A 72,089-nucleotide genomic window follows, 5' to 3' on the forward strand; every position below is an offset into this window, starting at 1 on the left:
TGTTAAGAAGTTGTAGCATGTGGCACTTGTGGTACGAGTTGATATGTCATGTTGTTGTGATGTTAGAATATGTGGATTTGATGTGTGGATTAATTGTCGTTCTGCGGAGCATAAAGGTGGCATCTCACAGTTAATGATTGTGCAAAGTGATATGGATGGCTATCGGAGTGATACAGGTGGCTATAGGATTGATAAGGTTGGCTATTATGTTAAATGTTTGGGCGGAGCGATAAGGGTGGATATTATAATGTTATCATACGGAGAGATAAGGGTGGCTATGTCAGAGATGATATGTGATGTCCTAGGGGTATTATGTTGATGATATTCGTGTGATGGTGTGATTTTTCTTGTGTATGTCATGCACCTTACATGACTTGTTGTGTTTCTTTCAATGTGCTAATCGATGTCATTGATATTACTTGTTGACTTGAACTGTGATAGTACACTCGCACAAGCATACACCGTAGCATGCCACTTATACCAGTTCAAGAGTATGAAACTTGACATTCATTGATCATGCCTATATATTCTTGTATTATCTTCTTCTATTGTGATGTTGAGCATGTGATCATGTCAGGTGGATTGTGATAGTGGGCTTGTGACCATGCCGGACGTATTGTGATTGTGAGCCTGTGATCATGCTGGGTGGATTGAGATATTGGAACGTGAGTTGTCCATGTGGTTGTGATTAATAATGTGCATGATCATATGATTTGTGGTTAGAGACTCGTGACTTGTGTTTATGAGATGAGGTATCTCGGAGTAATTCTATTGTGAAACTTGTGTTAGAATAGTTTGAGTATTCAATTGTCATTGTTTTTCCTTAATTGGTTTCACTGGTACTTAACGGAGTTTGGATTACTTTACGGTTATATCACATGTTTATTCTTTGTTATTTATTGCTTATTGCTTCCATTATTAGTTTATACTATTTATTGCACAAGTTATTATGACTAGTAGGTGTCTTGACTTGTACCTCGTCACTACTTCATCGAGGTTAGTTTTGATACTTACTGAGTACCGACCGTGGTGTACTCATGCTACAATGCTACACAATGTTGTGCATATCCAGGTATTGAAGATAACGGACTTGGGCAGAATTAGATTCTTGATCGCAAGGAGTCAATATAGAGTTGCTCAATCATTCCTTGGAGTCCTTTTCCTTTTGATTGTACTGCTAATTCGATATCCGAACAATGTTGTATTTTATTTGAAGATATTTCTATGAATTCAGCTAGTGTTCGTGACTTAGTATTACCTAGTCTTGGGGGTTTATTGTGATTATTGTTGCGTAAACTTGTTTCACCTTTATTATGGTATTTATATTAAACTTTGTTTTAAAATATTGTTATTAAACTAGCTTAATTATTGTAAGTAATCGGCTTATCTAGTATTAGAGACTAGGTGTCATCACGATGCCTAAGGCGGGATTTTAGGTCGTGATAGTCAATGTAACCACCCGGTCGATCGTTTTGAGTATTGTATCCATGTTCCCCTATTTATTGCTTATTATATGTTCATTTGTGGTTATGTGACTTGCCGGGGTGTTTGGCTTGGTTCCGGAGATGATGGAATGAATTGGGACACTTAGTCCCAAGATTGGAAACTTAAGTTGAAAGAGTTGACCGTATATTGATTTATGTGTAAATGACTCCGGAATAGAGTTGATGGTCGTGATAGCTTTGTATGGTGATTTTAAACTTGAAAGTATGTCCAGATGTTTATTTGAAGGTCCGCACGTCATTTTGGCTTGAATTGGCAAAAGTTGGAAAGTTGAAGGTTTGAAAGGTTGAGAAGTAAAACTGAGAGTTGACTTTGTTGATATCGGGTTCGAAATTTAGTTTTGGAAGTCGAAATAGGTCCGTTGTGTCATTTATGACTTGCGTGCAAAAAATTGAGGTCAATCGGAGTTGGTTTGATAGATTTTAGCATCGGTTTTTGAAGTTGAAAATCCATTAGTTTCAATAGGCTTGAATTGGGGTGTGATTCGTAATTTCGATGTTATATGAAGTGATTTGAAACTTTGACTAAGTTCGTATATTATTTTAGGACGTGTTGGTATGTTTGGATGAGGTCCTGGGGGCGGAGAATGTGACGACCCAAGGGGTCATCACCGTAATTCTTCCTTGTTCCGTGCTCCCGAGGCCTTGAAAACCTCGCTTTTAGTCGCCTCGATTTGCATGCGCAGTTCGGGCGCGTAGCCGGAAAGTTTTTATGTTTGAATAGGTGGATTTTGTGAAAGATTTGATGAATTTTGGTATTAATATGCATAACATTGACTTCGGTCAACATTTTGGGTAAACGGACCCGGACCTGTGATTCGACGGTCCCGGAGGGTCCGTAGAAAAATATAGGACTTGGGCGTGTGCCCGGAATCAAATTCTGAGGTCCCAAGCCCGAGAAATGAATTTTTTAGTGAAATTGCTTTCTGAAATTTATTAAGGAAAATGAAGAAGAAAATTGATCAGAAAACTGTGGTATCGGGCTCGTATTTTGGTTCCGACGCCCGGTACGAGTCTTAAATATGTTTTAAGCACTATCTGTAAAGTTTGGCTAAAAACGGACGTCATATGACGCGTTTTGGACTTAAAATAGGGAATGTGAGTTTTTATGAAAGTTGAAAGAAAATCATGTATTCTGAGGCTTGATCCTATGTATATGATGTTATTTTGGCGATTTGATCACACGAGTAAGTCCGTAAGGTGTTTTCGAGATCATATGAATGTTTGGTTTGGAGCCCCGAGGGCTCGGGTGAGTTTTGAATGGGGCCCGGGAGGTCTTGGACTTAAGAAAATGCAGGTTCAGGTGTTGCAGACACCAGCGCGGCCGCGGTCATTTCCGCGCGGTCCGCGCTGGAGCCGCGCGGCCGCGATGCATTTTGGTGCGGTCCGCGTGGCTAAGTCTGAGGGCTAGGGTTTTAGGTCAACCAGCGCGGCCGCTCACCAAAATAGTGCGGTCCGCGCTGGAAGGGTTCAGAGAAGCCCCAGTTTTTCTCCCACTCGGCGTGGCCGCAACACATTTTTGTGCGGTCCGCGCCAGGTCCTCAGAAAGGTATACAAGTTCGGAAAATCTCAGTTATTTTTCACTTTTCAAAAATCCAAAACCTAAGAGGCGATTTTCCAAACAACCTTTCTTCTCCAAAACGATTGGTAAGTGATTTCTAACTTAATTTCTTTATTCCTTAACATCTTTTAACATAATTTCAACTTCAAATCAAAGATTTTCATGGGGAAAATTGGGTGTTTTGGGTAGAACCTAGGTTTTCTACAAATTGAGAAGTTGGACCTCAATTTGGGGTCTGATTTAAAAACAAATCATATATTTGGATTCATGGGGGAATAAGTAACCGGGTTTTGGTCCGAACCTCGAGTTTCGACCACGTGGGTCCGGGGGTATTTTTGACCTTTTTGGGAAAAACCTTGAAAAATCTATTTTCATGCATTGTGGATGATTCATTTAGTAATTATTAATGTGATTAAGTAACTTATGACTAGATTCGAGCGAATTGGTGGTGGAATCAAGAGGTAAAGCTATCCTAGAAGCGTGAGTTGAGTTTGGAGCATTCGAGGTAAGTGTTTGTTCTAACTTTGGCTTGAGGGAATAGGATTAGGATGATAATTGCTACTTGCTAATGTGGAGTACGGTGTATAGGCATGATGACGGTTATCTATGCACCGGAGTCTAGCATGACCGTGAGTCTTGATTGCTTTTAATTCGAATAATGTGACACAAGCTCCTTGTTTATTTGAAAGTTTCATATAATGTGAACGGTTGAGGAAGAATGATTTAAAAGGAGAATGTGTTGTGAATACTCCCTTGCCGGGATGTGTAGACTGATATATATATTCTCCCTTGTCGGGATATTTTGGGCTGTTAGCTGTACCCTTGCCGGGTTAAAGGTATTGAGTTGTTATTCTCCCCTGAAGGGGTCTACTATATGAAGTCAGATATTATGAACTATATTATGGGATCGTGTGGCACGCCGTCCACTTATATATGATATTATGGGATCGTGTGGCACGCCGTCCACTTATATATGATATTATGGGATCGTGTGGCACGCCGTCCACTTATATATGATATTATGGGATCGTGTGGCACGCCGTCCACTTATATATGATATTATGGGATCGTGTGGCACGCCGTCCACTTATATATGATATTATGGGATCGTGTGGCACGCCGTCCACTTATATATGATATTATGGGATCGTGTGGCACGCCGTCCACTTATATATGATATTATGGGATCGTGTGGCACGCCGTCCATATATCTGTACAGGTTAATTGTGGTAGGTATTGTCTAGCTTAGTCACTACTTCGCTGGGGTTAGGCCAGGCACTTACCAGCACATGGGGTCGGTTGTGCTGATGCTACACTCTATGCATTTTTGTGCACAGATCAGGAAGCAGCTTACGGACCGCAGCAGTAGGACTCCTGGGAGCTATCTTCAATCCAGGGACTCTCGAGGTAGCCTAGCTGGTGTTCACAGGCCGAAGTCCCTTCCCATGTTTTTTGTTTGTTTATCTTGTATCAGACAAACATGATGTATTTTCCCTTCAGACATTGATTGTAGTATTCTGTAGTAGTCCGTGAGCTAGTGACACCAGACTCTGGGTAGCATTTTGGTTCAAACTTCCGCACTTTTGGTTTTCAGTTGCTTTAGATTTAAAGTCTTCCGCTTAGATTTTGCCTCGTTTATTATATTGTTTGAAAGAAAGCAGGAAAGGTGTTTTAAATATTTGTCTTGCCTAACTCCGATAGTAGGCGCCATCACGACACCCGTTGGTGGGAAATCCGGGTCGTGACAAGTTGGTATCAGAGCACTAGGTTACTTAGGTCTCACAACTCACGGACAAGCTCAGTAGAGTCTAAGGGATCGGTACAGAGACGTCTGTATTTATCCCGCTGAGGTTATTGAGTTAGGAAAACTTCACCTTGTTCATTCTTGTCGTGCGATTCTGTTTCTCAAGTACTGATTGTCTTCCACTCTGTTCTTTCGCAGATGGCTAGGACACGTGCTTCCTCTTCTACCGTGCAATAGCCTGAGCCCCCAGCAGCAGCCCCTATTAGGGGCAGAGGGCGAGGCCAGGGCAGAGCTTAGCCCCGAGCAGCATTTCCAGCGATGGAGCCTCGGGTCGATTTTGAGGAGGAGGTTCCGGCCCCAACTGTTCCAGTGGGCCCAGCTCAGGTCCCAGAGGGTTTTATAGCCACTCCAGTGCTTCAGGACGCTTTGGTCCGACTGGTAGGCTTTATGGAAGGCATTTCTAGAGCGGGTTTGCTTCCCGTAGCTCCAGCCACATCTCAGGATGGCGGAGGAGTTCAGACTCCCGATACTCGTACTCCAGAGCCGGTAGCTCCTCAGGCTCAGGTTCCAGCAGTTCAGCCAGTCGTGGCAGTTTAGCCAGCTGTGGCAGCCCAGCCAGGTATTGCGGCTCAGTCCAGCGATGGTGCGGCTATGTCCGCGGATACTTTGTGGAGGCTTGATCGTTTCACCAAGCTCTTCACAACCACATATAGTGGCACCCCCTCAGAGGATGCTCAGGATTTCATATTCAGATGTCATGAGGTTCTACGGACTATGGGCATTGTAGAGACCAATGGGGTCGACTTCGCCACTTTTCGCCTGGCAGGATCCGCCAAGACTTGGTGGAGGGATTTCTGTTTAGCCAGGCCAGCAAGGTCGCTATCATTGACCTGAGATCAGTTTTCAGAGTTATTCCTGGGGAAGTTTCTTCCAGTTACTCAGCGAGATGCTCTTCGCAGGTAGTTTGAGCGTCTCTAGCAGGGTCCTATGACGGTCACCCAGTATGAGACCCGGTTCATTGATCTTGCTCGTCATGTCATTGTGATACTTCCCCACCGATAGAGAGAGGGTGCGGAGGTTTATTGATGGGTTGGCCCAGCTGATTCGTGTTTAGATGGCCATGAGTGCCGGTAGTGAGATATCATTTCAGGAGGCGGCAGATGGTGCCTGCCGGATAGAGATGGCACTTGCTCAGGGAGGTGGTCATGGGTCTGATAAGAGGCCCCGTCATTCTGGTAGATTCAGTGGTACCTCGTCTGGAGGTAGGGATTCTTATGGTAGAGGCCATCCTTCGAGGCCCTTTCAGTCAGCTCTCCAGGCTTCTCATGGTACACCAGGTGGTCGTGGTTCTCAGGCGCAGTATTCTGACCAGCATCTCTTCAGTTCACCATCAGCATCTATCAGTGCACCACCACTTTGTTATTCTCAGCAGCTGAGGGCTTGTTATACTTGCGGCGATGTGAGTCACATTGCCAGATATTGCCCTCGAGCTTCCAGCAGCTCGCAGTAGCAGGGTTCTCGCCCGATGATCCAGGCACCAGCTGCCCCACAGCCTACCCAGCCAGCTATAGGTGCGGGTAGAGGACATAGAGGTGGAGGTAGAGGTCTTAGAGGTAGAGCTCGGACCGCTAGAGGTAGGGGTCAGCCAGCAGCAGATCGTCCTAGGGATATGATTCAAGGGGGTGGGGCCCAGCCCTGTTGTTATGCCTTGCCAGCCAGGCCAGAGGCTGAGTCATCAGATGCTGTGATTACAGGTACTATTCTGGTCTGTGATAGGGATGCTTCTGTGCTATTTGATCCCGGATCTACGTATTCATATGTGTCGTCCTATTTTGCACCCTATTTGGTTATGCCTAGTGACTCGTTGAGTATTCCTATATATGTGTCTACGCCAGTGGGGAATTCTATAGTGGTGGACCGGGTTCATCATTCATGTGTTGTGGTATTCAGGGGTCTTGAGACCCGTGTTGACTTGTTGCTCTTGGATATGGTGGATTTCGACGTCATATTAGGGATGGATTGGTTGTCCCCGTATCATGCGATCTTGGATTGTCATGCCAAGACCGTGACCTTGGCCTTACCGAGTTTACTTCTTAGAGTGGAGAGGGACTTCTGGTCATTGTACCCGCAGTGTTATCTCGTATGTGAAAGCTCGGCGTATGGTCGAGAAGGGATGTTTGGCCTACTTGGCGTATGTTCGCGATTCTAACACGGAGTCCCCTTCTATTTATTCTGTGCCCGCTGTTCGGGAGTTTCCTGAGGTTTTCCCTTCAGACCTACCGGGTATGCCGCCCGACAGGGATATCGACTTTTGTATTGATTTGGCTCCGGGCACTCAACCCATTTCTATCCCGCCATATCGTATGGCCCCTCCGGAGTTGAAAGAGTTAAAGGAACAGCTGCAGGATTTGCTTGAGAAAGGTTTCATTAGACCCAGTGTTTCGCCTTGGGGTGCGCCAATGTTGTTTGTTAAGAAAAAGAATGGTTCGATGAGAATGTGCATCGATTACCGGCAATTGAACAAGGTTACAATTAAGAATAAGTATCCACTGCCGAGGATCGACGATTTATTCGACCAGCTTCAGGGTGCGAGGGTGTTTTCAAATATAGATTTGAGATCTGGCTACCACCAGCTGAGGATTAGGGCGTCTGATGTCCCTAAGACAGCATTTCGCACTCGCTATGGGCACTATGAGTTTTTGGTCATGTCATTTGGATTGACTAATGCCCCAGCAGCGTTCATGGAGTTGATGAACCGAGTGTTCAGACCTTATTTGGACTTGTTCGTGATAGTCTTCATTGACGATATTCTTATATACTTCCACAGTCAGGAGGAGCATGAGCAGCACCTCAGAGTGGTCCTTCAGACCCCAAAGGATAGTCAGTTGTATGCTAAGTTCTCAAAGTGCGAGTTTTGGTTGAGTTCGGTCGCATTCCTGGGTCATGTCGTATCAGCAGCAGGTATTCAGGTAGACCCGAAGAAGATAGAGGCAGTCAAGAACTGGCCTCGACCAGCTTCAGCTACGGATATTCGGAGTTTCCTGGGGTTAGCAGGTTACTACCGTCGGTTCGTGGAGGGGTTTTCATCCATTGCAGCCCCTATGACCAGATTGACCCAGAAGGGTGTCCAGTTCAGGTGGTCGGACAAGTGTGAGGCGAGCTTTCAGAAGCTCAAGACGGCTCTGACTACGGCACTAATATTGGTTTTGCCCACAGGTTCAGGTCCATATACGGTCTATTGTGATGTGTCTCGTATTGGGCTTGGTGCAGTGTTGATGCAGGAAGGCAAAGTCATTGCTTATGCTTTGAGGCAGTTGAAGGTCCACGAGAAGAATTATCCGGTTCATGATCTCGAGTTGGCAGCCATTGTTCATGCCCTGAAGATCTGGAGGCATTACTTATATGGCGTGATGTGTGAGGTTTACACTGATCACAAGAGTCTTCAGTATCTGTTCAAGCAGAAAGAGTTGAATTTGAGGCAGAGGAGGTGGTTAGAGTTGCTAAAGGATTATGATGTTACTATCTTATACCACCCGGGGAAGGCCAATGTGGTGGCCGATGCATTGAGCAGGAAGTCTGCCAGCATGGGTAGTCTTGCTTATATTCCAGTCAGCCAGAGATCGCTTGCTTTGGATGTTCAGGCCTTGGCCAATCGTCTTGTGAGGTTGGATATTTCTGAGTCTAGTAGAGTGTTAGCTTGCACGGTTTCTCGTTCCTCACTATTAGAGCGTATCCGCGAGCGGCAGTTTGAGGATCCCCATTTGTATGTCTTGAGAGACACGGTGCAGCGTGGAGGTGCCAAGAAAGTAACCTTAGATGGTGATGGTGTATTGAGATTGCAGGGACGAGTTTGTGTGCCCAATGTTGATGGGATTCGAGAGTTGATCTTAGCGGAGGCCCACAGTTCTCGGTATTCTATTCACCCGGGCGCCGCGAAGATGTATCAGGATCTGAGGCAGCACTATTTGTGGCGTAAGATGAAGAAAGACATTGTTGCGCATGTGGCTCGGTGTTTGAATTGTCAACAGGTTAAGTACGAGCATCAAAGACCCGGTGGTCTATTTCAGAGGATTGCACTTCCCGAGTGGAAGTGGGAGAGGATTACGATGGATTTCGTTACTGGACTTTCGATGACTCGGAAAAAGTTTGATGCAATTTGGGTCATTGTTGATAGGCTGACCAAGTCAGTGCATTTTGTTCCTGTTGCAGCCACCTATTCGTCCGAAAGGTTAGCCGAGATTTATATCAGGGAGATTGTTCGCCTTCATGGGGTGCCGCTATCTATCATTTTGGATCGGGGTACGCAGTTTACCTCGCATTTCTGGAGAGTGGTTCAGCGAATGTTGGGCACCCAGGTTGAGATGAGTACAGCATTTCATCCCAGACGAACGGTCAGTCCGAGAGGACTATTCATATTCTTGAGGACATGCTCCGAGCCTGTGTCATTGATTTTGGAGGCTCGTGGGACCAGTTTTTGCCTTTACCAGAGTTCGCCTACAACAACAGCTACCAGTCCAGCATTCAGATGGCTCCGTATGAGGCGTTGTATGGTAGGCGATGTCGATCTCCAGTTGGATGGTTTGAGTCGGGAGAGGCTCGATTATTGGGTACGGATCTGGTTCAGGAAGCCTTGGACAAGGTCAGGATTATTCAGGATAGACTTCGTGCAGCTCAGTCCAGACAGAAGAGTTATGCAGACCGCAAGGTCAGAGATGTTGCTTTCATGGTTGGTGAGCGGGTATTGCTCCGTGTATCGCCTATGAAGGGCGTGATGAGATTTGGGAAGAAGGGCAAGCTCAACCCTAGGTTCATCGGTCCATTTGAGATTCTTGATCGTGTGGGAGAGGTGGCTTATAGACTTGCCTTGCCACCTAGCTTGTCAGCTGTGCATCCCGTGTTTCATGTATCTATGCTCCGGAAGTATCGCGGAGATCCATCGCACGTGTTAGATTTCAGCACTGTCCAATTGGACAAGGATCTGTCATATGAGGAGGAGCCGGCGGCTATTCTAGACCGGCAGGTTTGACAGTTGAGGTCGAAGAGTTTTCCTTCGGTGCGTGTTCAGTGGAGAGGTCAGCCTCCTAAGGCATCGACCTGGGAGTCCGAGTCAGATATGCGGAGCCGTTATCCTCATTTATTTCCCGACTCAGGTACTTCTTTTTTTTGTCCGTTCGAGGACAAACGGTTATTTTAGAGGTGGAGAATGTGACGACCCAAGGGGTCATCACCGTAATTCTTCCTTGTTCTGTGCTCCCGATGCCTTGAAAACCTCGCTTTTAGTCACCTCGATTTGCATGCGCAGTTCGGGCGCGTAGCCGGAAAGTTTTTATGTTAGAATATGTGGATTTTGTGAAAAATTTGATGAATTTTGGTATTAATATGCATAACGTTGACTTCGGTCAACATTTTGGGTAAACGGACCCGAACCTATGATTCGACGATCTCGGAGGGTCCGTAGAAAAATATGGGACTTAGGCGTGTGCCCGGAATCAAATTTTGAGGTCCCAAGCCCGAGAAATGAATTTTTGTGTGAAATTGTTTTCTGAAATTTATTAAGGAAAATGAAGAAGAAAATTGATCAGAAAACTGTGGTATCGGGCTCGTATTTTGGTTCCGACGCCCGGTACGAGTCTTAAATATGTTTTAAGCACTATCTGTAAAGTTTGGCTAAAAACGGACGTCATATGATGCGTTTCGGACTTAAAATGGGGAATGTGAGTTTTTATGAAAGTTGAAAGAAAATCATGTATTCTGAGGCTTGATCCTATGTATATGATGTTATTTTGGCGATTTGATCGCACGAGTAAGTCCGTAAGATGTTTTTAAGGTTGTGTGCATGTTTGGTTTGGAGCCCCGAGGGATCGGGTGAGTTTTGAATGGGGCCCGGGAGGTCTTGGACTTAAGAAAATGCAGGTTCAGGTGTTGCAGACACCAGCGCGGCCGCGGTCATTTCCGCGCGGTCCGCGCTGGAGCCGCGCGGCCGCGATGCATTTTGGTGCGGTCCGCGTGGCTGAGTCTGAGGGCTAGGGTTTCAGGTCAACCAGCGCGGCCGCACACCAAAACAGTGCGATCCGCGCTGGAAGGGTTCAGAGAAGCCCCAATTTTTCTCCCACTCGGCGCGGCCGTAACACATTTTTGTGCGGTCCGCGCCAGGTCCTCAGAAAGGTATACAAGTTCGGAAAATCTCAGTCATTTTTCACTTTTCAAAAACCCAAAACCTAAGAGGCGATTTTCCAAACAACTTTTCTTCTCCAAAACGATTGGTAAGTGATTTCTAACTTAATTTCTTTATTCCTTAACATCTTTTAACATAATTTCAACTTCAAATCAAAGATTTTCATGGGGAAAATTGGGTGTTTTGGGTAGAACCTAGGTTTTCTACAAATTGAGAAGTTGGACCTCAATTTGGGGCCCGATTTAAAAACAAATCATATATTTGGATTCATGGGGAATAAGTAACCGGGTTTTGGTCCGAACCTCGAGTTTCGACCACGTGGGTCCGGGGGTATTTTTGACCTTTTTGGGAAAAACCTTGAAAAATCTATTTTCATGCATTGGGGATGATTCATTTAGTAATTATTAATGTGATTAAGTAACTTATGACTAGATTCGAGCGAATTGGTGGTGGAATCAAGAGGTAAAGCTATCCTAGAAGCGTGAGTTGAGTTTGGAGCATTCGAGGTAAGTGTTTGTTCTAACTTTGGCTTGAGGGAATAGGATTAGAATGATAATTGCTACTTGCTAATGTGGAGTACGGTGTATAGGCATGGTGACGGTTATCTATGCACCGGAGTCTAGCATGACCGTGAGTCTTGATTGCTTTTAATTCGAATAATGTGACACAAGCTCCTTGTTTATTTGAAAGTTTCATATAATGTGAACAGATGAGGAATAATGATTTAAAAGGAGAATGTGTTGTGAAAACTCCATTGCCGGGATGTGTAGACTGATATATATATTCTCCCATGTCGGAATATTTTGGGCTGTTAGTTGTACCCTTGTCGGGTTAAAGGTATTGAGTTGTTATTCTCCCCTGAAGGGGTCTACTATATGAAGTCAGATATTATGAACTATATTATGGGATCGTGTAGGGGTAAGGTCTGCGTACAGACTACCCTCCCCAGACCCCACATGTTGGGAATATACTAGGTATGTTATTATTGTTGTTGTTGTTGATGTTGTTGTTTGCGAGCCCACAGATTCATATTTGTTCCCGCAAAGGCGGATTTTTGGACTTGGAGGTTGTCGTGGCAGAAGCAGAGAAAACTCCGCATGTGCGGTCCCGCATGAGCGGACCTTGGACCTCAAAGGCGGACTCGCACAAGAAGAATTTGTCCGCAGAAGCGGCGGGTTGGGAGTTTAATGAATTTTTGCAGAAGCGGAATCGCAGATGCGGTGTCAGTGTCACAGAATCGAGAATCACTGGGCAGACTAATATAGTCGAGGGTTTGAGCATTTTTTTTCATTTTTGGACTTGTGGAGCTCGACTAGGGGCGATTTTGTGAGGGATTTCGCTATAATTCAAGAGGTAAGTAATTTTTGATCACTTTTGTCCATTAATATTGAATACCCATTGATCTTTTACACCTAGATTATGAGTGTTTGAGGTAAAATTTGGGAGATTTGTGGGTTATGTATTGGACAGTAAGATTTGAGAATTTAAGGTTCGATTTGTGATCGAAATTGGATGATTTTAGTATGGTTGGACGCGTTATTGAATGGTTATTCGGAATTTGTTAATTTTGCTGGATTTTGAGGCGTGGCTCGGGGTTGACTTTTTGAATTTGGTGTAAGATCTTATCTTTATGGTATGGAATTGATTCATATAGCTTGTATTGATTAAATTAAGTTGTTTGTAACTAGATTTGAGTCCTTCGGAGGACGATTCGCGAGGCAAGAGTTGGTTGGAGCATTGAGTTGTGCACTTTGAAGTAAGTAACACTTCTAAACTTAGATTGGAAGGTTATTAACCCTAAGGACTACGTTACATAAAAGAGTTTGGGGTGACGCACGCACTTGGTGATGGGCGTGTGTGCGTGCACCGATTTATTCATGGTTTGGGGAGGTCTTTAGGCTAATACCGGGATGTTTTGCTATCATATCATTGTTATACACAGTGTTCCTTCTACTTGATTGATTATTTGAGTTATGAGTTATGTTAGACATCATGTCTAGGCTATGTGCTAGCTGTTTGACTTGAAAGGATCACTTTTGTTGTTTCTAACTTATATACCTTAGTTGTACACATGTTCCCAATCATGATAATATATCAGTGTATGATATTTCTGTCTCAGTATTTCTTACTTGATTCCTCGCATGGTGTTGATATCGCTTAAGAGTAAGAATTGTTTACTTGAGTATTTGATATGCATTCATCTGAGACTTGAACGGTAAATGATTGAGTTTGGGCCTTAGAGCCATTTTAGTATTGATTTTGAGGTGACGCGTACGCTAGGCCTATATTGGGTTGCGCATTATTATTTTGAGGCGACGCATGCACTAGGCCTCATTATTGGGCTAAGTGATTATAATTAGTGCCTGGGCATGATATGCCCCTCTAGAGTATGACATTGCCAGCAGTGGGTGTAGGCATAATATTTTATATATGTACTTAATGATGGGCAGTTGTGCCAGGAACCCGTATAGTGCTAAGTGTAAAAACTATTGATGGATCCACTGTGATACTGTTGATTTACGTGCATACTTAACATGTAAGCATACAGATGTACTTTCCTCATGCTAATTGGTAATTGACCTGTTTTATCTGTGATGTTTTAAACTATTATACTTGAAAGCATGCCTAATTTATGAAATGAGAACGAGATGTACTTTATATCATTGATCTTATGTTTCTATGGTTATCCTTTATTTTCTAAATTGTTATCAGTTATTGATACTGGAACTTGACTATTGTTCTGAGCTCATCAGTGCTTTCAACCCAAGGTTAATGTTGTTACTTATTGAGTATATTGGGTCAGTTGTACTCATACTATACTTTGCACTTCGTGTGCAGATTCAGGTACATACGGCCGAGGTGATTTTCAGGCTTGAGTTGTGACATCTATTTGGGAGAGCTGTCATACCGTCCACAGTCCTTGAAGTTCTCTTCCTGCTATCTTTATCATTTCAGTTTTTCTCATATTCAGATAGTTGTACTAGAGAATTTATTTCGTTTCTTGTTACTCAATAATGCTCGTGTACTTGTTGACACTATATTTTGGGGCTGGTTGTAGTGGTATTTGACTTTATTCTCGGATATTTTTAGATATTCTTCCGTTGTTGAGTTATTAGACCATGTTATTTCATTTTCATTGTTAATCATGTGACTATTGGATTACATGGCGGGTTGGTTTAGGTGTCATCACGACTTATATATTTTGGGTCGTGATAGTCAACATGCACGCCTCCCAAATAATGCAATAGGCAGCACATAACATGAACATACTGGTCTCAACAAGGTACCTGTCACATACAAAACTCGGTCCATGTGTCGAACCCCATTAAGTCAAATGCACGTGATACAAATAAAGCGTACCTATAGGGATATCCATCATGATATTTTGTTCTGCTAGGTTTAAATCGTGGTGGATAAGGTATGTAGACTGGCTAACTCGAACGGACAACTCAAGCAGAGGGAGGTCCGCATACCCGTAGTAGAACAGTTTTGGCTTTACTGGTGGTTCTCCCCACCTAAAATTATGTGATTAAATCTTTCACCATGAGAAGCTCTATACACTGGCTTTATCTCAGACAGAAAATTATGTGGTGCTGGTCAGCACACACGACACTATTACTTATCAGGAGACTCGCATGGGGTATGAGAGAAGACAATTTACATGTACAATTCAAACAATATCAAAGCAGTAAATAAGCGATATTTAGTACATTAGGCTCATAAACACAGTAATATCCAAAAATTATAGAAGCCAAATATTAATCAATATACAAGCTTGAATTCTTATAGTCCCCAGCAGAGTCGCCAGAGCTGTCACACCCCTTTTTTACCCAGCAAAATATATGTTGTCGATTAAAGAATTTATCCAAATGAAGTGACGATTTTGGATAGAGATTATTTATTTACATAGTCGCCACTTGAAATTGATTTTTGATATTGCAAGTCGCCTTATTGAATCCCCAATCAAAGGAAATTGACTATTTATTATTGGTCTACGAAAACAGGAGACTAGATAAGGAATTTTGTTGACTGGAAAGAAGGTTTGAGGCACTCCCGAATCCCGAGGTTCTAGTACGTTCGCTTTATTTACTACATTTGGCTTTAAATTAATTTTAAATATTCCTATGTTGTTGAGATTGTGCTTTGCCTCCTATCGACTTTTATTGCTTGATAATTAGATTTATGAAAATTATCTTGAAATAAGTCACGCGTGCGTGTACTCATGTTATTTGGTGCGTCAAGAATCGTGTCAAGCGTACATTTATACAATTGATAACTCTTTATTAATGTTAACATTGTTTTGCCAAAATTGCGAGAACGCATAACTTGCCTTTAATTATGAAAATCGTAATCGTGCCATGCGAATGTATACATAGTTACAATGATTTGATTAATTAAGAGTGTGCTTAAAATATTCTAATGTGTTCATGATTTGTTTCTTCTCTACATTTGAGATTATTTTGAGGTCTATGAATTATGGACATAAAATTGTGGAAGAGATGAAAGGTTCAGATTTTTTGAATTAAAAACAAAATTCATTGTATTACTAAATTACTAGATATGTTTACAACTTAACAAACTACTAACATTCTATATCCCGAAACTATTTCAATATCTATTAATTTATAAGAGATGGGCTAGCTTTATTAAAAAGAAAAATGGTCTGACTATGTTATTTATTACTGTGGGTCTGACAAAACTAAATCTTTTGGCCCAAAATCTTTTCTTCTCTAATAGCCCCAAAGACCAATTTTCTTAGAAATCAAATCGTGGCACAAATAATTTATCCAACCCAATATCTCATGTTCTGTACACTTTTTAAAACAAAACTAATAACGTCACAATCTCATAAACATTTTTAGTAAACAAACCAATATTACAGTGATTCAATGGATCCATTTCAAGAAAGCAAGTATATCAAAGATAACAACGCATGAAGGGAACTATCCATATGGACACGTAAAACAATAACTAAACATTTACAAAAAAAAACAGTAATTACTATCAAAGTAGTGAATAAGGAAATGGGCGAGAAAGCTAAAAGATCAGACCTTTATAGATGAAAATGTTTCTCGATACATATGCGGCAAAAAAAACCTTCAGATTCATGTGCAAACGAACCACGACTAAAAGCGACGAACCGAAATCGCCAAGCCGAAGTCGACTTCGACCTCTTCGGGCTGGTATTTGGAGCTATTTCTCAGCTGAGTTCGAGGCTTTTGGAGCTGGTTTTTTGGGTGATCTTCCTGATATTTAGAGGTGTTGTAGGGGTTAATTTCGAGCTGTTTTGTGGTATTTTTTACTGGAATTCGGCAGGTCGTTTTGAGACTATTTTGCAGCTAGTTTCAGCTGCGTTTCAGAGTTATTTTTGGATTGATTTCAAGGTATTTTGAAGGTCAAAATGGTTAGCTTGGAGCAAAGGCATATTCAAGATTTCAAGAGAATGGGTGCACCGTCAAATTTTTGAAAAGTGACTAAAGAAGGAGTTGTCTACTAATAGGTAATAAAAAGAGGAAAAGAAAAAAAGAACCGTGTCTGCTAAAGGAATGCACTCATCTACCAGTACACTACATGCTCACTTGAGGTTGGGTTCACCCATACAAATTTAAATATTTTATGTTGAAATTTACTGTTGCTATACATAATTTAGAGGTACGATGGTGAATATTTTGGTAGCTAAAATGGAAGAAAGTTGTTTTGGTTTCAAGCGAAAAAGGAAAAAAGAGAAAGCGTCTGCTGCTAGGTTTTCTCTAATGTCCTTATGATCCTCCTTTCTTCTTTCATGTGTGTGTATATATAATGTTAATCTTGAAGAAGCACGAGCTCAGAGAGCTTCATAGCCTACAATGGTGAAAGCAGTTAGAAGCTTCCAAAGGATCGAAGCTAAGGCAGAAATGGAATTCTCAAATGAGTGAAAAGAGAATCACATTTCAATTATGCATAAGCTGGAATATATACAATCAGATTAGCTAATGATAGCTAAGCAACAACTAATCAATCTCTAACCAATTAACTAACCGACCTCTAACTAACAGTTATAACTAACTATCGGAAGTCATTGACTAACTAAAGGAATGAACAGTACAGCCTCTAACTAACTATTAATTAACTATCGGAAAGGAATATAAAATACAGATTTCTTATAATCTTAATACCCCCCCCCCCTCAAGTTGGAGGTGGAGAATACACTGCCAACTTGCCCAAGACAGTGGAATGCTTGATCCCAGTGAGGGATTTGGTGAGAATGTCAGCGAGTTGATCACCAGTTCTAATATGTTGAAGCAATATGAGGCCTTCTGTGAGCTTTGTCCTGACGAAGTGCCAATCAACTTCAATGTGTTTAGTACGTTCATAAAAGACTGGATTCCTGGAAATGCGGAGAGCAGATTGACTGTCACAAAATATAGGGATAGGTAGAACAGGAGGTACAGTCAATTCTGTGAGCACACGATGCAGCCAAACAAGTTCACCAATAACCTTTATAATGGATCTGTACTTTGCTTCAACTGAAGAAAGGGAGATAGTTTCTTGCTTCTTAGATTTCCAACTGATAGTACTGTTGCCCAAAAGAACAAGGTATCCTGACACTGACTTCCTAGAGTCAGGGCATGCAGCCCAATCAGAATCACAGTAGGATTTTACTGAGAAATCATTATCACTGGACATGAAGAGACCCAATGTGGGATCCTTGAGTAGGTATCTGAGCATATGGTATGCTGCCTGAAGATGAGGTTCTCTAGGGTCCTGCATATATTGACTTAGATGATGTACCCCATAAGCTATGTCCAGTCTAGTGTTGGTGAGGAAGTTTAACTTCCCAACTAGTTGCCTGTAGAAAGTAGGATCAGATAGAGGTACTCTTTCCTTAGCTTTCAACTTTGTTGTGGGATCAAGTGAAGAAGACAAACTGGTAGCATGGAGACAGTCATATTCTTTGAGGAGATCAAGAGTAAACTTTCTTTGTTAGATCAAGATTCCACCTTTTCTGTAGAGCACCTCAAGTCCCAAGAAGTAGTGTAATTTTCCCAAGTCTTTATCTTGAATTGGTTATGTAGGAAGGTTTTCAGCATTTGAATTTCAGTGAGATCGTTTCCAGTTAGTAGAACATCATCTACATAAACTCCCACAAATACCACATAATCAGATGTTCTCTTATAAAATAGAGTATAATCATGCATAGAATGAATGTAGCCCCTGAAATACAAAGCTTCAGTGAATTTAGCATACCATTGTCTACTAGCTTGCTTTAGACCATAGAGGGATTTGTTCAATTTGCAAACCAATTCTGGAGAATAAACTGCAAGCCCTTGGGGTAGCTTCATGTATACCTATTAATGCAAATATCCATGGAGAAAAGCATTGTTCACATCTAATTGAAATAGCTCTTAGTTCTTCTTAGCTGCAGTAGCAACTAAAGTTCTAACAGTGGTCATCTTTACTACTGGAGAAAAAGTTACTGTGTAATATATGCCAGCTTTTTGTGTATAGCCTTTTACAACTAATCTGGCTTTGTACCTTTCCACACTCCCATCTGCTTTATGCTTTACCTTGAAGACCCACTTGCAGCCTATGGCTTGTTTCCCAGCAGGTAAAGGGACTAAAATCCAAGTGTTGTTTGCATGAAGTGCTTCAAATTCCTGAATCATGGCATGCTGCCAGGAAGGATTGACTGTTGCTTCTTCATAAGACAAGGGCTCCCTGTCATTATAGATGCTTTTTACAACCTGCTGACTATCAGCATTATAGACATCAGGAGTAATATGGTTGTTTTGGGCAAAAAGAGCATTGAGAGAAAAGGAAGGGTTGATCTGAGTGGCTTCAGCATTCTGAGATTATTTTAGGTTAGGCATATTACAAACATATTCAGACAAATAAGATGGAGTTTTAGATATTCTATTGGACACCCTTTGAATTGGTCTCATAACAGAAGATGAGGGTTGGTCTACCCTGGAGGTGATTGAAGGGATTAAGTCTGGTGATGTGGTATTAAGTGTAGGAGGTGAATGTATAGTATGATTAGGTGACATTGGGATAGTTGTGTGTGGTTCTACTAGGTGATGGTGAGTAGAGTTATATGTCTGAGAAGTTAAAGGGTTGTGGACTGGATAAGAACTGCAGTCAGTAGAATGATCTTGATGTGTGACAGAATTAGGCAAGAGAAAAAAAGAATTTGGTATAGGTGGGAGTGAAAAGGGAAGATTGATTCATGAAAAATCACATCTCTGGACACACAAATTTTCTTAGTAGTTAAGTTCAGTACCTTGTACCCCTTTACACTAAAAGGATATCCTATAAAACATGTGGAGAAATTCTTGGTTCAAATTTATCTCTATGAGGCTTAGCTACGGTTGGATAACATAGGCAACCAAAACTCCATAAGTGTGAGTAGTTTGGTTTCTTTCCATACAGAAGCTCAAAAGGGCACTTGTTTTTCAAAGGTATAGTAGGTAATCAATTGATGAGAAAGGTTGTTGTAAGTACACACTCTCCCCAGTATCTCAATGGAAGTTTGGCTTGGAACAATAAGGTTCTGGCAGTCTCCAATAAGTATTTGTGTTTTCTCTCTACTATGCCATTTTGTTGGGGTGTATAGGGGCAGGTTCTTTGGTGTTCAATACCTTTTGCCTGAAAGAATGAAGTGGCTTCATTGCTAGTGAATTCCAAGCCATTGTCTGATCTGATACACTTTTTTGGTGGTAAATTGTGTCTCAACCATGGATATAAAATTCCTGAAGGTGTGTAGTGCATTACTTTTGCAACTGAGTAGATGAGTCCAAGTGGATTTACTAAAGTCATCTACCATGGTGAGAAAGTACTTGAAATTATCATGAGTGGGCACATGATAAGGTCCCCACAAATCTATGTGTAGGAGGTCGAATATGGCAGGGGTGTTTGTAATCTTTGGAGGAAAAGGAAGTCTAACTTACCTGGTCATAGAGCATATAGAACAAAGGAAGGGTTGTCTTGGTGCAAAGTCTGCTGGTATATTGGATATCATTTTCATCTTTGCAAAAGGTACATGACCAAGTCTATAGTGCCATAACATGTTCATATCATTCACATCATTTGAAAAGAATTCAGAATTACAATCCCAGTATGTTTTATTGCAATGAGAATTATTTACAATAGGAAGTGGAGACACAGTATTCACAGTAGAACTGGGATGAAAAGAAACACATTGAGTATTTACAGATGGACTAGTTTGACAGGAATGAGAAAAACAAGGTGTTATAGTAGCATGGTCTGCATCCTTCTTTACTGCTATAGGATTTCCTTTATTCAGACAGTCTGAGCAGAGAAGGTACAATCCATCATGGACCTTACCAATCTCCAAAGGCCTCTTCAGAGAAGGGGCCTGTAGAAAACAACATGTGTTAGAAAAGAAGGCTAGACATTTGAGATGTGTTGTCAAGGAGCTAATAGAAATGAGATTGTATTTGAAGGTTGGGACAAATAGAACTTTGTATAAGATTATTTTGGGTGTAAGAGTCACAGTTTCTATTTCAGTGACCTTGACTTTGTAGCCATTTGGCAGTTTCACAAGTAAAGGATAGGGTAAAGTAACTATGTTTTGTAAGTGTGTTTTGTTAAAGGTCATGTGGTGTGAGGCTCCTAAGTCCAGAATCCATAAGTCAGCCTTTACTTGAAAAAAATTGCATGACAGCTTGTCAAAATCTGTAGAAGAAGTACAAGTCACAATACCTGCAAAATTTCCTGCAAAATTCATTGTTGCATTAGCTGGATTTGTGTTTGAACTGTCCCATGTTCCATCACTATGAAAGTGTTGGAGGAGTCTCACCACTTGATCATATTGCTCCTTTGAGAGGTTTACATTCTGGTTGTTGTTGCCTCCTTGATTCTCTAGATCTTCTCCTTTGTTGACATTGTATCAGATGGCATAGCTTGTGCACCAGCCACATCATTTGTTGTAATGTTCCTTACTCTATTGTTCCTGGGATACTGATTATAGTTGTTTGAGTTGTAACTTTGAGTTCCTTGCCGATTAAATTGTTGTAAATATCCATGAAGTTTGAAGCACTTTTCCTTGGTGTGACCTTGTTTATTGCAGAAGTCACAATAGGGCCTAGGTCTATTGTTCACGGAGAAATTTGTTCTGAATGATCTTAGAGCTGTAATGCTGGTGTTCATTGCACTAGACTCAAAATTCAACTGATTCTTTGGTCGAAACTCTCTTTTCTTTTCCTCTTGTACTAGAAGGGCAAAAGCATGTGCCATTAAAGGCAATGGATTCATCATCAGAATGCTCCCTCGAACTACAGTGTAGACCTCATTCAAACCCATTAGGAATTGTATTAGTCTCATGTCTTGCTCAACTTTGTGCATGTTCTCTTTTGCACCACAAGTGCACTGACAGTTACCTACTGATTTAGCACTCATATTGGTCAATTCTTCCCATAACTTCTTCATTTTAGTATAGTATCCAGTGATGTCAAGCACTCATTGGCTCAAGTCATTAATCTCCTTTTGGATCTGGTATAACTTTTCTCTATTTGTTTGATCATAACGATCTTCAAGTTCTCTCCATAGCTCAACTGAAGTGTTCACATACTCCACACTATCTGTAATTTCTTTTGCAAGTGAATTCAAAATTCGCGAGGTTACCATGTCATCACACTTCTCCCATTGCTTAAAACTCGACGAATTCGAATTAGGTTCCACACATTCTCCAGTGATGAAGCCTAATTTGTTTTTAACAGAGAGAGATCTCAATACACCTCTCCTCTATAAACGATTTTCTAGTCCATCGAAAGGCACTGGAACCAAAACTAGCCCAGAGCTATCAGAAGAATGAATGTAAAGTGGACTACTCACATCGATCGTCGATTGAATTTATGTTGTTGTCATGTTCATAGTGTCCGCATCACCTATCGCCATGTTTGCTTTAGCTCAAGATCGGGATTGAATAATAAGAAAAGTTGATTGACTGAGAAAATGAGGACACAGAGATCCTCGATCGAATGAGTTAAAATGTGAGCCCTAACTTTGAATGTGAAGAGATCAATAGACTGCGATCTATGTTTCAGTGGATCGTCTTGTCAAAAGAGCAAGACTCTGATACCATGTTAAGCTTGAAGAAGCAAGAGCTCAGAGAGCTTCACAGCCTACGATGGCGGAAGCAGTTAGAAGCTTCCAAAGGATCGAAGCTAAGGCAGAAATGGAATTCTCAAATGAGTGAAAAGAGAATCACATTTCAATTATGCATAAGCTGGAATATATACAATCAAATTAGCTAATGACAGCTAAGCAACAACTAATCAATCTCTAACCAATTAACTAACCGACCTCTAACTAACAGCTATAACTAATTATCGGAAGTCATTGACTAACTAACGGAATGAACAGTACAGCCTCTAACTAACTATTAATTAAGTATCGGAAAGGAATATAAAATACAGATTTCTTATAATCTTAATATCCCCCCCCCCCTCAAGTTGGAGGTGGAGAATACACTGCCAACTTGCCCAAGACAGTGGAATGCTTGATCCCAGTGAGGGATTTGGTGAGAATGTCAGCGAGTTGATCACCAGTTCTAATATGTTGAAGCAAGATGAGGCCTTCTGTGAGCTTTGTCCTAACGAAGTGGCAATTAACTTCAATGTTTTTAGTACGTTCATGAAAGACTGGATTCCTGAAAATGCGGAGAGCAGATTGACTGTCACAAAATATAGGAATAGGTAGAACATGAGGTACAGTCAATTCTGTGAGCACACGATGCAGCCAAACAAGTTCACCAATGACCTTTCTAATGGATCTATACTCTGCTTCTGCTGAAGAAAGGGAGATAATTTCTTGCTTCTTAGATTTCCAACTAATAGGACTGTTGCCCAAAAGAACAAGGTATCCTGACACTGACTTCCTAGAGTCAGGGCATGCAGCCCAATCAGAATCACAGTAGCAGCCCAATCAGAATCACAGTAGGATTTTACTGAGAAATCATTATCACTGAACATGAAAAGACCCAAGGTGGGATCCTTGAATAGGTATCTGAGCATATGGTATGCTGCCTGAAGATGAGGTTCTCTAGGGTCCTGCATATATTGACTTAGATGATGTACCCCATAAGCTATGTCCAGTCTAGTGTTGGTGAGGAAGTTTAACTTCCCAACTAGTATTTTAAGAATTGTTTTAAGACAACAATCATATAGCTGGCTCTGGCTGGACTTTGACGCTATTCACTCACATTTTTGGTTGGAACGCAAGTTTCGTCCATTTTGCTCTTGCTGCTACTTAATTTGTAAGTTTATTTTGTGTATTGCAGAAATAAAATGATTAATTTGTAGGCGAATTAACGTGCTGCTCGGCAACATGAGTCCCATCCAAATTGTACAACATTCAAAATTAAACACCGCAAATTAATTAGTGAAAGAATTTATAGGAACGAGTTGGGTAAAAACCTCTAGCATCCACACACTCCCAAACAGGGATGCAATTTACATACTCAGGCTTCATACTACGTAAAAGCGAAGGAGAATACATATCACATATAAAAGTAAACTAGGCACGGCAATTTTCTCTGTCACCAACTAAACAGGAATGGCAGTTTTTTTATGCTGCTTGACGCTGATTACGTGCCTTCTCCTTCTCTTTGACTTCACTTCCTTGATTAGTATCATACTCTATTTTTATTAATAAAAAAATAGATGAATTGACATTAGAAAACATATTAAGAGCAAGAAGATTAATATATAAATAACCATTTAATTAGTAATTTACCAGGGGCTTTTCCATGGATTATCTTTTCCTCATCCTCTTTGTTTCCTCCATAAACGCCTCCAAAACCTTCTTCATCCGATCTCGTCGCATATCCATCTCCAAAGCTGCTCGACATTGTGTCCCTTCAATCCAATAAATACGAACTACACTCTTGGTAATGATCCAAACACTCAAAATAGAGACCCCAAAAAAAATGGAAAGAACACAGGGGCATGACTTGACCGCAGGCATAAAACATGGATCAAAAATTTCACTACACCTCTACTGTTTCCCTAACGATGACCAAGTACAAACACCAGTTTAAATTTATGTGGCACTATTATTATCATTGGTAGTTGCAGAAATTAATTTTTCTTCTGTCACTATTTTCATATTACCAGCTTATTTTTCAACGCTCGAACTAAAGATTATTCTAATTGAGCACATAAACATGATAAAGTATCCCTATTAAACACTTCTTTCCAGGCTCAAAGGCTAATTCTCAAAGCCTAAATAAGTTAATCACTTAAAATATGCCACCTGCATACATCAATGATACATATCATATATGTTGAAGTTTGGCAAAATGCCAAAGTCCCACATTGGTTGGGAGTTAAGTTTTGGGGGATTTTTCCCCTATAAAAGAAGGCCTAATGTTTAGGATTGAAACACACCTCTCATTTGCCTTCTCATCTGTTTAAGGCATTTGTATCTTCTCTCTTTAGTATTATTTCACTTGTATTTTTGGAGTGGAATAAAATATTTGGTTGTGTCCGAGGAGTAGGCAAAATTAGCCGAACCTCGTAAATTCTGGTGTTCCCTTTATTATTGCTTTATTGTCTTATTTATTATTTGGTGGTTGTCATAATTTTTGGTATAGTAGTTGTGACTTATTCACACTCTATACATTTGGCTTCCGCAACAATTGGTATCAGAGCCAAGGTACTGTCTAAGTATGCTCTGTGGTTGCAGCTTAGTCTGATCTTCCACACCAGAAAGGAAATAATCTTGATTTGTGTCGTCAGCTATTAAATAATATTTGTGTCAAAGATGGGAGACAATAAACAAGAAGAATCTACATCAAGTGTCAACAATACGTCATCATTGGCATCTTCGCTTATGACAAGAATTGTGTCAAATGCGAAATTTGCGGTCGAAATATTTGACGGGTCCGGACATTTTGGGATGTGGCAAGGCGAGGTTCTAGATGTCCTTTTTCAACAAGGGCTAGATCTGGCCATTGAAGAAAAGAAACCAGATGTTATTGGAGAAGAAGATTGAAGAATTATCAACCGTGTTGCTTGCGGTACCATTCGATCCTACCTTTCTAGAGAGCAGAAATATCCATACACAAAGGAAACTTCTGCAAGTAAATTATGGAAAGCACTGGAGGATAAATTTTTGAAGAAAAACAGTCAAAATAAATTGTACATGAAGAAGAGACTGTTTCACTTCACCTATGTTCCTGGTACCACGATGAATGAACATATCACCAGTTTCAATAAGTTGGTTACAGATTTGCAAAATATGGATAACAACTTATGATGATGGTGACTTGGCCTTGATGTTGTTGGCGTCACTTCCTGATGAGTACGAGCACCTTGAAACTACTCTACTCCATGGAAATGACAAAGTTTCTCTCAGAGAAGTTTGTTCGGCTTTGTACAGCTATGAACAAAGAAAGCGAGAAAAACAGAAGGGCGAAGAAGGAGAAGCACTATTTGTGAGGGGTCGTCCTCAAAATCAAACGAGGACAAAGAAGGGAAGATCCAAGTCAAGATCCAGACCCAGCAAAGATGAATGTGCCTTTTGTCGAGAAAAAGGGGCACTGGAAGAAAGACTATCCGAAGTTGAAGAATAAGGCCAAACATAACAATGGAAAGGCCATTATGGATTCAAATGTAGCTGATTGTGATGATTCAGACTTCTCATTAGTTACAACAGAGTCATCAACATCATCAGACATATGGTTGATGGACTCGGCTTGTAGCTATCATATGTGTCCCAACAGGGACTGGTTCATGGAATTTCAAGAAGGAGAATATGGAGTCATCCACACACCGGATAACAGCCCTCTTACCTCATATGGCATTGGTTCAATACGATTAAGGAACCATGATGGAATGATCAGAACATTGATAGATGTTCGATATGTACCGGATTTGAAGAAGAATCTCATCTCTGTGGGAGCCCTAGAATCAAAAGGGTTCAAAATCATTGCAGAAAATGGAGTGATGAGAGTATGCTCCGGTGCACTAGTGGTAATGAAGGCTAATCGTAAGAATAATAATATGTACCGCTATCGTGGCAGTACAGTTGTTGGGACAGCGACAGTAACATCCAGTGACGACAAAGAGGCAGAAGCAACCAAGCTATGGCACATGCGCTTGGGACATGCTGGAGGAAAATCCTTGAAAACTCTATCAGATCAAGGATTGTTAAAAGGAGTAAAGGCTTGCAACTTGGAGTTTTGTGAGCATTGTGTCAAAGGGAAACAGACAAGGGTTAAATTTGGTACAGCGATCCATAATACTAAAGGCATTTTGGATTATGTACACTCTGATGTTTGGGGTCCTTCCAAAACACCTTCATTGGGTGGGAAGCACTATTTTGTAATCTTTGTTGATGATTTTTCTCGAAGAGTGTGGGTGTATACAATGAAAAACAAAGATGAAGTGCTGAGAATTTTTCTCAAATGGAAGACGATGGTGGAGAATCAAACAGGCAGGAGGATCAAGTGTATTCGCACAGACAATGGAGGTGAATACAAAAATGATCATTTCAATAAGGTCTGTGAAAATGATGGCATCGTCCGACACTTCACTGTTAGACATACACCACAACAGAATGGAGTGGCAGAACGTATGAACCGGACCTTGCTGGAGAAGGTACGGTGTATGTTGTCCAATGCTGGCTTGGGCAAAGAATTTTGGGCTGAGGCAATTACATATGCATGTCACCTCATTAATCGTCTACCATCTGCTGCTATTGATGGCAAAACACCATTTGAAAAATGGTACGGAAAACCTGCTGTAGATTATAACTCTTTGCACGTGTTTGGCTCAACTGCATATTATCATGTGACGGAGTCAAAATTGGATCCAAGGGCAAAGAAGGCTATTTTTATGGGAATTACTTCTGGAGTCAAAGGATATCGCTTATGGTGCCCTATGACAAAGAAAGTAATATTCAGCAGAGATGTTACCTTTGATGAATTTGCTATGGTAAATAAGGTAACAGAAGATACCAAACAAAATGAAGGTGCTTCTAAGCAGGTGGAGTTTGAGGGAAAATTTATTTTTCCTACACAAGAAGCAGAGGAGGAAACAAATGAAGATTACCCTCTGGAAGGAGAGCCAGTAGAGGAGATTCCAACTCAGGAATCTCAACAACAACTTGAATCAATAGCAACCAGCAGGCCAAAAAGAACAATAACGAAACCTGTTCGTCTCATAGAGACGGTTGCTTGTGCAACCTCAATTGTAGCTGATGTTCCTACTACTTATAAAGACGCTGTCCAAAGTTCAGAAGAAGATAAGTGGAGGATTGCCATGAATGATGAAATACAGTCCCTTCATCAGAATCATACATGGAGATTGGCCAATCTCCCGAAGGGGAAGAAAGCAATTGGGTGCAAATGGGTATTTGCAAAGAAGGAAGGATTTCCTAACCAAGTAGATGTTCGCTACAAAGCAAGATTGGTGGCCAAAGGATATGCTCAAAAGGAGGGAATTGATTACAATGAAGTGTTTTCTCCAGTTGTAAAACATTCCTCCATTAGAATTATGTTGGTTTTGGTAGCACAATTGGATTTGGAACTAGTTCAGATGGATGTAAAAACTGCGTTTTTACATGGAAACTTGGAGGAGGAAATCTACATGACTCAGCCAGAAGGATTCAAAGTTGCTGGAAAAGAAAATATGGTGTGCAAACTTGAAAAATCGTTGTACGGATTGAAACAATCTTCTAGACAATGGTACAAGCGATTTGACGAGTTTATGTTGCGGCAAGGGTACAAGAGAAGCAAATACGATCATTGTGTGTATTTGCACAAGCTTAAAGATGGTTCCTTTGTATATCTTCTCCTATATGTTGATGATATGTTGATAGCTTCCAAGAATTCGGAAGAAATTGATAAGTTGAAGATTCAACTGAAGAAGGAGTTCGAGATGAAGGATTTGGGTGAGGCAAAGAAAATTCTTGGCATGGAGATAATTAGAGATAGACGTTCAAAGAAACTCTGTTTATCTCAAAAGGAATATTTGAAGAGAGTACTTCAACGTTTTGGCATAGATGACAAGACTAAGCCAGTTAGTACTCCACTTGCTTCCCATTTTAAGCTAAGTACTACTATGTCGCCAATGGATGAAGCTGAACGAGAGTATATGTCAAAGGTACCATACGCAAATGCTGTTGGTAGCTTGATGTATGCAATGGTTTGCACAAGGCCTGATATTTCACAAGCTGTTGGAGTTATTAGCAGATATATGCACAATCCAGGGAAGGAGCATTGGCAAGCTGTGAAGTGGATTCTACGGTATATTCATAATACTGTAGATGTCGGGTTAGTTTTTGAGCAGGAAGACAATCAGTTTGTAGTTGGATATTGTGACTCAGATTTTGCGGGTGATATGGACAAACGAAGATCAACTACTGGTTATGTGTTTACTTTTGCAAAGGCACCAGTTAGTTGGAAGTCTACTTTGCAGTCAACAGTTGCTTTGTCTACAACAGAGGCAGAGTACATGGCTATTACAGATGCTGTGAAAGAGGCAATTTGGCTTCAAGGATTGCTAAAGGAGCTTGGTGTTGAACAAAAAGGTATCACAATTTTTTGTGATAGTCAAAGTGCTATTCAATTAGCGAAGAACCAAGTTTATCATGCAAGGACGAAGCACATTGATGTTCGGTATCATTTCGTACGAGAAATCATAGAAGAAGGTGGAGTCACGGTGAAGAAAATTCATACTACAGAGAATCCTGCTGATATGCTGACAAAGGTGGTGACTGCGGTCAAGTTTCAACATTGTTTGGATTTGATCAACATTGTTGAACACTGAAGATTGAAGATGAAGACACAACCAAAATTTGTTATTGAGAGAGAATTGAAAATGTGGAATTTTGCCAAGGTGGAGATTTGTTGAAGTTTGGCAAAATGCCAAAGTCCCACATTGGTTGGGAGTTAAGTTTGGGGGGATTTTTCCCCTATAAAAGAAGGCCTAATGTTTAGGATTGAAACACACCTCTCATTTGCCTTCTCATCTGTTTAAGGCATTTGTATCTTCTCTCTTTAGTATTATTTCACTTGTATTTTTGGAGTGGAATAAAATATTTGGTTGTGTCCGAGGAGTAGGCAAAATTAGCCGAACCTCGTAAATTCTGGTGTTCCCTTTATTATTGCTTTATTGTCTTATTTATTATTTGGTGGTTGTCATAATTTTTGGTATAGTAGTTGTGACTTATTCACACTCTATACATTTGGCTTCCGCAACAATTGGTATCAGAGCCAAGGTACTGTCTAAGTATAAAAACCCCAATTAATTAAAAACAAGACCAGCTCCATTAAACAAAAGACCTCCATTAAAAAAGAAAATTAATCAAGAGCCATTTTCAAATCCTTCCAAAAAAAAAAGAAAATCACGTGTCAATAGGAACTTCATCGTGTGTCCAGTTGCTCAATTAGAAGAGGTGAGTAGGAGTATTTAAATGAAATATGCTACCCAGTTTAAGGGGCTGTCAATGTGTTCCTATACACTTTCTTAGAGAAGTAATTTTACTGAAAAAAGAAAAACGCAAGGTAAGGAAACTTACGCAGCTTTGTGTTCTGCTTCGTCTGCAGGTTTCTTAGTTTGATCCATCTTGTTGGTATTGTCCGGTTGGCCAGCCGATGTTACGACTTGTCTGAATCTGATTTCAGAGGACTTTCGACCAATATGATAAGGCAAAGGATTTGAGAATACAGAGGGTGATTGTGCTCTAATTGTGGTTAATCTTATTGCGTTGATCATCTTCAAGTTCGATTCTTGATAATTCGATTTATATTATAGTAGCAGTTTACAAGTGTTATGTATTAAAGGGGACGAAACTGATGATGAAATGGTGATCTGATCTGTTTGAGAGTGAATTTTGTCCTGGTCTTGCTCTGGACATGTACTCTTAGGTTTCTCGTAGCTTCCCACGTATGGTTTGTTTTTGACAAGTGTGTCCGCTCGAATTATTTACAAGTCGCCACCTAAGTTTATTTCTTTCTATTGCATGACACGTATAGACTCATCGTTATGATTTTACAGTTTACTTCATCCTAGTTCTTTTTAAAGATACTGGAATAGATAAAATAATTTATTTTTAAAATTCCAATTAATAGTACTTACGTAATTTCGATAAATAGTTAAATGTCGTGCTCATTTAAAGATCATTAAGAGATTTGATAATGAAAATTCTTTGTATTAAAAATAATCATAATATAAAAATTTCTACATCCCTATCCTTGAGAAAACATTGAAAATCGACCTTTAAATGGGATGTAGTCTACCTTGAGTTGCTGTTAATATCCACACATCTATAGCAGTTTGTGGTCTTTTATAATTGTACATCAGTGACTTCCAACAATCCGTTATCGTCCAGCGGTTAGGATATCTGGCTTTCACCCAGGAGACCCGGGTTCGATTCCCGGTAACGGAATTTTTTTTTTGGTCACAAAAATGAGAAACATATCCCCGGTGGCGCTTTCTTCTCTCGTTTGCCTTTTTGGTTTTTTTCCCCTTTTTCGCTTGAACCACCTTATTCTATTTGATCTCCCAGAGGCCAGACGTAAAAAGGGACAAGTTTGACCTTCTTTGTAGTTTGATAATCAAGTTCCCTGCTATTTCTCTAAATACACCTTAGAAGAGCGTAGCAGCTATGTCAGCTCACTAAGGAAAGTAAATTATTTCCTACCATAAATTTGTCCCCTCCATTAGAGAAGTTCTCTGATCACAGTGGCAAATCCAACCCAGCCAGCTTGCACAGGTTCCTTCTGAAGATGCTAACTACAGAAAGGGGTTAAGAGCTGTGGGTTTGTAGTGCATGGAATGGTAACATTATGCTGACCCAGAAAGTAATTCTAATAAAATGAAATATAAGAAAATGGTGCTAGGAAAAATTCATGGAACATAGCCCTCTTTAATTTAAGATGAAGTCTGCAAATATGATAAAGATTTACAGAATGCTGCCAATGTTACCAATGGGTACTTCAATGCACAACTATGTGCTCCAAAACCGTAAATTTGCAAAATCAGATTAACTTAATCAACATTGTGCGGCTCCCAAAAACATCTAATTTCTGCAAATAAACCAGGCTGATGAGTCATTTTATCAGCTGTTGAGCGTAGAAAGCATGCCTCCAGTTGCAGTTGGAATAACAACTTCCCAGCCAGGTCCTTTAAGAGGAAGGACATTTAGACTTGATTCAGGGTTAACATCTTCGCTTGGAGGACCAACAAGTAAATCAATTCGGTCTAAAACCCTCTGTAGATCCTCATCACTAAGATCTGTCTGCACCAACTTGTCCTCTTCGCTATCTTCATCTCTCAAAAGCGCCAACAAGTCCTCTTCCTGATACACAAGAATCACTATTAGCAAAAATCACCAGCTACTTTCTTCTACTTCACTATCAAAGATTATCCAATCCATTTCATTATCACAGCATTAATAACGTGTAAGAAAAATGACGGTTACATTGACAACAAAATGCGTTGCACTGGAACTACGGCACAGCAAGCTACGACTGTTTTTTCCCGCTGAATCAAAAAGAAAAACCATTCACACCAATGTAGGCAATGTTATAAAAACTGGTGTAGGTTTCAACACGATGTACTATTTAAAGGATGTCAAATTCAACTACAACCAGAGAAAACAACTCAGTGTTACACATAAAAGATAAGGAGCATCTTGCAGGGGTAAGAAACACAAACCTCCACGATATCTGTAGTAGGCTTATTTCTTTCTTGCTTAAATTGTCCTTTTCCAATCACTACATGCTCAAGCTTCAACTTGCTGAAAGCTCTTTTGAGAATTCGACCCTAAAGCACACATTTAGCTCATTAGAAAAGAGTATAAAGAGCTGCTAAGATGTAGTTTTAGAAACAGCCTGAATAGTACCTCCACCGAGAGAGCAGTTGCAAGCCTATAAACATGAACAGGTTTTGTCTGACCTATTCTATGACACCGATCCATAGCCTGGAGATCCATTTGGGGATTCTGAAAACAGAAGTGCAAATTACTGATTGATCTAACTGTCCATCCAAATAGTAAGTAAAAGAACAGAATATGAATGAAAGAAATAAGTGGAAACGTTGCTTCTGAAGGGAGAAGGATTAGCATATCAATGAAGTGATCCTACATGAAGAGGCAAGGCAACATGCAGTAAGAGCTTCTGATAACTTTGTTTCAAACAGACTCCACTTAAGTGGCATATCACCACACTGTATCGTATCAAATAAGATGATCGAGTGGATCGTAAATCCAGTAGTTTCATAACCACCCCACCCCCAAACATAAGGCGGGCGATTATAGAAGCTTGATACTTAACTTGCTTCCTCATGCTGAAATCATACCATTTTCTGGAAGTGGCCTCATTATGCATGTGTTTTCAGTTTATTAATAGCACGATATCATATAACAATTACACTTCAATCCCAAACTAGTAGGGTTCGGCTCTATAAATCCTCAAATATACATTCCATTCCATGATCCTAACACTCGATGATTAAGGATTGTCTAGATCTCACACTTACCTCTTCACTGACATACAATTTCTAACAAACTAAAAAAATTCCTGCCAAGCACGAGACCTAATGTAAGGTACCAAAAATGACTAAATATTAATCCTAATTAATTGTTACTGCTACATTGGAACTTCCATTGTGTTCTGATTTTCACCAAGTCCACATGAATTTCAAGAGGTTCCCTCTCAATGAGATTTTATGTCTAGCTCATTCATTTTTGACATCTTCAGAAAATATGGTGTCACCCAGTGGCCAGTGCACTTGAAAATCAACATAGAATATGACCAAACCATCTAGGTGAACTACTCTCATTTTTCCCCTTAACAATGAGAGTATTTCTATGACTCACTCAGCATTATTAGTCTTACAACCATCCTATCGAAGTTATCTTTCACTTAATTAGGTATATCTCTGTCAGCTACCACATAAGAATATTCATGTAGTACTCATCTATTTCAGCTATCCTATTTAATTCGACATGTTACATCTAAGTCTATCATGCTTTTCTCCTGAAAAGTTCAGCCTAAAAACCTGGATTGTCTGCATTAGGCATCGCAATCTCATCTAACCTCAACTCAATTTAATTCTTCTTATGCTAGCAGATCTTACAGCACATATGTTCTTACTCATACTTATCCTAAGACCTTACTCTCTAGAGTATCATTGGTAATAACGTTATTCTTTATCCTAAACAAAACGATTCGGCAGTGCCTGTAAAATTGCATGTTACATCATCCTTAATTGTTAGTATTGATAAACTGTGAGAACCTCATCTAGCCACATAAAAGGATGGAAACAAAGGAAATCGGAGGAGGCACAAGAAGGTACCCAGTCACTGTCATATAAAATGCAGGTGTCTGCAGCAGTAAGATTAATGCCAAGGCCACCAGCTCTAGTGCTCAGAAGAAATATCCTGCAGTCACTGTTAACATCATTGAACTCCTTGATCTGTTCAGAGCAACAAGTGATTATAATCAGATTTTTTACTTTATAAAAAGGAGTATAATCAGGTCAACTTAATCAAAAGCTTTCAGATAACCCAGTTTTTTAATGCTCCCTCCCAGCCAATTCACTTAACCTGTTCAAATATTATTATTTGTTATCGTAACGAAATCCTTTTTTTTAGATAAGTATTATCAATTTGACTCATGTAGATGAAAAACCATGCCAGTCAGGACAAAGGATTTAAAAGCGAGACCAAGTAAATTGCAAGGCGGGGAGCGGTTTACATACAATAAAGAAGAAAGAACTAACTTTCAGTCCAAAAAGAATACATAACCAACACATCCATGAACCTCACTGATTCTGCCAAACGCGAATACTTGAATGGGAGATCTACGCGGTATGCCTACTGGAAACACTAGTTAACACCATATATAATTAAAATATTTATTTTACTTTGTATACCTACTTTATAAATTTATTTTGCTCTGTATACCTACTGTATTCCAAAATAAAATACTATGTATTTAAAGTAGAATATGGTAATACGTTTGGTTTAGATATTGTATTCCAAATTAGAATACTATAGTATGATTGGTTTGAATCTTGTATTCCAAATTTAAAAATTGTGATATGTTTGGTGTGAACATTCTATTCTAAATTAGAAAATTTCGGTATGTTTGGTTTGGATACTGTATTCCAAATTGAAATCTATAGTATGTTTGGTTTGAATATTGTATTCCAAATTAAAAAAATTTGGAATGTTTGATTTGATATTGTATTCAAAATTGAAAATTGTGGATACTATAGTATGTTTGGTTTGAATATTGTATTCTAAATTAAAAACTTATGGTATTTTAATTTGGATATTGTATTCCAAATTAGAGTGTTGTGGTATGTTTAATTTGAATATTGTATACCAAATTAGAATGTTGTGGTAAATATTTGGTTTAAATAAGGCTAAATACATATACAGACCGTTAAACTTGTCTGTTTTTTCATTTAAACACCTGATCAAAGCTTTGTTCTTATTAAACACTTGTACTCAAACCTAAATGTGTCTATTAGACACAATTCGCTGACATGGCATAGTGTTTGTAATAGACTTACTCTAGGCACGTGAAAGACATTTTTCTTTTAAAATATATTTTTTCACACTTCTTCCCCTTCTCTCTCCTACTACCAATCTCCCCAGATTCCCACTACTGCCATAGCCAACTCCCCTTCCCCTTTCCACACATTCACCACCATCCGCCCACCACTGGCACCACAACCTTTCCTTATGGTATCCCTTCTCTCTCCACAGCACCGGTGCCACCACCATCCTCGTCACCATTATTATTACCAGAATCTCCAACACCCATTTCCAAGATTTATCATTAGAAAAAACACAATTCAAAGCTTGGTACCAAACAATTAATTACAAAGCAAGACTTTTTTTAAATATCAAGACAGTGCTTCTGAATAAGCTTTTAAAGTTTGAAGGTATGAAATTTTCATCATCATTTTGCCGCAACTATCTGATTTTGATATTTCAAATTTGAGATCACAAGAAAATACAAAAAAAAATCCAGATTGTAAAAAAAATGATGAATTAGAAACCTTGAAAGGATGGCAAATACTAAGATTAGCAAAGCTAAAACCTGAAATTGGTTGGATAAAGAACAAGAGTCAAATTAAATTCTGTCATAAACTCTAATTAATCAAACAATTAAGCTTGCCCAAACCTAGAAACCAGACCAAAAAAGTGTCCAACCAGAGAATCAAGAATGAAAAGGAGGAAAATCAAGAGCATGGTCTCTGTGGAGTTGGGAAGGAAGACGATCTGGGGGCAAGGGCCTTTGGAGTTGGTTTGGGCAAGAGTTGAGGGGGAGGGGGAGGGGGGAGGGGGAGAAAGGAATGGAGGGGAGGGGAAAGAGGTTCCATAAAAAAAATTAAAGTTTTGTTTCTTTTCTTTTCCACATGTCAGAATTTGATTTGTTTTCCTTGCCATGTAGGAAGCGTTTGATAACACGCACTAATATGTACAAAGACAGAACAAGTTGTGTATGATAGAAACATACGGCTTGAGTTCAAGTGTTTAATAGGAACAAAGCTTTGTTCAGGTGCCTAATGAAAAAAATGGACAAGTTTAAGGGGTCACATATGTATTCAGCCTTAAATAATGTATTCCAAATTAGAATATTATAGCATGTTTCGGAAGATGTAGGAAGATTTAGAGGTATATTGTACTTCCTTTGTTCCAATTTATGTGAACTTATTTGACTGGGCACAAAGTTTAAGAAAAAATGAAGACTTTTGTGGTCCTAAATAAGTTAAAAAGGGGCTCAGAGTATTTGTGTGGTTATAAAAGCTTCTCATTAAGGGTAGAATTGTAAGTTTAAGCTAAATTGTTTCCAAATTTAGAAAGAGGTCATTCTTGTTGGAACGGACCAAAAAGGAAATAGATTCACATAAATTGGAACAGAGGGAGTAATACTTTTGAGATATTTGATGTAATTTTAAAACTTAGGTATATTATGCAAGTTGGTCTTACAAATGGGTGTACCATGGAACTTTCCCTACTTGAATTCAACATCCAATAACAAGATCTGAAGTCAGGACATATGCAGAAACCTATATGATAAGTCTGACCAGTAATAGTACTATATCATCAGGTTTCTTCCTCAGCCGCAATGAAGTTCTATACACAAGTAGCGTTCCGGAAAACCAGAAGATAATAGACAGACGTTCAGGAATATTTGTGTAGCCAATGTTCTCATTTTATTGCAACTAGCAGTTAAAGAGCCCAAGATTCATAAAACAATTGACATCATCACTGAGCAGCGAAAATGATACCAGGCGCAAAAGGAAGCTAATAAACAACATATTCAATCTCCATCACAATCGAAGTACCAATCACCTGTCTTTTTCTTTCATCCAATTTCACGCTGCCATCAATTCTACAAACATCAAAGCCCTTTTCACTAAAATAGTAATCCATTATGTCAAGTACTTTAGTCCACTGAGAGAATATCAGCACCTGTAGGGACAAAAAGTAAAAATAACAGAAAAAGTTTCAGCAAGGTGGGGGCACACAGAAAAGCAAAATGAAGCACTGGACAGCACATACTTTATGCTTGCGAGCAAACAGTTCTGACAAAAGCCTGTCCAGTAAGCGGAACTTGCCACATTGCCCAACTATTTGTTCTACAGGTGGATAACAAACTGCCAACGAGATGACAAATGTAAAGCCATTGTCAACACAACTTCATCACAAATAATCAGTTAAAAAAACCATAAGACACATACAAGAACCGTCAAATGCCGACTCCAAGAGGTCAGGATGATTGCAATTTTTGCGAAGTTGAATCATCAAATTAGTGAGCTTTTTAAAACCATGCCCTGCACATTCAGAAAAAGAACATCAATACTGCAAACCCTGAACCCATGTAGAAAATGGTAATAAAAAGAAATTGCTTCACAGTATAACCCACAAGATGAATGCATTCAAGCTAAACAACAGACGCCATCATCAAGCTAGACAGGATAGATTTTATTTATGCATAATCATAACTAAATTCGAGTACAATCAATATCTGCTTGCCAGTTGAGAAAACATTTGAAGTTCTATACAAACAAATATATTAAATTTGCCATTGACAATCTAATTTCCCTTTTAAAAAGAACGTATTTGTCGGAGAATAGAACCTTGGATCCATCAATGCTTCAGTAGCAATTAAGAGAGCAAAAATTGGTTAAGAAAGTGCAACTGTCGGATAGAGGATATGGAACTGAAATCTTAAATCATATAAGAAAAAGAACACTTATTTCTGTCAGATGTAGATACTTAAGATATTTATACAAGTATGCTAATTACCGCGGGACACATTCTCAAGCAAATAACCCTCCAATGTCCTGTTAATTAGATGGTCCTGGAACTTTTTCTGGTGCTCAGTCATGGTGGCATATAAAATTATCTCTTTCTTTCGGGGAAGCATTTGCTCAACATCTACTTTCAATCTCCGAAGGAGAAAAGGACGTAAAATTGCATGGAGTTTTGTAACAACCTGCAATTACGACAGTCGTAATCAAATATCAGCTACTATAAAATGGAAAAGAAATGGCAATACTATTGAACAATAATCATACTTGTGCCCTCCTTTTCTCTTCCATTTCTTCCTTTTGGGCTTCATTGCCGCACTTCCCAGCTAGGTCAAACCTGATTTACAAATAGAAACCAGGTTATCGTTTAACACTTAACTTTTCATGATGTCATTTAGCACATGCTAAATTCTTTACACCACCATTTGAGGAGAAGAGTGATTTAAGTGTTCCAAATGATACACTGTACATGGATAAGATAAGTGCATCACATTATCCGCTACGAATTCTGATAAGAACCAGTACAATTACCCAGATATTTGTGACTAGTCTACCCTATGTGTTATGCATAGAATGGAAACCAATATAGAACCGTCTGCTTCACTTGATCTGCCATATTTTCAATTTGGTTTCACCACATATGTACTGCATTTCTTCTGAAAACTATGGTCAATACATTAACCATCAAAATCAATGTGTGGAACTTCAGAATTCAGGGCAGTAATAACCCAGACAAGATAGCCAAATCATTTGCTGGATGAAGATAAAAACTTTGCTAGCAAGTTAGGCACATTACGAAGAAAATAACATGACCAGCATAAATTAAAATTAAGAAACAGTTAGCCGTCAAAACAAGCAGTTCAAGAAAAATGGTGAGAATGGCCTAATCAGCTGCTTACCATGACTCAAATTCTTCTAAGGATGAAAATATATCTGGTAAGATGAAATTTAACAATGACCACAACTCAGCTAAGTTGTTCTGCAGAGGTGTTCCAGTTAATAGAAGCTTGTTTTCAATCGGCAGCAGCTTGAGTTCCCTGAACAGTTTGCACTTCGAGTTCTTTAACCTGTGCCCCTTGGAAAGAACCAATAAACAAAATATCAGCATGAAATGCAGAACGAATTGCCTTCTAAGTTAAGGCATAAAGCTACAGATTGAAAATTAAAACACAGTAGTATAAGTATAAGTTCAAGGATAAAGAGTAAACTCTAAATCAGATGTACCTCATCAACCACAAGATACTTCCAATGATAATGCCTCAGGTATTTCTTCGCATCACTCATCGCAATCTCATAAGAAGTAACTACAATGGGAAATTTGGGACCTATGGTCCTCGGCATGTGCTTCCTCCTTAACTCATCTCTTTGTTTCTTGTCTCCATGGTAGATGATTGTATTAATTGATGGGACAAACCTATCAAGCACAAGAAAATAATGGTTTTTGGCCCTTGTTGCAGACTAGTAACGGAAGACTGAATACAAAATGAAGCACCTGCATCAACTAGACACAAATAGCACTTCCACTAATTGCACAAAATGAGGATATTAATGTACCTTTCTATCTCATTCACCCAATTTGAAAGAGTTGAAAGGGGAGCGATGACCAAATAAGGCCCATCTAACCCATTTCCCTTTAAATGTGCAAGAAAAGCAATAGTTTGAATGGTCTTTCCAAGTCCCATCTGATCAGCTAGAATCCCATTCAACCCATTTTGCCATAATGAAATCAACCACTTGACACCCTTCAGTTGATAAGACTTCAACTTTCCACCAGTCAGCAAGGGCACAAGTTCAGCCTGCTCCTTCTCAACTCTCTCCTCCTCTGTGAGGGTTGAATCCTCAATACAACCACCTTCTTTAGATCTTGAAAGCATGGCAGCAACAGCTCTCTTGGCCTTCTTCTGCATAGACATGTGGAAGTGTTTCACAGAATGGAAGACGGGAAACAGACAAGAAGCATAGAAACTCACTAGCCCATCCAACAAAAAAAGAAACACTAGCTCCAGTAAAGCTCTCAAATTAACTTTGAGCCTCGAAACATCAAAAACTAAAGACTTCCGGAATCAGGCAAGTCATATTAAAAAGCAATACAAAACAATAAGTTCCCTTGCAAGAGAGAAAGGAAAAGTTAAATAGCGATTGAAAGGTAATAATAGAACTCGCCCAATCAAAATGCCATGTTCCCAATATCTAAGAATACTCAACTAATTAACTGAGGTTCTTTGCATAATGATATAAAAGATGGGAAAAAACTTTAATATACACCCATTTCCTAAGGAGGACAAGAGAAGGAATACATTATTATAACTTGTGGATGCCTTTCTTTTTGTGCCACGACCCCTCTTCTTGTCGTTACCACTTTCTTCTTCATCTTCCACTCCATTCTGCTAGTGAAAATGTAGAAATGAACTGGGTTAGCAAAGTAGTGACGACTTTTCGCACTCAACAGTCAAGATTCTTCATGGAAACAAGGATATACCACTGTGATGTTATCCATCTTCTCCAGCAGGAACTCTGAATAAAGCTGGGTCTGTGTAAGAAGCTCGTCCAACTTACTAAATTGAAGGTCATTCAATTTGGGGGCCTCTTTTAGCTCATTTACTTCTTCCTCCTTTACACGTGCTTCCATCAAGTTTTCCTCTTCCTTTGCCATGGATTCAGATAAAAGAGAGACATCCCCATTTTTTGCATCAAGAAATACTTCATCCTCTAATTTGACAGATACCTCCTCTTTGCATGTATCCTTCAAGTTGAGAAAACACAGATGTAATGCACAAGTAAAATCTGAATGAAATTTTTCTAAACATCCCTCCGAGCCAGCAACTGGCATTCGGACAAGGAAGCAAAGAAATTATTGGTTAGAAATTTAAGAAAAGACATCTAACTTGGAAATCAGCAAAATTAAAGGCCAAATACAATTCCATTTCCAACCAAACAAATCACATTTACCCACAAACTGTAACGTGTACAAACTTTAAAACCTAATCAACAAGGTGTATTACGGATCAAGTACGCCAATAAGAAATAATTGGTAAATCGCGAAGCAGTCGGCACGTGACTCAAACACATAAACTCAAAGTCTTGCTTTGATTAGTTTTCAAGAAGCAATATGTTGTCACTCTCATCTTATCCAATTACCTAGTTTTTATAAAAGCATGTTAACAAAACCACATGACATTGGTACTAATAACAAGTAGAGTAAAATATCACACCATACAACTTGTTTCTTTACATTTGCACATTCTAGTACCCTACTGCAGCCATATGACTCTATGACCCACCTATCCACCCCACCAACCCCCACCCTGAAAATAAAACTAGATTCCTTCAAAATTAGCTTAACGGGTTGTTCACCACCCCCACCCAAAAATCAAAAGAAACTTTATCAGCTTTTACCGACAGTAACAACACAATGCTATTTTTTCTCATTTCAGTATCTTTTTTTATAACTTAGGGATAATGGGTCTGCCCAACCTTTAGGACCAACTGCATCCTTTGAAGCTTAGGGATAATGGGTCTGCCCCTCTACCCTTCTCCACTTAAATACGACACATAGTTTTTTTCCTCATTCAAGTATCTTACTTCTACTTCCCCCTCAAATGGGACTACATTACACGATGAAGACACAACAAAGAGTAATAAGTTTCAAAAGCCTAAAAAACTTAACTACTAGTCGCACTACCTAAAGGTGAAAACCATCAGCAAGAAACAACAATTAAAACTAAGCCTCAATCCCAAATTAATCGGGTTCCAATTATATGAATCCTCTATAATTGGAACAAAAGCAATATACCTCATCTGCGAGGACGGAAACAGGAGAATCCGTTTTAGTTACGTCCTTCACTCCGTTATCTGCGTCAGCAACCATCTCACTGTCCAAACCCTAAGCTCCTAAAAAACAATTCTTTACCAAATCAGCGAAAAGTTTCATTAAACAAATACTTTAGCAACTCGAGCAAACACCCCTTTTTCTATCTCTCGGATAAAAGGAATCAAAATACGAAGACTGAAATCTAACAAAAAGATTAGAAAATAGCGCATAACGACGAAAAAAAATGGAAAAAAAAGAAGGAATATACCTATTCAACTTCAAGTATGAACGTAGAGGAAAATCGGAATGAATGGAAGAGACGAAGAGATTCAAAGAGAATGGGCGGCAATGAAAATGGAGTAGAGTAGGGAATTTTGCAGCAGAATACTACTCTTATTTGGGGAGTGTGCGCGCGTGGGTGTGGAGTTTAATATTTATGTATTCTTTCCATGCCGTCACAGGAGAGACCAAATGGGCGGGAAATCAATGCTATGAAATTGCCCTGCGAAGTTTGATTTAATATCGAAATTAGGATTAGAGGGCGTCCGTTGCTGAGCGTTGCGTTTGAACTTTGAATTAAGGGTAAAAATGTTCTAATGCTGAGCAAAAATAGTCAATGTTTTATTAAAATTATTTTGAAAAGATAGTTTTACCCTTTCTTCTATTCTTATATTCTCAAACCCTTATTTTATACGTTCAAAGGCAAAATTTGAGAGCCAAAATTTCAGAGGCAAATTTCGCTCCCTCAGTATCAGTATCAGTATCGTTCCGTGCATGCAAATCATTGTTCGATTTTGTTCCTGCTCAGCGATTCTCTGTGTGTAGTTTGTTGTACTTAATCTCTTCTCCTTTGTCATCTTCTCTGCATCTAACCAGCGAACCGGTATGTTTTTTATTTTGCTTTTATGCATTTTTCTTTTTGTATAACTATAATGGTGATCAATGTTGTGTTTGGCATCAAGTATGTATGAAATTTCAAAAATAATGATTATAACTTGATTCAGTGTGGAATAAGGAGTGGATTTTTGTTAGGAAGTTATTAAGAACTTTTTTGTATTGAAATACGTTTGTGGTTCAATCAATATATTTGATTATGTAAGGATATTTCATAAAATAGTCGTACGAATTCATAAGCTAACTGTGTTTGAATTTTTAGTTAATTTTGCTTCTATAAAAGTTAAGGACCAAGTGTCCTTAACTTTTGATCTTGGAAGTTGAAGCTCATGACCATGTGTCCTTAAATTTTGAACTTGGAACTCAAACTTCAGGACCAAGTGTCCTTAACTTTTGAACTTGTAAGTCAAAGTTCAGGACCAAGTGCCCTTAACTTTTGAATTTAGAACTCAAACTTAAGGACCAAGTGTCCTTAACTTTTGAATTTGGAACTCATACTTCATGACCAAGTGTCCTTAACTTTTGAACTTGAAACTTGAAGTTCAGGACCAAGTATCCTTAACTTTTGAACTTGAAACTCAAACTTCAGGACCAAGTGTCCTTAACTTTTGAACTTGGAACTCAAAGTTCAGGACCAAGTGTCCTTAACTTTTGAACTTGAAACTTGAAATTCAGGACCAAATGTACTTAACTTTTGAACTTGTAAGTCCTTAACTTTAAGATGCATTTTACTTAGATCCTGGATTTTAGTCCTAATTTTTATGTTCTTTTTCCTTCTTTATAGTGTGCTAATGGAAGGAGATTGTGTTTTCGAGTTTGATGTTTGGCGTAATTCGAATAGCTATTGGAAAGGAGATTTACAGTATAAGGAAACAATAAAAAGTTTCTTGTCGAACAGGCAATGGAAGAAGTTAAGGGATGGTATTTTCGGAAACTTTTTTCGATTACAAAGTGTGAAGTTTTATTTTAAACTTATTCATTGTGTGTTGCTTTCAGAAATTGTAAGCCATGACCCTAATTCAATGACATTCAAAGTTTTTGACCATGAAGTAAAGTTTACACGTGAAGTGTTTCATATAATTACTGATTTAAAATATTCTTCTTCAGTGGACTTCACAGTTTTGCGTGAAAAAGAGAATAGGCTTTCGAAAGTCTACTTCCTTGGAAAAGATAGAATTGAGTTAGGCGATTTGTTTAATTTTATTACTAGTCACCCAGATAGTACAGCTGCATCATTTGTAGGTAGCGCTGATGCGGTGAAGTTGGCAACAATTTATTTTGTTGAATCTGTTTTGATGGGGAAACAGAAGAATCGGAATATGTCCGAGCAGCTAATGAAAATTGTAGATGACAATGAACTCTACTCTTCTTTCAAATGGGGCTTTCTTTGTTATAAAACGTTAGTAAAATTATTGAAGAGTTGTTTGAAGCCCAATGAGAATGAGAAAGAGAAAGAGAAAGAGAAAGACAAAGACAAGGACAGGTATACTATACTTGGCTTCTCTTTCGCTTTTTGTGTTTGGACTATGGAAGTATTCCCAATTTTCCAGGAAAAATAATTTGTGAACTTCAGAGAATGTGGGTATCCTCGGATGTTATGTTATTTAGATGTGAAATCTCAACAATATGATTCTCTGTGTAAAAAATACTACCATAATAAAAATGTAAGTTGATCTGATTACTAGTTATTGTTTTTCTTTATGTATTTTAGTTCTGAAAACTTACATTTTTTTCTTATATAATAGGTGTATAAGTTGATCGAGGTGGTACCATTTATTTTTGTTGAAGAAGATGCGGAGCCTATTAGTGTGCATGAGCCATTGTCTCAAGATCAAAGTTCAATGCCTTCCTCCATGCAATTTGATGAAGCCTTGCTTAAGGAAATTGTTAAAATAAGTTTTCTGTCTTTGAATAGCATTAGTTTTTTATTTGATTATTTTTGCTTAAGAGACTTTTTTGTTTTTATGATTTTTGATTAAGAGATTATCGGAGAACTTTACAAAGGATAGGCACACAAAAGTTACTAGAATAAATAAATAAAATAGCTATATCAGAAACAAAAATTCAAAATGAATAAAGGTAATATCATTTATTTCAGTGCTTGTAACTTTAAGTTAAGGACACCATGTCGTTAACTTTTGAGCTTGTTAGTCTAAGTTTAGGACCAAGTGTCCTTAACTTATGAACTTGTAACTCAAACATCAGGACCAAGTGTCCTTAACTTTTGAACTTGGAACTCAAAGTTAAGGACCAAGTGTCCCTAACTTTTGAACTTGCAACTCAAAGTTAAGGACCAAGTGTCCTTAACTTTTGAACTTGGAACTCAAAGTTAAGGACTGCCTACCTTAACTTTTTAACTTGTAACTTGAAGTTTATGACCACTTGTCCTTAACTTTTTAACTTAGCTTCTTTCACAGAATTTAAAGAAAGACCTAGGATCAAAGATTGATACTTTGTTGAAGATTCTTGTCAAACCTGATCAAAGGAACATAGAGAGAGAATCTACTGTTCCAAGTAGTAAAGATGCAGTTGATGATCATTGTGATGGTATAGAACCTACTGTTCCAATTAACAAAGATGCAGGTGATGATCAATGTGATGATACAAATGTACATGCAGAAGATCATTATGAAAGCGATTACAGAGATGCACATCTAGAAGATGAAACTGATATTGACACTGAAATTGGGAAAGGTTAGATATAGATTTTGAATTTGTTGTCATTGAAATTTATATTCAATAGCATAATATATATAAACTTTTTTGTGATTACAAATATATGTAGAATCTATTGATGGAGTGGAAGTTCAAGATGTAGTAGAATGTCAAGACCAAGAAAATCCAAAAGAGACAGGAGTATTAGAAATAATTTGTAAATGTGGAGTGCAATCTCAGGATTTAGAAAATCCATTGGGAACAAGTGTAAGTGAGATTGTATGCAAATGAGTTGAAGGAATATATGATCTCTCTACACCTCTCTCACTTAAAGAGAAATTTGGATATCAAAATGATGCCAATAAAGGTTAGATGGAATTTTCATGATATATTGAATGTTAGTTTTAGTAAGCTATTAGTAAAGGGTATTAATTGTAAATATTACATAATCTTTTGACGTTGCAAGGGAAGTAGATGGAGTGGACTATCAAGAGAGAAGTTGGAGGACAATCTCAAGACTAGAAAATACCCAAGGAACAAGCATAAGTGAGATTATTTGCAAATGTATAGAAGGAACATATGATCTCTCTACACCTCGCTCTCTTACTGACAATATTGGAAGCCAAGAAAATGTGAAGATAATGATTTAACTGGCATGATCTTGACAGTTGCAAAAGGTTAGACGGAGTTTTTTTTTTAATTTTATACATGTTTGTTTTAATCAAAGATTAGTAACAAGTACTAATTGTGTTAGCTCTTATAAATATTTTGCAGAATCTTGTGAACTTGCAATCGAAGATCATGGAGAACAGTTGCAAGATAAAGAAAATGCAACCAATATGTCAGCTCGATTGTCTATTGAAGAAGTACAATAAGGCAGCGTGGACAATACATGTATTGATTGTGTCCTAAATATTATATTCATAATTGAAATTGCTAGTATATCTCAAAAATTATGTCCTTAGTTTTTGTCTCTTCATTTGACAATTCGTTGTAGAACTGATGACTTGCAGCAAACTAATGTATATGTAGTGTTGTCTGTAGAGCAAAACAAAAATGAAGCCTTTAACCAATATACTAGGAAAAGGAAGAGAGATAGTATTGGTTTTGATGGTCCATCATTTTCTATTCTTACTCCTACTCCTTCAACTACACAAATGAGCATTGATGAGGGTTTGTCTATGGAGGTTGAAGGAAATGTTGAAGAAGATCTTGATCGAGGGAAAATGAATAAGAAGCTTAGTTGACAATTGAAATCTCCTTTTGAAAAGGAAAGAAAAAGAGGAACATCGATGGCGCACAATGAAAATACTCCCAAGAATGCGGTCTGGGTAAAATCAAAATATACTCGTACATGTATTTTTCATTATGCCAAAGATAATGCAAACTTATTGAAGAAATTCATTGGATGGTTGGGCAAGGAGAAAAGGAAAGGTCGCAAAAAAAAACGCAAGTCCCTAAATGTATTTCATTATTTGTTAATTGCTTAAATTCATGTCATGAACTTGTAATTTTAAATTCCTAAAGTTAAGTGTCCTTAACTTTTGAGATTGCAAGTCTAAGTTCAAGACCAAGTGTCCTTAACTTTTGAACTTGTAAATGTAAGTTCAGGATCAAGTGTCCTTAACTTTTGAACTTGTAAGTCTAAGTTCAGGACCAAGTGTCCTTAACTTTTGAACTTGTAAGTCTAAGTTCACGACCATGTGTCCATAAGTTTTGAACTTGAAACTTTAAGTTCAAGACCAAGTGTCCTTAACTTTTGAACTTATAAGTCTAAGTTCAAGACCAAGTGTCCTTAACTTTTGAACTTGCAACTCAAAGTTCAGGACCAAGTGTCCTTAACTTTTGAACTTGGAACTCAAAGTTCAGGACCTACTGTCCTTAACTTTTATACTTCTTAGCCTAAGTTCAGGACTAGATGTGTCATCACTTGTTTTGAAAGAAAATTATACGTTCTAAGGCCTTAAATACCTCTTTCTACATCACCTCAATTTACGTGCGTAGTCCGGGCACGTAGCCGGAAAGCCAATATGTGAAAATCTGTGAAAAATGATGAATTTTGACTTTAAAATAAATTTAAGTTGACTTCGGTCAACATTTTAGGTAAACGGATCCGGACCCATGATTTGACGGTCCCGGAGGGTCCGTAGGAAAATATGGGACTTGGGCGTATGCCCGAAATCGAATTCTGAGGTCCCAAGCCTGAGAAATGAATTTTTTAAAAGAAATAATTTTGTTGAATTAATTATGAAGTAAAGAAGAGAAGTTATGTATGAAACCATTGGTATCGGGCCCGTATTTTAGTTTCAGAGTCTGGTACAAGTTTTATATATGATTTGAGTCAAATCTGTGAAATTTGGTAAGAAACGGACATGAAATGATATGAATCAGACCTTATTTGAGAAAATTGAAAAATTTGTTGTTCTTAAGAATTTCATGATTTTGATGCTAAATTCATAGTTGTTGATGTTATTTGAGAGATTTGAATGCACGAGCAAGTCCGTATGATGTGTTTAGGTTGGTGTGCATGTTTGGTTTGGAGCCTCAAGGGATCGGATGAGTTTTGGATATGCCACGGAGTAGAATTGGACTTGGGAAAATTGCAAGTTTCAATTGTTCTATTGCAGACCTGCAGGCTTTGCATTTGCGAAGCCTGGCTCACAAATGCGAGTTCGCGAATGCGAGGGCTGAGTCGCAATGCGAACTAGCCCAGGCCAACCTTCCTCGCAAATGTGAGTTTTCCATCGTAAATGCGATGTTCCCCATTTTGGCCAGTCATCGCAAATGCGACAGAATATTCCCAAAAGCGACTTCGCAAATGCGATAACAACAGAGTCTGGGTTCGCAATTGCGAACCCTGGTCGCAATTGCAATGCCTGCAACCTGTAAATTTACACTTAGACGCATTTTCAACCATTTTTCACATCTTCTCAAAGCATAAACTCTCTTGGGCGATTTTCCAAAGAAAACTTATTCTCCAAATCAATCGTAAGTCGTTTCTAACTAGTTTTCTTCAATCTTCAACATCTTTTCACATGATTTGAACTCAAAATCAATGATTTTTATGGAGGAAATTGGGTGTTTTGGGTAGAACCTAGATTTTTCAAAATTGGGGATTTGGACCTCGATTTGAGGTCCGATTTCAAAACAAATTATATACTTGGGTTCGTGGGGGAATGGGTAGTCAGGTTTTGGTTTGAACCTCGGGTTTTGACCATGTGGGTCTGGGGGCGATTTTTGACTTTTTGTTTAAAACTTTGGAAAACTTATTTTCATGCATTAGAATTGATTTATTTAGCATTTATTGACGTAATTAAGTAACTTGTGGCTAGATACGAGCGAATTGGTGATGGAATTAAGAGGTAAAGCGATAACTGAGACTTGAATTGTATTCGTGTCATCGAGGTAAGTGTTTGGTCTAACCTTAGCTTGGGGGATTATGAGTCGTGTCTTATTTGCTACGTGTTAATGGTGGAGTACGGCGTATAGGCATGGTGACGAGTATCTATACGTCGGTGTCAAGCATGCCCATGAGTTTTGTATAGTAATTATTATGACTCCATTGTGGTTTATTGTGCTTCATATGAGGATTATCATCATTGTTCCCTTACCGGGATGTTATTGTCATATTTTGTTGCCTAGCTAGGATGTGTGTTGTGATATTATTGTTCCCTTGCCGGGATGTTGTTGTAATATTATTGTTCCCTTGCCGGGATGTTGTTATATTGCTATTGTTCCCTTGTCGAGATTCTTTTATGATTGGTGTTGATAAATAAAATAGGAGCGGGGTTGCATGCCTGCAACAGTAATATATGAAATTGGAGCGGGTTGCACGCCTGCAACGGTAATATGTGAAATGGGAGCGGGTTGCACGTCTGCAACGGTAATATATGAAATGGGAGTGGGTTGCATGCCTGTAACGGTAATATGTGAAATGGGAGCGGGTTGCACGCCTGTAACGGTAATATGTGAAATGGGAGCGGGTTGCACGCCTGCAACGGTGATATGTGAAATGGGAGCGGGTTGCACGCCTGCAACGGTATCATATGAAATGGGATTGGGTTGCACGCCTGCAACGGTATCATATGAAATGGGATCGGGTTGCATGCCTGCAACGGTATCATATAAAATGGGATCGGGTTGCATGCCTGTAACGGTATTACATGTGTACCTGTTTTTTTATTTCCTTATCTTTGTTGGTAGTTGATTTATGGCATTCCTTGTATTTCCCTACTGTTGTACTGTTGTTATCTATTACTCCTCGCAGCATGTTTCCCCTGCCCAACTTTAGTTGTAATTATCTGTTTTTATTTCCGCTGTATATGATTTAACTGCACAAGTTTATTTGGTAGTCTGGTCCTAGCCTCGTCACTACTTCGCGGTTAAGCTAGGCACTTACCAGCACATGGGGTCGGTTGTGCTGATACTACACTCTGCATTATGTGCAGATACTGATACCGGAGCATTTGGACCGCAGTGAGGGTGCTGTCTTTAGTCCACACAGACAACCCGACGTAGTCCCGCAGACGTCTGCGGGCCTTGGCGTCTCCTCCTATCTTTTCTATTTCTGTTTTTACTTATTCAGAGACAGACTTATGTATTTCATTCAGACCTTGTTTGTAGTATTCTTAGACAATCTGTGACTTGTGACACCAAATTCTGGATAGTTTTGTACTTCAAATTATGTAGTAGTGTTTGGTTGGAATATTAAGTTTCGACTTCCGAATTTCCGATTGTTTAATCTTATTCCTTTGTTTAATCACTTAGTATTTTACATTGTTTAATATGCTTAATAAAAAGTGAGATGAATTTGCAATATTTGGTTTGCCTAGCTTTCACGAGTAGGCACCATCACGACTCCCGAGGGTGGAAAAATCCGGGTCGTGACACTAGATGTCCTTAATTAGGAAATGATGATTAACTTCTAACTTTGATATTTTCAAAATTTTCAGCAGAGAAACTGACATATATGCTGATGATAATAGTGTGTCCATATAAATTGTACCATCAAAAAATCAGTAGCAAAATGTTCCTCCTTGAGCTTTCAGATAGTAGCTTTGTACTTGATGATAAGGTTTGATAATTCGCAAGGCATTTATTTTTTTATTCTTAATTTATTATTTTTTAATTATTTATGACTGATGGATTTGTTTTATTTTATTTTTTTGTTTTTTATGAAGCATATTGACATTGTCATGTATTATTTGAGAAAGAAGGAATGCTACTACCCTCGCGCCCATCCTTTTCGTTGCACAACTACAGATTTACTTTTTGATAATTATATGCTACTTGTATATAAGGATTTCAATGAAGATGCTACAGATAAATTTTGGTGTGGTGATAATCAATTGTTTCTGACATCATATGTGTGAGGTGTTAGTCATAGATGTGGAATTGCTTGGACAGAGGTTGACAAAATCTTTTTTCCATGTTGGCTTCCTTCAGAAGATGATGATGCTGTGACACATTTTCTTTTGGGGGTATTGGACTTGAATGAGAAAAAGATTGATGTGTACGATTCCATATATAGTGAGCCGTATAAGGCAGGAATGAATCACATTGAAATGTATGGACGCATGATCCCCCATTTGCTAAAGTTCTCACAGTTTGAGAAAAATCACAAGTCTTTTGGAAATGCATTCAACAAATTTGATTATCAGTGGCAAAGATCACCACACCAAACTAGATCGTACCTGTTGTCATTTACTATATAATTTATATGTACTTTAGATTTATTTTATTAAAGATATTGTTTAATTGACTCCATATCTTACATTTTTCTTAGGACTGATTGTGGTGCATTCCTAATCAAGTATGTGGAGTTGTTGATGATGGGAAAGGATGTGGAGAAATTCTAACCTGAAGACATAACAAACTTTAGAAAAGAATTTGCAGCAAATCTTTGGGCACATGGAGAGTAGAAAAGAAATTCTGGTTATGATACACCACCAGAAAATGTCGGCGACGACTATGATAGTGAAAATGAAACTTCTTGCCCAAAGGAGTTGCAGTTTAGTTGTAAAGAAAGTTAGTTGTAGTTGATTTTTTTATATAAAATTGTTATAAAGAATCCATATAAATTCCTAAATGTCTTGTAAATTGTTCACAAGGCACTTTTATTTTGTTTGCATAGAATATATTTTGGTCACAACTATGCCAAATTACAGTTTCAGAAGTAATATGAAGGCATCATGTTATTAATTTCTTTGTTTCTGTCAAGTATTGATTTGTCCATCTGCAATCCCTAAATTAAGTGTATTGAGCTTGTAAGTATTAGTTAAGGACTAAGTGTAATGACCCAACGGATCGTTTTGAGCAATTGCATCCGGTTCGGCAGTTTGAGGTCACGAGCAGCTTCATATTATGTGTATCGACTTGCGGGCACAGTCCGGGCGTAAAATCGGAAAGCTTTTATATGAAAATATGAAAAATATAGTAATTTCTAGTGTTAAAATTTGGTTTTTTGTTGACTTTGGTCAATATTTTTGGTAAACATACCCGTATCTATATTTTACGATCCTAGGAGGTCCATAATAAAATATGGGACTTGGACGTATGCTTGAAATTGAATTACGAGGTCCCCAGCCTTAGAAAATAATTTTTGAAGAAAATTGTTGTGCTGGTTTTTAAAGGAAATAAATAAATGAATTAGTGCTTGAACTCGTTGGTATCGGGTCCGTATTTTGGTTACGGAGCCTGGTACAAGTTTATGATATTTAAGTCCTATCTGTGTAATTTGGTAAGAATTGGAATTGATTTGACGTGATTTGGACGTCCGATTGGAAAGTTAGAAAATCATGAGTTTTGAGGTTAGATTCATAGTTTTTTATATTATTTTGATGATTTGATCGCATGAGTAAGTCCTTACGATGTTTTTAGACTTGTGTGCATGTTTGGTTTGGAGCCCCGAGGGCTTGGGTGAGTTTCAGATAGGTTTAGGCTATGTTGCGCTTGTTTTTGGATGCTTCATCGTCGTTTCTTCAATCTAAAATGATACCACATTGAGAAAATGATATCCAAATTCAGTTTTGTTTAAACCATTAGATCCGTATCGAAATTACGGATCCATAGGAAGAAGAATCATCGAATTTGGACATCATATGAGGAAGTTATGCTCATTTTCGTGTCGGGAAAATTGCTGGTTTCTGGTGTGTTCGTAAATGCGAACTTTTGGTCGCAATTGCGACTTCTGTCAGCCCTGCTTTATTCGCAATTTGTTAGGGTTCGCAATTGCGAACCCTGGGTCGTAAATGCGACATCTGAGGCCTGTTAAGTGAGGTTTTTGATGGAATTTTCACTCATTTTTTAATTTTCTCAAACCCTAAACCTCCATAGGCGATTTTTCAAAGACCCAAACTTCTCCAAATCATTGGGTAAGTGTCTTTAATCAATTTCCAACTATATTTTGTGATTATATCTTAGATTTAACATCAAATTCATGAGAATCTAAAGGAAAACTTGGGGAAAATTGTGAAATCTTTCAAAAATGTAATATGATGATTTGAATGACCAAATGGTATCGGAATTAGATAATTTTTGTATGGGTGACTCGTATCGAAATACGTATTCGGTTTTTGTAAATTTTATCAGGATCCGAGGTGCGGGCCCGGGGAGTTGACTTTTTGCAAATTGTACAAGAATCATAGTTTTGTTAATTGGAATTGTTTTCTCTTGCATTATTAGATGTATTTAAGTCATTTTTGGTTAGATATGAGCCATCCATTGGTCTTTTCACCCGAGAAGTGCATTTTAGATTATCGATTTGTCGTCTTCGAGGTAAGTGTCTTGCCTAACCTTGTGTGGGGGACTTCCCCTTAGGAATTGATTCTTCTATGCTAATTGTAGTCCATGCATGCGAGGTGACGAGTGTGTGCTCAGACTTATTTGTGGGAAATTTGCCTCTAGGGTTCTTAGGTCCTTATGTGGAAAGTATCCCGTTATGATTAGGTTTCCTAATTGCTTAAATTGCCTCTATATGCTCCATATGACGTTGCTAGCTTTCCTCTAATTCTTACGTGTTACGTTGACCCTTAATTGCCTTAATTGAAGTGATTGCCTTCCTTATTATTTTAATACTTTTTGATTGTGAGTTCCTCTATGACTTCGTGCAAATATGTTACATGTCTAATTATTGTGGTTACTGGTGTAGTTATCACTTGCTTATTATGATTTGTTGTTTTGTTGAGGTTATCGTGCTTCTTGATTTTTCCGTGACCTTTATTATGTACTTGCTGATTCCCTTGCCGGATGTTATTGCTTATGATATTGTTTCCCTTGCCGGGATATTGTTGTTATACTATTGTTCCCTTACCGGGATGTTGTTGTTTATGATCTTGTCTCCCTTGCCGGGATATTGTTGTTATACTCTTGTTCCCTTGCCGGGATTCTTTATTGAATGATGTTGATTTGTAAATGGGATCAGGTGGCACGCCGCCACAGTTATATTTGAAATGGGAGTGGGTTGCACACCTGCAACAAGATATATGAAATGGGAGCGGGTTGCACGCCTGCAACAAGATATATGAAATGGGATCGTGTGGCACACTTGCAACAAGATATATGAAATGGGATCGGGTGGCACGCCGCCACGGTAATATTTGAAATGCGATCGGGTTGCACGCCTGCAACAAGAAAGAATAAAAGGGAATATTGATTCTTATGGTGAGAACGAGAGTAAAAGCACGGAAGGGTGATGCCGTGCACTTTCTGTTTGCTATGCTAATTTGTTGTTACCAATTCAAGTGTTTTAACGGTTCAGATTCCTTTACCATTGTGATCCTTTATGAAGGAACCCCATCGTGTTTTCAATACTTCGCCGTATTTATATACATATTTTTCAATACTTTAAAATTTCAGTAATTGTTTTATCTTCAATTCATTTAGTTTCTCAATTAAATTTCCTTAAATCGTCCGAGGTTGTATTTTGCTTAAAAATAGAATTTCTACTAAGTTAATTTGTTAAATTCCTTGTTAAAGGTAATAATTCATTCGATGTTGTAATTTAATTGAAAATGGTACTTTCTCTATTCAAATGATTTCTAAAAATATCTTCATCTTTTCTTGCTGAGTTCCTAATTGGTTTAGAAGTTGTACTCTACTTTATGTTATGTAAATCAGACTCCTTGAACATCTTAATTGCATTAGTTATGAACTCTATGAACTGAGTAACATGAGAACATTGTTGTGTAAAGTGAGATATAAATATGTGGGCACAAGGTGCCGGGTTGTGCTAAAAGTTTGGTAATTAAGGTTATTATATGAGACATCGAGTTTGAAATGGCGAGAAATTGTGCATCGAGAACGATATGATTTATTGAGCTGACATCGCCTTCCTTGTTTGAGTACATTTTTACTAGTCTGTGTTATAGCTATGTTGGTGTTAATTTAGTTGGATATCTTTCGTTTCCACCCGTGTTTCTCTTTATTGTTTCTACTGATTGTAGTTTGTTCTTTCCCTGTTGTTAATATTACTATGTCATTTTTGGGTTGATAGTTTATTATCAAATCCTGTTCAATTTATTTGACCAGTAGGTGTCTGGACTGCTCCTCGCCACTACCCCACCGAGGTTAGTCTTGATACTTACTAGGCACCGCCGTGGTGTGTTCATACTACACTTTTGTACATTTTTGTGTACAAATCTAGGTATTTGATTGGTAGTAGCTGTGCGGGTCATTGCGGTGGAGACTCAAGGTAAACTTGCTACAACGTTCGCACGCCTCAGAGTCACCTTCATTTGTACTTATTTCCATTTGTTCCTTTTGTTTCAGAGTAGTGATGTATTTATTTTGTGTAACTACTCTTAGAAACGCTTGTGACGTGTACCACCGGTTTTGGGAATTGTAAATTGTTAAGAGTTATTTAAATTAAAGTTAGCAAATATAAATATTATCTCAGTTAACGTTAGGCTTACCTAGTTTAGAGACTAGGTGCCATCACGACTCCTTCAGAGGGATTTTTGGGTCGTGATACTAAATGTCCTTAACTTTTGAACTTGGAAATCGAAGTTCAGGACCAAATGTCCTTAACTTTTGAACTTGAAACTTGAAGTTCAGGACCAAGTGTCCTTAACTTTTGAACTTGAAACTTGAAGTTCAGGACCAATTGTCCTTAACTTTTGAACTTGGAACTCAAAGTTAAGGACCAAGTGTCCTTAACTTTTAAACTTGGAATTCAAAGTTAAGGACCAAATGTCCTTAACTTTTTAACTCGGAAATCTAAGTTCAGGACCAAGTGTCCTTATCTTTTGAACTTGGAACTCAAAATTAAGGACCAAGTGTCCTTAACTTTTGAACTTGGAACTCAAACTTCAGGACCAAGTGTCCTTAAATTTTTAACTTGGAATTCAGACTTCAGGACAAAGTGTCCTTAACTTTTGAACTTGGAACTCAAAAGAAACAAAAATCACGTCAACGCAAAGAAACTTTGAAAATTCAGGACATCTGCCCAAATAAAAACAATCTAAATGAATCTAATTTATAGCAAAAACTTAAAAGAGTAGATAAACATAGGTGTATATATATACTATTCTCTATGATTTCTTGAAAATGGATGAACTACCGGAGAATATATACAAGTTGTTCTATTATGACCAATTCTTCTGCAACGACCACATTTGAATGTTATTTTTGATGACTCGGCAGCTGGAATATGCCTTTTCTTCTGCCTTCTACCTGGTGCCACTTTGAAATCTGGAGGTTTAATAATTTGTGACTTAACACTCTCTGGTACAATCCAAGAATCAGTATGTCCTACAGGATGTATTTGTCTTTTATATATTTTCAGCTAAGATTCTTTTAAGTACCAGTGCGAGCAAAAGTTGGACTTCTTGATGTTTCTCTTCTCGATAGCTGCAATTGCATGTATGTATGGTAATTCATCAAATTGAAACTGAAAACAATCACATGTTCTTTTGTTTAAGTCCACCAAGAAAGTAATTCCTTCTTCCTCAACTCTAGAACGCCATGAATCAATAGGGAGACCTTCAATGTTGAAAAATTATAAATTAGTATATTATGTTAAATTACCATTAAAATAATAAGCTAAACAAAGAACATAATACTTACATTCAAAGTAAATGCTAAATCTATCTTTTTCTTCAATTTCTCTTCTACCCAACAAGAAACGTCATAAAAGGCCATTCTGCTTCATTTCTTCTTTCATAAAACCAACGTTGTAGCTTCACTTGGATGAAACCCATCATTCTTAATATAATCACCTCCCTTGCTTCTAATAGAACAAAATTCATTGACTCAACTATGTTTGTTGTGAGCATGTCATATCTTCGTCGTGGACTACAAGAACGTGCCCACCTTTTCGGTGGTTCTTCCATCAAGTAGTCATAAGGCTTCTTATCTATTTTTGCTATATCTGACATGTATAGATAAAATTCTTTGCGCATGTATACTCTTACAATACTTTGAAAAAGTTTCATGACCTCACTTTTCACTTTCCTTCGCTTTAGGTTCTGCTCCAAATGATAGATACAAATTCCATGGTGGCTTTCAAGATATACCTTTGTAATGCCATATACAATAGTTTGATGCTTGTATGATAAAAAAAATTAAATTCTCACGGCTCCCAACTGCATTGCGAAGCTCACTAAAGTACCACTCACAGGAATTGTTATTTTCAGATTCTGCCATTTCAAAGGCTAGTAGGAAAATTTGGTTATTTGTATCCTTTGAATCTGAAATCATTAAAACACCACAAAATTTTGACTTCAAAAAAGTTGCATCAACAGAAATCACTAGTCTACAATGATTCCAACCAGTTATTGATGATCCATATGCATAAAACATATAAAGAAACCTAAAAATACAGTATAATACAAGGTTAACAGAAGTTAAGGACATGTAGTCCTTAACTTCGACTAACAAGGTCAAAACTTAAGGACAAGTAGTCCTGAACTTCAGGTTACAAGCCCAAAAGTTTAGGGCATGTAGTCCTAAAGTTAGACTAACAAGCTCAAAAGTTAAGGACACTTGGTCCTTAACTTAGAATTACAAGTTTAAAAGTTAAGGACAGGCAGTCCTTAACTTAGAGTTACAAGCTCAAAAGTTAAGGACATGGAGTACTGAACTTAGACTTACAAGCTCAAAAGTTAAGGACAGACAATCCTTAATTTTTTAACTTGCAACTCTAAGTTAAGGACCAAGTGTCCTTAACTTTTTGACTGCACATCAAAGTTAAGGACAACACGTCCTTAACTTTTTCACTGGTTAAGGACAACATGTCCTAAAATTTATAAAATAGATTAATAATCTCTTTTTTGATTGTTTACTAGTTGTTGTTGTCTATCTTTATGTTAGTATATGTTCCCGGGTTTTTACTTTTCATCATATACAAGTATGAAGATAATAATTCATAATTATCTTCAGGAGTTCCTCTTATTAAAGCTGAAGCACGTTGAATAGCACGCCACGCCTTGTGATACCCAATGTCTAGTCCACGCAATTTTTGCATTTCTACCATGACAAAAGTTGGTGCAACTTCAAATCTTGGGCCTCGAAGATTGTCAATAATGTAACCACTAATCAACTTTGAATTTGCATGTCTTTGATCAGCTTTTATAGTGTTAACTGAGCAGTCATGATTTTTCTCAATCTTTACTATCTTGAACATTGTTGAATCTTTAAATCTGAAAGCACCCACACACCACCCACACCTATCATCATTGCATTTTAACGAATATCTTGTTGAGCTTGATCTAACAACCTTAAATTCAAAATGTCCTTTAATTTCTATATTCGAAAAATAGTTAATTATACTCTTCTTTTTGTCAAATATTGATCCCACTTTTATTTCATCCAACGAAGCATTTTCTCTTAATATCGTAGTTGGGGATTCTTTTTATTTCGAATTTGATATTCGTCTAGTTAGTTGAGTAGAGGTTTTTTCAGCAACTTCTTCTATTGCCGATGTACTCTTTAAGACTTGAATACCCAAAGCTTGTTCGTTGTCAATCTCTATAATGCTTTGTCCTTCCACTTGAATAAAATCAAATGTTTGAAGCACCTCTTCAGTTATTGGTTGAGCTTCAACCATATCTATTTCCATTATCTGTTGGGATTTGTTTTGATTGTCATTTTGATTTTCTCTGTTGACATGTTCAAAGGTGCTTGTAGATCCAAAAACTCTTTCCGAAACATCAATAATGAAACGACAACCCTTGAAGAGTGAATGACTTTTTAGTAACTCTATACATGTGTGAAGATCTAAATCTTTGGATACAATCATTCCCTTGCTTGTTCCTAGGTTGATATCAAACCATATCATTGCTTCAAACTTGTCTCTATCCAATTCAATAACTTCAAAGACCTGTTTAATGAAATCTTCAAATCGAATTGCCTTAGGTACTAGAACAATCTTTGTTTGATGATCAAGATATTTATAGTCTGCAGTCCATCTACCATTAAAAGCAACTATAATACATATTGTTTCCATCCTGCAAGTCAAGAGAATGGAAAATTCAGGACATATTTATAGAGCAATCCTTGTATAAATTAAGGACAAGAACTGTAAGTTAAGGACCAAGTGTCCTTAACTTTTGAATTTGAAACTTGAAGTTCAGGACCAAGTGTCCTTAACTTTTGAACTTGAAAATTGAAGTTCAGGACCATGAATCATTAAATTTTGAACATGGAACTCAAATTCAGGACCAAGTATCCTTAACTTTTGAACTTGTAAGTCAAAGTTCAGGACTAAGTGTCCTTAACTTTTGAGCTTGTTAGTCTAACTTTAGGACCATGTGTCCTTAACTTTTGAACTTGGAACTTAAACTTCAGGACCAAGTGTCCTTAACTTTTGAACTTGTAAGTCAAAGTTAAGGACCAAGTGTCCTTAACTTTTGACCTAGTTAGTCTAACTTCAGGACCATGTGTCGTTAACTTTTGAAATTTGTTTGCAAAACCAGGAAACTATGTCCTTAATATTCAAAACAACAACAAAAAAGTTAAGGACATTGTGTCCTTAACTTTTTCAATATAATTTGTAAAATCAGGACACTATGTCCTTAATATTAGTAACAACAGTCATGTTAAGGACACCAAAATTAATCAAAAATCCTTAACATTATGTCCTCAATATTTATAGAATAATCACATGACGTGATGTCCTTAACGTTATCAATCCAGAAAAGCAAAAATAATCAAATTCCTAGCATCAAATTCCTAGTAACGAAATAAAAATCAACAGAAACACACAAAAGTATAACTTACTATAATTTTATGTTGATTTTTGGACAAGAAAGTTGAATTCTATAGTTTGAAATCTAAGAGAAGCTTCTGCAATTTTGGACGATCACAGTCTCTGCTACTGCTTCGAAAGTTAGTTACGTGCTGCTGCTACTAATCGTTAATAAGGAGCGTAGGTATAAGCTTATAACAGAAGGGTATTTTCATCCAGGTATGTAAAAGTTTATTAAAGCAGTGGCTAAAGACTAAAAACAGTTAAAACAATGGCTTAACAATAAAGACATGTGATGTTAATGACTATGTGTGCACATTGCCCGAATTAAGGGTGTTAATCGGGTCGGGCTGGCCCGTTCACAACCCGGTTCAGCCCGGTACTGTGGCCATGGGCGGATCTAGTAAGAGTGAAGCGGTGTCATGTGACATCGCTTCGTCGTAATTTTTTGTTAAACGTATATATAAATAATTTGCAAAATACCATATAAGCTAAACAAATTATTAAGTGTGACACCACTTGCCATCAACGCTTTTTGGCCAGTTGGTATAACACTTGATTTTTCAGGGAAGGTGTCACGACCCTACCCCGGACCCGGTCGTGATGGCGCCTCTCGTGAAGACAAGGCCAGCCGACACTTCCCATTTTCCAATTATTAACAGTTAAGCATTTAAGAAACGGTCTAAACATGACAAAATAAATCCGAAATAACTGTGATAACATAACTACGCGGAAGAATACCCATACACAGTCCTAATCGGGGTGTCACTAGTCATGAGCATCTATAAGTCATAATACAAATCCGCTAACTCAATAAACTAGTACAACTGTTTGAAAAGAGATAGAAATGATAAAGGAGTAGAGGCACGGGGCTGCGGACGCTAATAGCTACCTCGTGAACTCTGAATGTCTGCCTGAAGCTGGAGGGATCGGCACTCAGAAGCGGAACCAGCTACACCTAAATTTGCACACAGGGTGCAAGGAGTAAAGTGAGTACTTCAACTCAGTGAGTAACACATGTAAATAAAGATTGAAAGCAAGAAATCACGTAAGGCACAAAACATTCTATAATAAAGCAGTAAATCAGTGAAAGATAGGTAAAATTCTTTATCTCAGATGTAGTTTCATGAAAAGCCTTTTTTCCATACTTTAGCAGGTAATTGACAGTCAATTATGAAAAGCAAACACATAAATGCTCGCCCCTCGGGTACAGTATCAACAAATCCGCCCCTCGAGTTACATCTCAAAACAGTACTAACCCCTCGGGCTCAAATCTCAGATCACAATATCATCCCTTCGGGCTCAAATCTCACATCACAATGGGTACCCACGCTCACTAGGGGTGTACAGACTCCTGGAGGGGCCCCTTACGGCCCAAACACATTATCAAGCCACCTTGTGGCATCATCACTAGGACCTCGGCCTCATATCAATCAAGCCACCTCGTGGAGTACATATCTCAGGCCTTCGGCCTCATAATCAGTATCAAATGTTTCCTCACAACATAGGCCCTCGGCATTACTCAGTCAAAAATATTCACAAGCCACTCGGGCAGTAGTAAAACATGTTTCTCAGCCCAAAATATCATTTAAAAGATCATGTAAGTGTTAAAACAGGTAAACATGGCTGAGTACAAAAAATAGTGAAATATAACATGACTGAGTTCAAGTATAAAGTCAAAACAGTGAAGAAATACCAGTAAAATCCCCGAAGGGTTCAAATAGTTGGCACAAGGCCCCAAATATGGCATTCAGCCCAAATAATGATGATAACAAATAGATTTCAGTCAAATACGCAGTAAAATCATCAATCGGGACGAACCAAGTCACAATCCCCAATAGTGCACGACCCCATGCTCGTCATCAAGCGTGTGCCTCACCTCAATATAGCACTACGATGTGTAAATCCAGGGTTTTAGATCCTCACAACATCATTTATAATCATTACTCACCTCGAACCGGTCAAATCTCTAGCTTGCGATGCCTTTTCCCCTCGAATCGACCTCCACTCATATCGAATCTATCCAAAATCAGAACGAGGACGTCAAAATATGCTAATGGAACGAAGCCCATGCGAAAACCATCAATAAATGGCACAAATCCTGAAATTATCAAAACCCAACCCCCGGGCCCACGTCTCAAAATTCAATAATTTCTACATCAGCGGAATCCTTATCCTCTCACGAGTCTATACATATCAAGAACTGAAATCGGAGTCCAAATAACCCCTCAAATCCCCATTTAGAGGCCTCTTAAACTCAAGCCCTAATCCCCAATTTTTCTTCCTTAATCTCCACTAAAACCATGATTAAACAATGGCAAAATGATCTTAAACCCAAGTAATTAAGCTTAGGGAGCTTACCCAACTGATATCCTTTGATTCCTTTTGAAATCCTATGCCTTAGCCTCTTTCCCGTCTTCAAAAATGATAAACTTAGCAAAATTTCGCGAAGAAGACAATTTATACCTTCTGCCCAGACCTTTTCACATATGCGGTCCCATACCCGCTTCTACAGTACCGCAATTGCGGTTCAACATCTGCTTCTGCAGAATCACTTAAGTTCCCAGCCATCCGTATCTGCGGTTCCTTGCCCGCATCTGCGACATCGCAGATGCGATTCTCCTAGCCGCTTCTACGGTCCCAGTCCAACATACTTCTGGTCTCTTCTGCGGCCACTCCCTCGCATATGCGGCACCGCACCTGCCGTCCCCAATCCGCAGGTGCAAAAATACCAGAAGCAGCAATTCAACAGCTGCAACAACAATCCAAACTTCCCGTTAACCTTCCGAAATCACCCCGAGGCCCCTAGGACCTCAACCAAAAGCACAAACATATCCTAATACCTTATTCAAACTTGTTCCAATCATCAAAACACCTTAAACAACATCAAATCACCCAAAACACATCGGATTCAAGCCAAACTTTCCAAAATCTTCCGAATTTCACTTTTGATCAAAAACCCAACCAAACCACGTCCGAATGACCTGAAATTTTGCACACACATCCCAAATGACACAACAGAACTACCACAACTCTCGAAATTCCATTTCGACCTCTATATCAAAATCTCGCCTACTAACCGGAAATCGCCAAAATATCAACTTCGCCAATTCAAGCCTAAATCTACTCCGGACCTTCAAAACCTATTCTGATCGCACTCTTAAGTCCCAAATCACCTCCTAAAGCTAACCGAACCATCAAAACTCACATCCGAGCCCTCTAACACATAAGTCAACATCCAGTTGACTTTTCCAACTTAAACTTCCTTAAAAGAGACTAAGTGTCTCAAACCTTGCCAAAATCATTCCGGATTCGATCCGACCAACCCGATACCACATAACACGGATAACAAAGCATAAAGAAGCAGAAATGGAGAAAACAGAGCGGCAACTCATGAGACGACTGGCCGGGTCGTCACATCCTCCCCAACTTAATCAAACATTCATCCGCGAACGAATCAAGAAACAAACCTGAAGCCTCAAATAGGTGAGGATATCTGCTCTGCATCTCCCGCTCGGTCTCCTAGGTAGCCTCCTCCACGGGCCGACCGCTCCACTGCACTTTCATTGAAGCTATATCCTTTGACCTCAACTTTCGAACCTGACGACCCAAAATAGCTACTGGCTCCACATCATAGGTCAAATCATCATCCAACTGAACCGTGCTGAAATCCAGAACATGAGATAGATCCCCAATATACTTTCGGAGCATAGAAACATAAAATACCAGATGCACACTCGACAAGTTGGGTGGCAAAGCAAGCTCATAAGCCACCTCCCCAATCCTCCGAAGCACCTCAAAAGACTCAATGAACCGCAGACTCAATTTCCCTTTCTTCCCAAATCTTATAACACCCTTCATGGGTGAAACCTTCAACAGAACCTTCTCGCCAACCATGTAGGACACATCTCGAACCTTCTTGTCAGCATAACTCTTTTGTCTCGACTGCGCTGTACGAAGCCTCTCCTGAATCACCTTCACCTTTTCTAAGGCACTTGCACCAAGTCTGTCCCCAATAGCCTAGCCTCACCGGGCTCAAACCAACCAACTATTGCCTCCCATACAAAGCCTCATATGGAGCCATCTGAATACTCGACTTGTAGCTGTTGTTATAAGCAAACTCCGCAAGCGATAGAAACTCATCCCATGACCCTCCGAAATCAATGACACAAGCAAGCAACATGTCCTCCAATATCTGAATAGTGCGCTCGGACTGCCCGTCCATCAGAGGATGAAAAGCTGTACTCAACTCCATCTGAGTACCCAACTCTCTCTGCACGGCCCTCCAAAACTGCAAAGTAAACTAAATGCCCCTATCTAAAATGATGGAAACTGGGACACCATGCAAACGAACAATTTCCCGGATATAGATCCCTGCCAACCGCTCTGAAGAATGGGTAGTACACACAGGAATGAAGTGCGCGGACTTGGTCAGCCAATCCACAATCACCCAAATAGAATCGAACTTCTTCAACGTCCGTGGAAGCCCAACAAAAAAGTCCATAGTGATCTTCTCCCACTTCCACTCTGGAATATCCATCTGCTGAAGCAAACCACGAGGTCTCTGATGCTTATATTTCACCTGCTGACAATTGAGACACCGAGCTACAAATCCCACAATATCTTTCTTCATTCTTCTCCACCAATAGTGCTGCCTCAAATCCTGATACATCTTCACGGCACCTGGATGAATGGAATACCGCGATCTATGGGCCTCCTCCAGAATCAACTCCTGAAGCCCATCCATATTGGGCACACAAATCCGGCCCTGCATCCTCCACACCCCGTCATCACTAATGGTCACATCTTTAGCATCATCATGCTGAACTCTATCCTTAAGGACAAGCAAATGTGGACCATCATACTGGCGCTCTCTGATGCGATCATATAAGAAGATCGAGAAACCACACAAGCCAATACCTAATTGGGCTCCGAAATATCCAACCTCACGAACTGATTGGCCAAGGCCTAAACATCAACTGCAAGAGGTTTCTCCCCAACTGGAATATATGCAAAACTCCCCATACTCAATGCCTTTCGGCGCAAAGCATCGGCCACCACATTGGCCTTTCCCGGATGGTACAATATAGTGATATCATAATCCTTAAGCAACTCCAACCATCTTCGCTGCCTCAAATTAAGATCCTTCTGTTTGAACAAGTGTTGGAGGCTACGATGATCAGTAAACACCTCACTAGGCACACCATACAAGTAATGACTCCAAATCTTCAACGCGTGAACTATGGTAGCCAACTCCAAGTCATGAACGGGGTAGTTCTTCTCATGGGGATTCAACTGACGAGAAGCATAAGCAATAACTCTACCTTCCTGCATCAATACACAACCAATTCCAACTCTCGGAGCATCACAATAAACGGTATATGAACCTGAAGCTGATGGAAAAACTAACACTGGAGCTGTGGTCAAAGCTGTCTTGAGTTTCTGAAAGCTCTACTCACACTCGTCCGACCATACGAATGAAGCACCCTTCTAAGTCAACTTGGTCAAGGGTGATGCGATAGATGAGAATCCCTGAACAAAATGGCGATAATAACCCGCCAAACCAAGAAAACTATGAATCTCTGTGGCTGAGGACAACCTGGGCCAACTCTGAACCGCCTCTATCTTCTACGGATCAACCTGAATACCCTCGCTCGACACTATGTGCCCTAAGAAAGCCACTAAACTGAGCCAAAACTCACACTTGGAGAATTTTGCATAAAACTTCTCCTCTCTCAATCTCTGCAACACAACTCTCAAATGCTCCGCGTGCTCCTCCTGACTATGCGAATATACTAGAATATCATCAATGAAGACTATGATGAACGAGTCAAGATAAGGCCGGAACAGGCTATTCATCAAATGCATGAAATCTGTTGGGGCATTGGTCAATCTAAAAGACATCACCAAGAACTCATAATGACCATATCGGGTATTGAAAGCCGTCTTAAGAATATCCGAATACCTGATCTTCAACTGGTGATAACCTGAACGGAGATCAATCTTGGAGAATACCCTCGCTCCCTGAAGCTGGTCAAATAAATCATCAATGCGAGGCAAAGGATACTTGTTCTTAATTGTTACCTTGTTCAATTGCCTATAATCAATACACGTCCTCATTGGGCCATCCTTTTTCTTCACAAATAGAACTGGCGCACCCTACGATGACACTCTAGGCCGAATGAACCCCTTATCAAGGAGTTCCTGAAGCTGCTCCTTCAACTCTTTCAATTTCGTTGGTGCCATATGATACGAAGGAATAGAAATGGGCTGAGTGCCCGGCACCAGGTCAATACCAAAATCAATATCCCTGTCCGGTGGCATGCCCGACAGGTCTGCAGGAAACACATCGGGAAAATCCCTCACAATTGGAACTTAATAAATACTGGGATCCTTAGCTCCGACATCCCTCAAAAATGCTAGATACGAAAAACAACCATTCCCAACCATACGCTGGGCCTTCAAGAAAGAGATCACTCTACTAGGAACATAGTCACTCACACCTCGCCACTCGATCCGTGGCACACCCGGCATAGCCAAAGTGACTGTCTTAGCATGATAGTCCAGAATAGAACGACACGGAGTTAACCAATCCATGCCCAAAAATGACATCAAAATCCACCATGCTCAATAATAATAGATCCACTCAGGTCTCCAGACCCCCAATAGTCACCACACATGATTGGTACACATAGTCTACAACAACAATATCGCCCACCGGGGTAGATACATGAACAGGTAAAGCAAGAAACTCACAGGACGTACCCAAATAACAAGCAAAGTATGATAACACATAAGAAAAAGTGGAACCGGGATCAAATAATACAGAGGCATCTCTGTGGTAGACTGAAACAACACTTGTAATGATAGCATCTGAAGCAATAGCATCAGGTCTGCCTGGAAGTGCATAAAAACGAGCCTAACCGCCCCCTGATCGGCTTCTCCCTCTAGGGCGACCCCTAGCTGACTGACCTCCACCCTAGCTGGCTGGGCAGGTGGTGGTGAAGAAACTGGTGCTGAAGCCGATGACTGGCCCCACTGCTGAGATGAACTAGCAAAATGACGAGGAAACTGCCTCCACATGTGACCCATCTCACCACACTCATAACAAATCCCAAGTGCTGGAGAAGGGGACTGAAGGGAACCCCTCGCACCGGAGTGACTAGCAGATGCACTCGGCATAGAAGAGCCCTAAGCTGATGGAGCACGTGACGAACTCTGAAGCTGAAAGGGCACTAAGTGATGACTGGCCCTGCTGAGAACTGTGATAACCATGACCCGAAGATGCCCCACGATACCCTAGGCGAGCTGGCTGAGCATACCTAAATAGACGGCCTCTGCCGTGCTGAAACTAACCCCTCAAAGGAGCACCACTATAGCTACCAAATCCTCGAGGCTTCTTGGCCTCCCTCTCCTCTCGCTCCTAGCGACGAACAAACTCAATCTCACGGGCAATATCTACAACCTCATTGAACATAGCACCAGATACCCTCTCACTGGTCATGAAAATACGAAGCTGATAAGTGAGACCATCAACAAACCTCCTAATTCTCTCCCGATCTGTCGGAACCAACCAGATGGCATGGCGAGCCAACTCAGAGAACCTCAACTCATACTGTGACATGGTCATCTCCCCCTGACGCAACCACTCAAACTGCCTACGCAGCTCCTCTCTGCGAGACTGCGACACATACTTCTCTAGAAAGAGAACGGAGAACTGCTGCCAGGAAAAGGGTGCTGCACCAATAGGCCTACGCCTCTCAAAATCCTCCCACCAAGTGAAAGTAGTTCCTGAAAACTGATAGGTGGTAAAAGCGACCCCGCTGGTCTCCAAAATACCTGTAGTACAAAGCATCCTCTGACACTAATCCAAGAAGCCCTAGGCATTCTCGCCCTCTGCGCCACTGAAGGTCGGAGGCTGCAATCTACCAAACCTCTCCAACCTACGCTACTCATCCTTCGGCATGACAGGAGCTACATAGTCCTGAGCAGCTGCAACCGGTTGGGCTGGATGCGCCACTGGCATCTAAAGTCCCTGCACGACCTGCTCAAGTGTGTGAGCGATGGGAGTCTGATTGCCTCCCCTGGCCTACAAAGTAGCTGCGGCTGTAGTGGCTGAAACAGCTTGAGCTAGGCCAGTTGATCGCGGTCTACCCTGCACTACTATTAAGTAGCGAGAGAAGGTCGAAGCAGCTTTTACCCGATTTAGGGTCAGGATCGATTTCCACAAAGAGCTAGATGTTGGAGTCAGGTAGATATCTAATTTAGAGTTGGGTATGTGTTCTAAATTACACTTCTAAAAATTTTTGGGTTTTTGTTTTACTTCTACTTTTATCAAACTACAATGGTAAATTAAACTAGAATAAGCTAAGAGTAAAATGTTGTGGGTTGTTCAAATGGTTTAAAAGGCACTAGGGTAATGACTTTCGCCTAGGTGGTCAATTGACAGATACTTGAGTCTAAGGCATGATTGACATATTTGGGGAGTATGATATAACCGTTGCACGATTTTACCCACTCTACACCTCTCGGTGGCTCAAGTGATTTTGCATGAATTGACTTTCTCAAGACCAATTGGGTATGAAAATTTGCACCAACAGTCAAGGTTCATGTCGGGTATTACTCTCTCGAGGTTTAACCCATTAATTGGGGCTATAAATCTCTTGAGTACGCCCCAATTCCTTGTTGGACCAATTGTAGAGACTCAAGCTCTCTTTCTCAAGAAGAGCTCAAGTCAACTAAACACACACCAGTGTTGGCAACCACGAATTCAGTAATTAAACATGAAATTAGCCCAAATATTAAACACTCATAGTCAATCTAGCCCTAAAATACAAGACTCATCAATTACCCACACAAGGGTTGAGCCACAACCCTAGCTTATGGGTTTATCTACTCATAATTAAAGAAGAAAAGCAAGAAATAGATGAATAACAACTCATATTAATTAATTACTAAAATAAACAAGAAGATTCAATGTTGAAATGTAGATAAAATTGCCCAAAATAGCTAAAATATTCGAACCCACGAGCGCAACTCTTAGCTAAAACTATCTGATGACCTAAAAATGGGAAAAAAGCTATTTATACTAAGCTGAAAAATCTGGACAAAAATACCCCTGCGGTGCTAGTGCGAACAACACAAAATCACGTGCGGCCGCACTAAGGCTCTTGACATAAAAATCCATCTCTCTGATTCAGGCAATGTGAACCGCACAGAATGGAGTGCAACTGCGGAGGCTTCTAGTGCAGTTCGCATGAAATGGAGCGCGGACCGCATTGGCTTGAAACTCGGAACTAGCAACTCTTTGATCCTTCTTACTGCGGACTGCACTAAATCGAGTGCAGCCGCATTGATCCCAGTGCGGACCACACAAAACCTAGTGCGGCCGCATTGCCCTTTTTGCCTGAATATCATACTCTCTGTACCTCACTTGTGCGGACCACACAAAATGGTGTGCGGTTGCACTGGCCTTGCTTTGTCTGAGCTTTGTCTTGTCTTGATACTTGTGCAAGTTTCACTCCTTTTTAGCTAATCTTTGACATCTTGTCACTTTGTTGATCAAACCTATAATCAAGCACAACTTGTGAGCCTTTGGGACTATTTTGTACACATTTCTAATCAAAACTTAAGCAAGAAGGAGTATAAAATATAGCAAAATCCTAGTTATCAACTCCCCCAAACTTAAGATTTTGCTTATCCTCAAGCAAACAAAATAAGACCCACCCCTCAAGTGAAAATCCCAGAAAATTAAGTTGTCCTAAAGTAACCTCATCTAGCATCAATTGGGACTAACAATTTCCCTCAATACAAATGAATCATTAGCAACATTTACTCTTTGAAACACTATGGATTAAGTGCGACACAAGAGCATCAAGAGTTGACTCAACACATCAAAGAACTATTTCTATTACTTTGGTCATTGTGGAACCCAAACTCACACATCCTCAACTCTCCCTAATCAAACCTCACCTTTAGAATAGTGGCACTCAGCTTGAGGTCAATGGAAGTTCACTCAGCTTGAGGTCAATGGAAGTTCACTCATCTCTCTCAAGAAAAAGTCACAAGTCCGGCTCTAAGTATCATATGTTTGCCCCTTATGTGAGTCACCACTAATGTAAGCTACATTCAACTCAAGATCATATAGGGCTTTTGTGGAGACATGGTGAAGGCTTTTGGTTCAGGGTAGGAAATGTTTGGTCTAAGTAGGTTCCATCTTCCCTTAAGCACTTATTTTATTTCATTTGGCACACATTCCCTTGACTCTTTGAGTCATTTCACTCTTTCTAAGGGGTTAGAGAGACACACTGTCACTCTTTCTTATATATTTCAAACCTTTTCTCCTTTTTCAACTTTCCACACCTTTCATTCTTTGCTTTTCTTGAATCGCTTTTTTATTCTTTTTCAAGTTAAATATTCTTTTTGTCTTTTTGCTTTTCTTTATTTTTCATTGCCTTTGCTTTTCTTCATTTTTGTTCCTTTTTACCACTTTGTTGCAATCCTCATCTCTCCCCCCAAACTTATAATTTTGCCATGTGCTAAAGAAAAGATCGGGTGCCAAGAGAGGGTCTCTTTTAGAACGGGTATAGGCTTGTATCATGATTCTTGAAGGAAAAAGGTCTAAGGCTAAAAAGGTTGACTAGGGATCTTATCAGTGGTAGGTTATACAAGTGTTCAAGCTATCATTTGGACCAAGAAGAGCCTATAATCATGTCTCATGTCAAAATTCACTTAGGATTTTGCCTCAACAAATATTCAGGGCATGTTCTAGACCAATGGCACGGGACTTGGACTTGCAATGCAATTTCTCGCCACACAAGCTATGAGATTGCTAAAGATACAGAGTCGGGTGCCAACAAAGACCTTAGATAAGATTTGAGCACACATTGGTCCCGAAAAACCACTTGATGATTATCGGTCACCACAAGAGTCTCAAAGTCATGACTTTCACCATCCTAAACACAACAATTTGTTTTTGACCATAAAATCAAAGGCAAATGTGCTAGGCCCAAGTGAAGCTTTGCTTGAGGCACCCTTAACCACTAACTACTAAAAACAAAAATAAAAACAGACTCAAATCCTTAAGAAGTTTGTCACGCCATCCATCATTGGGAGGAGCCACCCGGTTCACACAAACTCCACCTTTGGAAAGAACCGTGGCATTAAGAAAACCAAAGGCTTATTGCAAACTTTCAAAACAAGAAGCTACGAACATAAATAAGAAGCTAAGAATGAAAAATTGTGGAAAGTAAAATGAATATATACAAGAGGGGATTTGTCGAATATACAATAAATGGGAGGAATATGTACAATGTAACATAACTTTATATACTGACCCAAAGTAAAATAAAAGTATGATAAATGTAACGATAAATATAAAAACTGTCACATATATACAGTAATCCAAATCCATAAAAGTAGGGCCTACCCCTTCAAATGAAAGCTGGCATTGTCCCCAATGCCAACTAAACTAAATAAGCACCAAAAAGAAAAGGGAAAAGGATATAAAGACTCCCTATGGCCCGTCTGCCTGCATGGGCTCTTGAGTGGTACCTAGGTCCTCACTGTGCTCGGGAACCTCAGATTGGTTCCCTCTGGCCTGCTGCTCTGCTGTTGGGACATGGGCCTGGACATGCACCTGGGGTGCATCATGTGGCTGACTGGAGGAGGCCTCCAGTGGGTCTGCCAACTGGATGACTGCATCGTCCTCTCTGGGAATCATCCTCTTTCTCTTGGGAGACCTCTAGGACTGCTCGGGCTGGGGATGAGCTGATGGTACCGGGTCCTGTAGCAATAAGTCCAAAGGTAGATGATCTGCCTTCATTCTATCAACATCAACCCTCAGCGCCTTTACGGACTTCTTGGAAGCCCACGTCTTCCTCAACTTCTTATGCTCCTTAGCAAGCTCCTTAAGAGCCTTGCTGTGTGAATCAACTGCATCTGTGAGCACCTTCTGAGTGTCGAGGATTTTCTTTTGGTTGGCCAGAATCTCCTTGAGGGCATTCTCTATGGACTGTGGGACTTGTGGAGGCGAGGGAGTCGACTGAGCCTCTACTGTGGTAGTGAGGATAGACAACTTTGATGATGCTGTCTACATCCAGTTGTTGATATTGAGAAAAGCCTAGCTCAGTCGGTGGGCAGTCACTGGGTAAGCTCGGGAAGAGGGTATCTCCGGATCTGCTGAGGTGGATGGGCCAGGAGGAATGTCTGTGAAGGTGGAGGCAGGCTGAGCAGGAGCCACTACCACAAATGGCTCTTCAGACTGGCCAATTGGAGCAGTAGCTGTTCCCTTAAAATTCATGGTCTTTAGGTTGTCATCCCCCCGCATGATGTACCAAGAGAATGGGGCCCTTGCTTTGACCTTGATATCAAATAGCCTCTTTTCAACTTTGAGGTCCCTGAAGTACATAGTCAAGAAGCTGGGGAAAAGGGTAGCTTCTGTCATGCTCATAGCCTACAAGTGTGATTACCCGAGACATTACCTTCCCAACATTAATCGGGTACCCCACCATGATCGATGCCACCAAAACTGCCTGATGAAGAGGGAGGGAGTTGTCATGAGTAGTGGGGTCCAATCTACTGCACACAAATGTTTCCCACCCCTTGGCTTCGAAATTCAGACTTCTTCTCAAAATTTTCACTCCTGCATTTAGCCAATCGGGGGTGGTACCTGGGATTGCTAGATACTGTGCTAACCAGGAACAGACTTCCTCGCCCAATTCCATCTTTGCCATATACAGTTCCTCATCCTCCTCATCAAAAACGAGCTAATCATTTATTGTTTTCCCATCAAAAAGCACCTTCAAATTTCGCACCTTGGTCACTTTTGTGCCTTTTTTGATGTGGGCAACATTGGTATAGAATTCCTTGACCAGGTGCTCATTTTCATCCTCACAGTTGTTCAAGAAATACTCCCAGTCAACTCTCTCTCTAAACTGCCTCCTCACATTGGGGTTGTGAGACAGTAAGTCCCTATCCACAAAGCTCCTCTCCGGGATTAATTTCCTCACTGACCACCATTCCCTAAACTTGTGATAAGCTACCTCACTGACAAATCGGTCTTGCCACACCTCCAGTTTCCTAGTTCTCGCAACCCCGCTAACTTGAGGTTCACCCCCTTCTCCTACTTCTCATTCTCCTCCTACTTCCTCATCGTCTCCTACTGCACCCTCTCCGGATAATAAAGCTGTGGGAGAGGTGGAGTCTTTATCCTCAACGCCTTCAACTGAGCCCTCAGACGACCCAAAAGATTCATTTACTGACGCTTGGGCAGCGGA

The 72,089-nt window shown here is 39.4% G+C and overlaps 2 protein-coding genes and 1 non-coding gene across 5 annotated transcripts; 1 reads left to right on the forward strand and 2 right to left on the reverse strand.

Moving 5' to 3' along the window:
- Positions 1-23,335: 23,335 nt before the first annotated feature.
- LOC107812420 (uncharacterized) lies at positions 23,336-29,897 on the reverse strand. 2 transcript variants are annotated; one of them, XM_016637516.1, is made up of 3 exons: positions 29,508-29,897; positions 23,718-23,839; positions 23,336-23,620 (listed from the first exon to the last, which is right to left on the reverse strand). In XM_016637516.1, exons 1-3 carry the CDS (start codon positions 29,702-29,704, stop codon positions 23,550-23,552), a joined length of 390 nt encoding a protein of 129 aa, XP_016493002.1. In that variant the 5' UTR covers positions 29,705-29,897; the 3' UTR covers positions 23,336-23,549. The 2 variants fall into 2 exon arrangements, with proteins under 2 accessions (XP_016493002.1, XP_016493003.1); XM_016637517.2 differs by having other exon boundaries at positions 23,718-23,821; positions 29,508-29,881.
- A 408-nt stretch (positions 29,898-30,305) lies between these two features.
- TRNAE-UUC (transfer RNA glutamic acid (anticodon UUC)) lies at positions 30,306-30,377 on the forward strand. The gene has a single exon. It is a non-coding gene; the product is annotated as a tRNA-Glu (tRNA).
- Positions 30,378-30,837: 460 nt separating this feature from the next.
- Positions 30,838-41,490, reverse strand: LOC107812421 (ATP-dependent DNA helicase DDM1). Of its 2 annotated transcripts, none has more exons than XM_016637519.2 (16): positions 41,347-41,490; positions 41,061-41,158; positions 39,747-40,010; positions 39,565-39,651; positions 38,822-39,168; positions 38,492-38,681; positions 38,167-38,342; positions 37,535-37,604; positions 37,263-37,452; positions 36,695-36,787; positions 36,516-36,610; positions 36,306-36,425; positions 33,290-33,409; positions 31,836-31,934; positions 31,649-31,756; positions 30,838-31,289 (listed from the first exon to the last, which is right to left on the reverse strand). In XM_016637519.2, the coding sequence occupies exons 2-16, from the start codon at positions 41,133-41,135 to the stop codon at positions 31,050-31,052; spliced, it is 2,274 nt and encodes a 757-aa protein (XP_016493005.1). In that variant the 5' UTR covers positions 41,136-41,158; positions 41,347-41,490; the 3' UTR covers positions 30,838-31,049. The 2 variants fall into 2 exon arrangements, with proteins under 2 accessions (XP_016493005.1, XP_016493004.1); XM_016637518.2 differs by having other exon boundaries at positions 39,565-39,654; positions 41,347-41,486.
- Positions 41,491-72,089: the final 30,599 nt, after the last annotated feature.

This window comes from Nicotiana tabacum, chromosome 3 (genome assembly GCF_000715075.1).
Source record: "Nicotiana tabacum cultivar K326 chromosome 3, ASM71507v2, whole genome shotgun sequence".
Classification (NCBI taxonomy): Eukaryota; Viridiplantae; Streptophyta; class Magnoliopsida; order Solanales; family Solanaceae; genus Nicotiana; species Nicotiana tabacum.

Coding starts and splice junctions, on each gene's coding strand:
- LOC107812420 (XM_016637516.1), bottom strand. CDS start 29,704: ATGATCAACGCAATAAGATTAACCACAATTAGAGCACAATCACCCTCT. Junction 23,840..29,507: donor GAAGCAGAACACAAAGCTGC/GTAAGTTTCCTT, acceptor ATTGGATTGAAG/GGACACAATGTCGAGCAGCT. Junction 23,621..23,717: donor AATCCATGGAAAAGCCCCTG/GTAAATTACTAA, acceptor TAATAAAAATAG/AGTATGATACTAATCAAGGA.
- LOC107812421 (XM_016637518.2), bottom strand. CDS start 41,135: ATGGTTGCTGACGCAGATAACGGAGTGAAGGACGTAACTAAAACGGAT. Junction 36,611..36,694: donor GTCGGCATTTGACGGTTCTT/GTATGTGTCTTA, acceptor TCTCGTTGGCAG/TTTGTTATCCACCTGTAGAA. Junction 36,426..36,515: donor TGTTTGCTCGCAAGCATAAA/GTATGTGCTGTC, acceptor TTGTCCCTACAG/GTGCTGATATTCTCTCAGTG.